This window comes from Ornithorhynchus anatinus, chromosome 7, assembly GCF_004115215.2.
Source record: "Ornithorhynchus anatinus isolate Pmale09 chromosome 7, mOrnAna1.pri.v4, whole genome shotgun sequence".
Lineage (NCBI taxonomy): Eukaryota > Metazoa > Chordata > Mammalia > Monotremata > Ornithorhynchidae > Ornithorhynchus > Ornithorhynchus anatinus.
In genome coordinates, this window is record NC_041734.1 from 49141193 (window position 1) to 49213053 (window position 71861).

The 71861-nt window shown below is 45.0% G+C and overlaps 2 protein-coding genes and 1 long non-coding RNA gene across 7 annotated transcripts; all 3 read right to left on the reverse strand.

Annotated features, from left to right (window-relative positions):
* Nucleotides 1–3531: 3531 nt before the first annotated feature.
* Nucleotides 3532–32668, reverse strand: LOC120638527. The gene is made up of 4 exons (XR_005660220.1): nt 31423–32668; nt 12496–12609; nt 6131–6302; nt 3532–4185 (listed from the first exon to the last, which is right to left on the reverse strand). It is a non-coding gene; the product is annotated as an uncharacterized LOC120638527 (long non-coding RNA).
* A 1681-nt stretch (nt 32669–34349) lies between these two features.
* On the reverse strand, nt 34350–54014 carry CPN2 (carboxypeptidase N subunit 2). Of its 5 annotated transcripts, XM_007668926.4 has the most exons (4): nt 53876–54014; nt 45407–46760; nt 43885–43950; nt 34350–35075 (listed from the first exon to the last, which is right to left on the reverse strand). In XM_007668926.4, the coding sequence occupies exons 2-3, from the start codon at nt 46749–46751 to the stop codon at nt 43922–43924; spliced, it is 1374 nt and encodes a 457-aa protein (XP_007667116.2). In that variant the 5' UTR covers nt 46752–46760; nt 53876–54014; the 3' UTR covers nt 34350–35075; nt 43885–43921. The 5 variants fall into 5 exon arrangements, with proteins under 5 accessions (XP_007667116.2, XP_039768587.1, XP_028925376.1 ...); XM_039912653.1 differs by lacking the exon at nt 34350–35075 and having other exon boundaries at nt 43723–43950; XM_029069543.2 differs by lacking the exons at nt 34350–35075; nt 43885–43950 and adding an exon at nt 49293–49420 and having other exon boundaries at nt 44796–46760; nt 53876–54000.
* Nucleotides 54015–63731: 9717 nt separating this feature from the next.
* Nucleotides 63732–66389, reverse strand: LRRC15 (leucine rich repeat containing 15). Its single transcript, XM_029069480.2, has one exon. It carries the CDS (start codon nt 66387–66389, stop codon nt 64671–64673), a length of 1719 nt encoding a protein of 572 aa, XP_028925313.1. The 3' UTR covers nt 63732–64670.
* Between the last annotated feature and the right edge of the window lie 5472 nt (nt 66390–71861).

Here is a 71861-nt window from a genome sequence, read left to right on the forward strand (position 1 = left end):
TGCTGGGGTAGATTCAAATTATTCCGGCTAGAGAGTCCCTGACCTACGTGGGGCTACTAGAGTAAGGCAGAGGGAGAACAGGTATTTAATCCCCATTTTACAGATAAGGAAAGTGAAGCACAGAGAAGTTATGACAAAATAATAATGAAAGTAATAATAATAATAATAATGGTATTTTTTAAGTCCTCTCTCAGAATCACACCTGGAGAGTTTCCAGTACTCCACTAGTCTCAGCTACTGGAGGGAGAGTCAAGCAGAGGCCTACCCATTCCATTCCTAGCTTGGGCAGTGGCTAGAAAGTGGAAAGCGATCTGCTACGAGACAAAACTCACCTGTGCTGGCAACAGCAGCACGGGAGAGACTCAGTGGCGGAGACTCAAGTTTACTGAGCAGAAGGAGGCAATGGCAAACCACTTCCTTATTTTTACCAAGAAAACTCTATGGATACGCTACCAGAATGAATTCAAATGGAGGTGGGCGTTCCGGCAGAGACGTGTCCATGGAGTCGCTGTCAAAGATGACTCGACAGCATAAGACAAGATCGATTAAGTACTTACTGAGAGCCAGGAACTGTACTAAGCACTGGGGTAGATAGGAGGTAATTGGGTTGGACACAGTCCCTGTTCCACATTGGGTTTACAATCCTAATCCCCATTTTTAACAGATGAGGGAACTGAGGCACAGAGAAATAAAGTGACTTGCCCAAAGTCACACAGCAGACACGTGGCAGAGCTGGGATTTGAACCCAAGTCCTTCTGATTTCCAGGCTCGTGTTCTATCTACTAGACAGTGTTGCTCAAAGCCACACAGCAAGCAAGTAATGGAGCCTGGATTAGAACCGAGGTCTCGGCTTCCAATCCTGTCCTCTTTCCACTAGGCCATGCTGTTTTCTATTTATTCACTAAATTTGTCTCTTTTCTATTTTAGCATATCAATAGAGCACAATTCATGAATTGTGCAACCGGCAGGGTCACTGAGCTGCCCTTTAGCAAGCTCCCGTGGTCTTGCCCTTTAGTAAGCTCCACCTACTTTCCCATGGTCAGCCAAAGGTCACTTTGGCAACCCCAACTGGGAGGGAAACAAATAGGAAGGCCCTTCCTAGCCCTAGGCCCCGCGCTGGCTCTTGGCTGGCTGTCCCTGCTGCAGCTCTGGCTTCCTGGAGGAGGACCAAGGGCTTGAAGTCAGAGAGCTTCCAAGCCTACACCCTTCCCCCAACCCTGCTCTGATCCCAGCAATCTCCCATCTCAAAGCGTGAAATGGGGAGTCGGGGCGAGGACCGGAGAGAGATACAGCATGCCGTAGTGGATAGAGCATAGACCTGGGAGTCAGAAGGTCAGGTGTTCTAATCCCGGCTCTGCCACTTGTCTTCTGCTTGACCTTGGGCAGGTCACTTTACTTCTCTGAGCCTAGTTACCTCATCTGTAAAATGGGAATTAAAACTCTGAGCTCTGTGTGGGACAAGGACTGTGTCCAACCTGATTATCTTCTATCTTCCCCAGCTCTTAGTACAGTACCTGTCACGAAGTAAGCACTTAACAAATACTATAATCGTTATTATTATTATTAATTTTATCTTTCACTGGTTCAGGGCTGGTTACCAGTCACCAAGCCAGGGATTCTTGATTCTACTTATCTTGATGATGTTGTCTTGTTTTGTTCTGTTTTGCTTTGCTGTCTGTCTCCCCTGTTTAGACTGTGAGCCTGTCATTGGGCAGGGATTGCCTCTATCTGTTGCCGAACTGTACATTCCAAGTGCTTAGTACAGTGCTCTGCACCTAGTAAGCGCTCAATAATACTATCGAATGAATGAATGAATCAGTACCGGGGATTGAGGATAGGAAGCTTGACTCTATTCTCTCTTCTCTTTATTCTCTCTTTATTGCTGAATTGTACTTTCCCAGCACGTAGTACAGTGCTTTGCACACAGTAAGCGCTCAATCAATACGATTCAATGATTGAATGACTCCAGCCCTCTTGGCTCAGTCCCAGGAGTAGCAGGACTGGCAGGAAGAAGGGGATCAGAAATCACTGGGCATTAAATGAGGGTGTAAATCATCCATCACTGTTAATCACGATTCCAGGAGATCCCTGATCTGCTCCTCAATGTCCTTTCGGTTCCTGGACATCCCTGGCCCTTCCTGTTCCTAGGGAGCTGGGACCTTGTGGTCCAGGGCATTTGAAATAGAGATGATTCTTAACTTTTCACTTCTTCTTTATGCATTATCAGCCAGAGGCAATAGCAGATACAGTGGCAGTACGTGGTATTAAACTATACAGTCTTCAGAGGAATGTAAATAATAGAAGAGAGTTCTAAAAGTTCCTCAATTATCGATCAGTCAGAGGTATTTGAGCTCTTACTGTGGGCAGAGCACTGTACTAAGCACTTGAAAGACTACAACACAACTGACACCACCCCTGCCTGGCCATCTTTATGGTTGTCTTCTTCCTTACAGGCTTCAATTCCAAATCTGTGGCAGCCTAAATCCATTAATCGAAGGTATTTGTTGAGCGCTATGTGCAAAGCCCTGTACTAAGTGCTTGGGAGAAAACAGTGCAGCCTACTTCTGAAATGATATAAATTATTCATCTATATTATCGTCTCCCCCTCTAGACTGTAAACTCATTTTTTTAGTGGTATTTTTTAAGTGCTTACTAACTGCCAAGCACTGTTCTAAGATAGATCCAAGCTAATCAGGTTGGACACAGTCCCTGCCCCACATGAGCCTCACAGACTTAATCCCCAGATGAGGTGACTGAGGCACAGAGAAGTGAAGTGACTTGCCTAAGGTCACACAGCAGTTGGCAGAGCAGGGATTAGAACCCAGGTTCTTCTGACTCCCAGGCCTATGCTCTATCCATTAGGTGATGACGCTTTTCCAAAATAGACTCCTAGCACCTTGAGCTATGCTAAGGACAGAGACATTGCAGGGCAGGGCACGGGTCTGCCAACTCTGTTGTATTACACTCTCCCAAATGCTTAATACAGTGCCCTGCACATAGTACGCATTCAATAAATACCCACTGATGATCATGACGACTTTACTTCTTAATAACTCCACTGGTAAACATCTCATTGCCAAAGATCATTCAGTGGTACCCAGCTGCTCTTGAGACTTCTGTTTTGCAAATTTTTTAAAATCTATTTTGACTCCATTATCTTTTAGCCCATTTGACTCAGGGGACCCCAGGCTAGAAGTGCCATTTGGGAAATTGCATTGCATTGCTAATTTCTTAAATTAATTACTACTAAATAGTAGCTCATTATCTGTCATTCGTTTGGAGAAGCAGCATGGCGTAGTGGATAGAGCACGGACCTGGGAGCCAGAAGGTTATGGGTTCTAATTCCGGCTCCTTCACTTGTCTGCTGTGTGGCCTTGGGCAAGTCACTTCACTTCTCTGTGCCCTTGGGGATGAAGACTGTGAGCCCTTTGCAGGACAGGGACTGTGTCCAATGCAATTGTCTTGTATCCACCCGAGCGCTTAGTACAATGCCTGGCATATAGTAAGTGCTCAACAAATGCCATATTTATTACCATTATTATTATTATAATTGGAGCAAAGTTTACAAAAATAGAATTAATATGAGTTATCTCAATTGTGTACATATTTAGTCTTGCAAATTTTCTGGAAAGTTTAAATAGTAATCAGTATCTAAACATGTGTCCCCTTCATATAAAACAAGCAGCATGGGGTAGTGGAAAGATCACAGGAATCGGGAGACCTGGGTTTTCATTTTAATCCCTGCTTTACCACTTGCTGCTTGTGTGAAGAGAGAGGAGACATGAGGTGGAACACTGTGTCCCTTAACAAAAATAAAATCCCTTCCCTGTAAATTGTGTGGCTACATTCCAAATATCCATTGTTGTACTCTTATTCCCATTGTACGATCTGAACATTGCCTCTAACAGTCACGAAGTTCTTGTTTCATATTTAACCTCTTCTAAATCTGTCATGACAACATTTTTTGAGCACTCATGTCTGTTCAAAAATCCTACTTCAATCCTCTTTTGTGTAAACTTTTTACTGCGATCTGGTCTTTTCCATTGGATGAATACCGTATTTTTTATTATGTCTGTCTTTACAGATCTGTAGTTGTCTCTCTTGCCCATCATGTGTTGCTCGAGCGTGCTGCTGACGTTTTCCATACTGTAGGTGCAGCTTCATTTGAGTTCTCATCTTCTTCCTCTAATGAATGTATGTTAAACAATTATATTCCTTACAACAGTAACAGATTTTTTTCCAAATGTAAGGCATCCCTGGGTTTGATGATTCTCATTACATACATCACAGTTCAATGTCTTTTCCATTCTCACTCTATGGTCCCATTTTCTTATTTGATCCACCTCACCTAGACCCTAGTTTTCCTCTGCCATATCACCTTGTCTATTGTTTGCTTCCTATTAGTCCCATTGGTAATGAATTCACTTCAGCTACTTGACCTAGTTTAATGGATTTGTTTTTAATCGATCGGTTTTTCCCCCTCCGCATATGACCCGATTTCATATTCTCATCTCCATTTGACTGCTAATGGAGGATTGCTAGAATACTGAAAGGGAGTTTGGGCTTCAATTCTGCAACACTCCCAAATAGGCTGCAAAAGTTGAATTAGCTGCCTTCTACCTTACATTCTATGTAAATTGATCAAGTGTCCTTCATATCCTTCTATTATCGGGTTGTAATTCCTCTTTTTGAGTGCTGATAGACTAAAGCCACTAAACAGTGAGGCGGCTTGGACCATTGTTTAGGAACAATAGTAAAAATATTCAATCTGTACTGAGCTGTCCCTGCCTTTGCTGTCTGTCACCATCCCTGTCTTTTCCTTCCTGTTACTGATTCAGGCGATTCTCCCACGGCAGTGCGGGTTGCTCGTCCTGTTCCATCCACAGCTGGACTTTTGCCCGGCGACAGCCAGGTTGCTCTCTCCTCCCAGTATCCTGAAGGCCCCCCAGTCTGGACTTCCAGGTTCCTACCCTCCTGACTCCTCCTTTGTTCCCTCTGGTCCCTGCTGCTTAGTACAGTGTTTTGCCCACAATAAGTGGTTAATAAATACAATTGAATGAATGTGGCTCTTTCCTTCCTTTCCTTTTCTCCTGTTCCTACTTTCATTCCCGTTTTATTCTTCCTGAAGCTCAACCCTCCTTGTTGCACTTTTGTACATTTTGTGTGTGTGTGTGTGTGTGTGTTGGGGGGTGGGGGAGGTATTTATCGAGTGCTTACCATGTGCAGAGCACTCTACTAAGTTCTTGGAAGAGTATAATTCAACAGAGTTGGTAGCCCCCTTCCCTGTTACCAACAGGGAGCGATACTGTGGACATACTATAATAATAATAATAATAATGTTGGTATTTGTTAAGCGCTTACTATGTGCCGAGCACTGTTCTAAGCGCTGGGGTAGACACAGGGGAATCGGGATGTCCCACGTGGGGCTCACACTCTTAATCCCCATTTTACAGATGAGGTAACTGAGGCACAGAGAAGTTAAGTCACTTGCCCACAGTCACACAGCTGACAAGTGGCAGAGCTGGGATTCGAACTCATGACCTCGGACTCCAAAGCCCTGGCTCTTTCCACTGAGCCACGCTGCTCCTCAGCTGCTCCTCAAATACTATACTATTTGAGCACTTCTCCCTCCCCTTTGTAAGTGATTTTTGGCCTATCTCCCCAGCTATAATGTAAGTTCTTTTTGGGAAGAGGTCATATCTTCTTCTTTATTTGCCCAGACCTTTAGTACAGTGCTCTGCACACAGATCGGAAAACACAAACTGGAGGGAGGAGGAACGCTTCATTCCACCTTTCAGCTGGTGTGATGGGAGGCCACCTGAAGCACGAGAAGCAGCTGGCTCAGTGGATAGGGCACGAGCCTGGGAGTCAAAAGGACCTGGATTCCAATCCTGACTCCACCACATGTCTACTGTGTCACCTTGGGTGAATCACTGCACTTCTCTGGGCCTCAGTCACCTCATCTGTAAAAGGGGGATAAGAATGGGAGCCTCAAGTGGGGCAGGAACTGTGTCCAACCTGATTACCTTGCAACTACTCCAGCACTTAGAACAGTGCTTGGCACAATGTAAGGGCTTAACAAGGACCATTATTATTATTATTATCGTTATTATTACTGTGTAATACTTACAGGGGTGGTTGGATAGCAGTTGCAGGGCCGGGGAAGAGTAGAGGTTACAGCCTCTTCCTCCAAGCTTGTGTAGCAGCAGCCGCCTCCACTGTTGCCATAATTGCAGCTTCAGTGGCTGCTTCCTGGACATTTCCTGGAGTTTTCTGCCACAGTCTCGATGAAGCAGCGTGACCTACGAGAAAGAGCAAGTGTCTGGGAGTCAGAGGATCTGAGTTCTAATCCCAACTCCACCTAATGTTTGCCTTGTGACCTTGGGCAAGTCCCTTAACTTCTCTGGGCCTCAGTTCTACGAGAAGCAGCGTGGCTCAGTGGAAAGAGCACGGGCTTTGGAGTCAGGGCTCATGAGTTCGAATCCCAGCTCTGCCACTTGTCAGCTGTGTGACTGTGGGCAAGTCGCTTAACTTCTCTGTGCCTCAGTTCCCTCATCTGTAAAATGGGGATGAAGACTGTGAGCCCCACGTGGGACAACCTGATTCCCCTGTGCCTACCCCAGCGCTTAGAACAGTGCTCTGCACATAGTAAGCGCTTAACAAAATACCAACATTAGTTCTACTGTTCGGCCTCTACTTAGACTGTGAGCCCCATGTGGGACAGAGACTGCATCGGATCAAATTACTTGTATCTACCCCACAACGTAGAACAGTGTTTGGCAAATTGTAAGTGCTTAAAAAATGCTCATGTGCATGTATGTACGTAGATGTGTGTGTGTAGGCGTGACTTCTGGTCTTCCCTATCCTTGTTTCTCCATTCCTAAGAGAAGCAACATGGCCTAATGGAAAGAGCATGGGTTTGGGAGTCACAGGACCTGAGTTTTAATCCTGTCTCCGCCACTTGCCTGTTACCTGTTACATTGTACTCTTCGAAAAGCTTAGTACAGGGCTCTGCACACAGTAAGCGCTCAATAAATACGATTGACTGACTGGCCGGCTGTGTGCCCTTAGGCAAGTCACTTAGCTTCTTGGTGGCTAAGTTTTCTCCTCAGGAAAAAGGGGAGTCAGTAACTGTTTTCCTTTCTACTTAAACGGCGAGCCCCAAGTGGAACAGGGAGTGTGCCCAACTTGAATATCTCGTAACTTCCCCAGGGTTTAGAACAGTGCTTGACACATAGTAAGTGCTTACCAAAACCCATTTTTAAAAAGCAAGCCACATTCCTATCATTTAGCAGCCCAGAGAACTGTCGGCTTTTTATTTTTTGTATATAGATTATTGCCTCTTCAAGCTCCTCTTTCAGATTATAGACCACTTACTCTCTGGAACGAGACAAACTCTTGTTAAAATTGTTTCCAGTCTTGAACAGAACTCAGTTTCTAGCTGTTCCCTAGAAAATTGGAACTCTTTCTTTACTTCCCAATCCAGTCCGTGTTCAAACTAACTCCTGTTACCACACTGTGGGACTTCAATGGAAGTGAGCCAGTCGCTGTGAGTTTTATGAAACAAATAAAATATTTAATTAAAAGATTAAACTATTTACAAGTGAACAGTTGTCCAGCTTTAAGTCTGCTCCTTCTCAGCTCTCCACCCTGTGCGGAACTGCCTGTATCCGACACCATTCCTCTCTTAAGGGGAAACTCTTCCCAACCCCGTTAATCTTTCATGAAGGAAATATTTGTACTTAAAGTTCAATTCGATTCATCCCAACTGAGGACATTCAAAGGGTTTATTGACTAATTCTAGGTGCTGCATAAAGCCGCTTGACTTGCCCGCCTGAACTACAGGAAGGGAAGCATAGCAGTTAACTGCTGCATCACAAAGGAAGAATCAAAGAAATTGTCCGGTGACTATCTAATCAGGCCATAGGGTTTGGCTGAGTGGATGGAGGACTCAAATAGTGTCAGGTTTCTCAACACCCCCCCCCCCATGCCATCCAAGGCACCCCCAATACTGCCAGAGCAGAATAGACAGAGAAGGAAGTGGAAACACATAAGCCCAGGGGATTCTCCTCAAACTGTGAGAGAGAAAGACACACACTCTCTCTTTATCTCTCCCTCTCCCGATAATATAGTGTTCTGCTCTGCACACAGTAGGCATTCAGTAAAGACCATTTAATGAATTATATTTGAATTCTAACCTTTCCAAGTGCCTGCAGAAAATAAATCAGTTTAGTATTTTTTGGCTTTAGCCTTACTTAGTCTTTGGCGATAACATGGCCTGGTGGAAAGTGCATGGGACGGAGTCTGGACAACTGAGTTCAGACCCCAGTTCTGCCAAAATCTTGCTGCGTGACTTCTGACAAGTCACTTAACCTTTCAGGGCCTCCATTTACTCTACTGTAAAATGGAGATTCAATACTCTCAATCCTACTAAGACTGTGAGCCTCATGTGGGCAAGGACTGCGTTAACCCTGATTAACTTAGATCTACCCTGGGCCTTAGAACAGTACTTGGCATGTGGTAAGCACTTGGGACTCACAGTTTTAATCCCCATTTCACAGAGAAGCAGCATAGGATGGTGGATAGCGCAAGAGCCTGGGAGCCAGAAGCACATGGGTCCTAATGCTGGCTCTACCACTTGGTCTGTTGTGTGACCTTGGGCAAGATACTTCACTTCTCTGGACCTCAGTTGCCTTATCTGTAAAATGGGGATTGAGACCATGAGTCCCACGTGGGACAGGGACCGTATCCGACCTGATTTGCTCCTATCCAACCCAGAGCTTAGTCCGGTGCCTGGCACATAGTAAGCTCTTAGCAAATACCATTATTATTAAGAAATATCATAATAATATCATTATTATCGCTTTCATTAATAATGATAACCACTCAGTTTCGGTTTCCTTATCTGTAAAAAGGGATAGGTTAGATTGTGAGCCCTGTGGGACGGAGGACTTCGGCTGATCACATACCCTTGTTTCTACCCCAGGGCAAACGCTCAATAAATGCTAAAATACTTAGACTCAGTTTTTCCCATGTGCAATGGGAAGATTACTCACATATCGAACAGTTTAGCTAGGAGGAGGAACCAATTAAAGCGGTGGTTCAGCCCTTAATGAGGGCAAGATGATTTTGGAATTTATCTACAGACCTAACTTGAAGAGCAGAGGGAAAGATGGACAGAAAAATCCACATCAGTCATCTGAAGGGAAAGAACAGAAAAGTGGTTTTCTGGCAAGAAGAAAGACAAATCTGTACAGGAGCCAAGCTAATTATGAGCTATTGTGCTTTCCATAAACACTTGGTTGCAGTCTGGGATCCACAGACCGAGTGTGGAGCTGAGGGCAGCTGGATCAGACAAAGGGACAGCAAAGAGGTGGACCCTAGACTTTCCTCTAGACTGTAAGCTCACTGTGGGCAGGGAATGTGTCTACTTATTATTATATTGTAGTCTCCCAAGTGCTCATTACAGTGCTCTGCACACAATAAGCATTTCGATAAATGAGACTGATTGATAGACTCAATCCCCAAAAGCATCATCAGCTGCTGAAGAGAAGCAGTAGCCATTTACCGGTCGGGATTGTACTTGTTGAAATTGATGCTGTTGGCCCAACTGAGCCTTCTACCCCGCCTGCCCTCCCAGGATGACCATGTTGCTTTGAAAGACCAGGCCCATCTCCTCCAAGAGGCCTTCCTTGTCCAAACCCTCCTTTTCTCTTCTCCCACTCCTTTCTGAGTCACCCTGTATCACTCCCTTTATTCATTCCCCCATCCAGCTCCACAGCACTTACATACATATCTGTAATTCTATTTATTCATATTAATGTCTGTCTCCCCCTCTAGACTGAAAGCTCATTGTACACACTGTGTACAGCTCTGCACACAGTAGGTGTTCAATAAATACAGTTGAGTGAATGAATAGTCTGCTAAGGGACAGTGCAAGCCCTCTGAATTCAGCTCTATGAAACTCTAGTATAAATCCAAGTAGTTCCATTGAAGCCCCGGCAAGGAGCATCTGGGAAGAACAGAGGACTCTCCGTGGATGCTTTCTAATGTTGTACTCTTTTCTGCAGCATGGAGTGGTTAGGGGCCAGTTTCCACCCGCTAAGCATAATTCAATTCTGTGCCACACTGTCAGTTTTCCCTGGAATCGAATGCTGACATCGCTCCTGAAACTTGCCTCCGGACACTTTTCTGAGCCCTTCATCTCAAAACCCTCAAACCTGAACTGCGAGGAGTTGAAATCTTTATAAGCGATCCATCAGTGGTATTTATTGAGCACCTACTATGTGCAGAACACTGTACTAGCACTTGGGGGAGTAGAATATGACAAAATTATGTCAGGCAGATCAATGGTCTAGGTATTCTTGATGCCCAGGGGGAAAAGGTGTGATGAGAATCCCAAAAGAAAAGCAAACACTGAAACCAGATGTCTGCCCCTCCCCCTTTCTTCATGCTCTAAGCCCTCAGACTCCAGAAGAGTCCCGAGCAAACACAGAAAGCCAGGAGAGGAGAAGCCGGGCAGGAAGGAGAGGGAAGGCATAATCTTAACCTCTGTCAGGCAACCAGACACATCTGTGTCAGATCTTTCTTTACAGCTCGTTAAAGGAAACAGGCAGAAGAAGCCTCTCAGCAGCTCCTGGGACCCAGCATCCAAGAATGAAAGGTTGTTGTTTCAAACTGTTATATGTGTGGGTATTTGACAGATTTTTTTTCTAATACATTTGTGCTTGGGAAGCCACCCTGGGTTTGGGGAGGCGGGCGGGGTGGGTGGAAGGGACCTCAGGGGTGTATTTTGTATCTCCCTTTGCAGGTGTTCAAACTTCTTTTACCTGCCACAAAAAAGAAGCTTTGCTGTTTGAAGCATGTGCTTTCCTGTTGGAAGGAGCGGCGGCACTGTGTTTCGGGACAGGATCCTGCTTATCTGAGGTAGCAAGATGCACATTTTTAAAAGACACTGTTTTCCCCTGTGTCACAGAGAGGCAGGAAGCAGGTGGTAGAGAGTTGCCCCCATGCACCATCCAAAGCAGGCTTTGGGGTTTGCCACCTCCAACTGTGTCCTTCCGGGTGTCCGTATATCTGATCGCCTTGGGGGTTTGATCATTTCTCACCGAGAGGAGAATGCAAAGGATGAGTTGGGTCTGTGCAATGCCAGAAGATCTTGGACTGGAATGAACCAGCAGGGAATGTCTGGGATTTAACCTTCAGGTTAAGTGACCAAGAGGAAATGGAAACACAAACTCTGTGGCTAAATCAAAACTTGGGCTGGAGAAAGACATCGTCCCATTGCTGCTTTTCTTCTTTTTTAAAAAAATGTTATTTGTTAAGCATTTACTATGTGCCAGGCACTGAGCTAAGTGCTGAGGTAGATACAAGCTTATCAGGTTGGATACAGACCCTGTCCCTTTTGAGGGTCACAGTCTTAATTCCCATTTCTGAAATCTGAGGTATAGAGAAGTTAAGTGACTTGCCCAAGGTCACACAGCAGACAAGCGGTGGAGCCAGGATTAGAACCCAGGTCCTTCTGACTCATGGGCTCCATGTTTACCAAAATTCTTATCAAAATTCTCTCAGTCATCAAAACGATTAACCCAGACAGGATCGACTCTTGGATCTATTGGTGACTTTCCCTCCATCTCTCCATCAATCGATGGTATTCACTGAACACTTATTGTGTGCAGAGCATTGTACTAGAGAAGCAGCGTGGCTCAGTGGAAAGAGCATGGGCTTTGGAGTCAGGGCTCATGAGTTCGAATCCCAGCTCTGCCACTTGTCGGCTGTGTGACTGTGGGCAAGTCACTTAACTTCTCTGTGCCTCAGTTCCCTCATCTGTAAAATGGGGATGAAGACTGTGAGCCCCACGTGGGACAACCTAATTCCCCTGTGTCTACCCCAGCGCTTAGAACAGTGCTCGGCACATAGTAAGCGCTTAACAAATACCAACATTATTATTATTATTATTACTAAGCACTTGAGAGAATATGAAACAATAGAGTTGGTATATGCAACCCCTGCTCACAGCAAACTTACTGTCTAGAAGGGGAGACAGACATTAATATAAAGAAATAAATTACATATATGTACATAAGTGCTGGGGGACTGAGGGTGGGGTGAATACCTTACGTCCAAAGGGTTCAGATCCAAGTACATGGATGGAGGAAGAAGAAATCGGGGAAAAGAAGGTCTAATTGGGAGAAGCCTCTTTTAGGACCTTAGTGGGGCTGAATAAAGCATCATCATCCCAATATTTTGCTGCCACCAGTGAGACAACTGCACCTATGAGTGTGTGTTTTTGAGAGAGGCTGTCTTACATGCTTAGTCCATTAAAATACAGTAGTGGACCTTTTTGGTTTACTGCCATTTGGAGAAGAGAAACCATGGCTAGGAGGGGGAAGGTATATCTTACGTATTGCCAGAAGGACATGCACTCAAGTAGTTTTTGAAGTCATTTTGGAAGAAGCGGGGATAACTTGCACTGCATCATTCACCTTCTCTCACCTGGGCCCTCTGCGGCCAGCAGCCCACACTGTACGATAAACTGGTCGAGAAAACAGGTGCAGTTGGTGGCCACAGAACTGACAGAATCAGGGCCCCATTGGCCCCTGGGAGAAACTGTGAAGAAATATATACGATAAGAAATAAGCAATCACATAAAAAATAGATAGTCACATCAGTGTTCAATGGAAGGGGATGGAGGGGGATTAGTACGGAAATGCCTCTTGGAGGAGGTGATTTGAAGGAGGATTTTGAAGGAGGAGAGGAATGTAGTTTGGTAGATTTGAGGGTAGAGGATTTTCCAAGTAGGGAAAAGGGAGTGAGCAATGGGTTGGAAATGGAAAAGTCATTAGCAAGATTCCGTTAGAAGGTTGGCTTGGGAGAAGCAAGAGTGTGAGGTCTGTGTAGTAGGAGAAGAGAGCAGATAGGTAAAAGGCAGCTGCTAAAGAGTCTTAAATCCATCACTACATTTTCTCCAACTTTCTGAGGCAGTTTCCTGTGCCTCAGAAGCCATATAATATCTTTATGTTTCCCTCCTAGATTTAATTTAAACGAATAAATGTGTCTTCAAATTCCTCCTTCCTAAATCCTTCCCATGAAGTTTGGCCAAATTAAACCCACCTGAGTCCAGACGTTCTGGTCACTCAGGTTATTCCTCCAGAAACTTTCTGTAATTTATATCTCTTACGGTGTATGTTTCCGTCACCTGAGCAGATTTTGGAGTTTGAATTTGCCCTGTTTCCCCCATCAGATTGTAAACTCCTCAGGGAGCCAGGCCTTGTTCTTCCTTTGGAACATCTCATAAATCCTGGTCCAGAAATCTGGACACAATGGGAGCCCCCTGATAACTTTCCTACTGGAGTGATGATTGACCTAAGGAGAAGACTCTGGGGTGATTTAATAGCATTCTTCAAGAGAGATGAATTATTTTACAGGAAGTTGTTCTCTACCTCCACTGCAGACAGAACCAAGGGGAAATGTAGAATGAAACATGTAGAAAAAAGGCTTTAGAAAATATTTGTCTCTCCCCACCACAACTGGGATCCTTATGAAACTGCTAACGCTCTCCTTCTCAAATCAAATCAGGGTTGCACAAAGTTCCCTTATCAGAGATACTTCCCTGGGCCAAGGACAGCGGAGAGTCCTACCCTATCTTAATGTGGATCCCAACATCCTATGCAGCAATCTATCTCTAACGACAACACGATCCTGTCTTCTCCTCCAAACTACCTGCCCATCCACCCTTTGGTGTCCTGGAATGGACAGATGTGAGCAAAGTTGGCAATTTTCCTTTACGTAATGTGTATTTTAAATGTGATTTTCAGATAAAAGCAAGAATGCCAAAAAGGAGCCTATCCTTTCTTGTGTTCAATTACAGGCCCTTCAGCGTACTGCACATAAGGAACAACTCCAGAGCCTAAGCCAAAGAAAAAAATATCTGCTTTTCAAATAAGCACTTCAAAAGGCTGGGGATATTTTTGGCTGAGCTCAGAGGCCGGGAAGCCAACAGTTAATAGGATCAGAGACTCACCAGTCGGAGTCTTTGCAACCTGGAGAGTGTATTAGAGCATTTCCAGCGATGTCTCCCTTTAACAGGAATCAGAGAGCACAGAGACCGTTTATTCTCCTGGGCCACCAGAAGACATTCAAGACTACGTTTGGACTATACCTACCACATCTATGTGATTGACTCCCAGATCTACTTCTCTAACCCTTCCTTCATTCATTCAACCATATTTATTGAGCATTTGCCACGTGCAGAGCACTGTACTAAGCGATTGGAAAGTACAATTTGGCAACAGAGACGATCCCTACCCAACCATGGGCTCACAGTCTACGACGGGAGAGACAGACAAGAAAACAAAGCAAAACAAGTAGACAGACATCAATAGCATCAATTTAAATAAATAGAATTATAGATATATGCACATCATTGATAAAATGAGTAGAATAATAAATATGTGCATATATACGCAAGTGCTTCTTTCCTACTTGCAAAAGACAATCGCTAGTTAGGGTTTGTATCCCTGGTTCTGTATGGGTTTTAAGACCTTCCAGGAGAAGTTGCTTTCTAGACCCGTTCCTTCTCATCTACTCTTCAATCCCACATTTAATAATTGTGGTATTTATGAAATGCAAACTAAGTGCCAATCATTGTGCTAGGCACTGAGATGGATTCTAGATATTCAGACCAGACCCAGTCTCTGTCTTACACAGGGCTCACCTCGTGCCTCCAGGAAATCTCAACCTGGTTGTCTCACAGGCACCTCGAGCTCAACGTGTTCAAAACTGAACTTTACATTCTCACTTTTAAACCCTTGCCTCCTCCTACCATTTCAGTCTCTGTAGAGAACATCACATCCTCCTATCCCAGGAGCCCGCAACCTTAGTGTCACCTTCAACTCCTCACTGTCTTTCAGCTCTCATTCTAAATTCTGCTGGTTCTTCCTCTCCATTTCTTGGTCCCACAAAAATAGCGATTCCCCACTCCAAACTCCTGTCATAGCATGGTTCTTCTATGGTATCGCTCTCCTCACCAGCCTCCCAACCTCCAACCTCTCCCACATCAGGCTATACAGCCCATGCTGCTGCCTCTAGCATCTCCTTGAAAAGTCGTTCAATGTTATCCATCTCTCTTCTCACCCCTGCAATGGCTACCCTTCCCTCCACATCATCCTCTACGGAGTTGATTTCAAGGCCCTCCGCCAACTCCCCTCATCTTACCAATTATTTTTCATCCACTCTTCTATAGCTAATATTCTTTGCTCCACCGTTTTTAACTGAACCTTGCCCTCAATGACCCCGTCTCCAACTTATCATGTTCCACCAGCCTGGAACTTCCTGGCCAACCAAATCTTCCAGACCACAGGTCTCCCCATCTTCAGAGCCCTCCTACAATCTCACCTCTTCCAAGAAAAAGTCCTTGATTAATTCACAAGCCCTTAGTTGTCTCAACCTAACGTCTACCTAACAGCATTTACCTTTTTTTAATCCTAGAGACAGGTTTTACACACACGTCTTCAGCTATCTTACCCTGACATATTTGGAATATATCTGCTGCATACTTGCTCTTACTCCCACTCTTACATTCTGTGAACAATTTGTGTCTGTCTCCCCCATTAGATTGGGAACTCCTTGAGGAAAGGAAATATGTCTTACATCTTTTGCACTATTTCAAACATTTAGTAAGGTGCTTTACAGTCAGTAGGCACTCAGTAAAGACCACCGATTGATGAATCGAGAGCTTCTAGAAAATAAAAGAGCATAGTATTACTATGAGGATTGTACTATTAAGCACTAAGCACTTAGGGACATATCCCTAATACTACTGTACTTTCAATCAGTCAATCGTATTCACTGAGAGTTTATTATGTGCAGAACGCTGTACTAAGTGCCTGGAAGAGTATAATATAACAGAGTTGGTAGACACTATTCCTGCCCACAGGGAGCTTTACAATCTAGACGGGGAGAAAGACAATGTAACTAAATTACAGATTCATACAGAAATGCTGTAAGGCTGACGGAGGGGGGAATAAAGGGGACAAATCCAAATGAAAGGGTGACAGAAGGAAGTAGAAGAAGAGGAAATAAGGGCTTAGTCAGGGAAGGCCTGATGGAGGAGAAGTGCTTTTAAAAAGGTTTTGAAAGTGGGAAGAGTGATCGTCTGTCAGATATGAAGAGGCAGGGAGTTGCAAGCCAAAGGGAGGACATGGGAGAGGGGTTGGTGGCAAGATAGATGAGATCGAGGTACAGGGAGCAGGTTGGCATTAAAGGAACAAAGCATGTGGGTTGGATTGTAGTAGGAAATCAGGGAGGTAAGGTAGGAAGGGGCAAGGTGATTGAGTGCTTTAAAGCCAGTCAGTCAGTCACATTCATTGAACGCTTACTGTGTGCAGAACACTGTAGTAAGTGCTTGGGAAAGTACAATACAACAACATAACAGATACATTCCCTGCCCACAATGAGTTTACAATCCAGAGGGCAGGGAATGTGTCTTTGGTGAGAAGCAACATGGCTTTTGTAAAGAGCACGGGCTTGGGAAGTCAGAGGACGTGGGTTCTAATCCCGCCTCTGCCACTAGTCTGCTGTGTGACCTTGGGCAAGCCACTGACTTCTCTGTGCCTCAGTGATCTCATCTGTAAAATGGGGATTAAGACTGTGAGCTCCATGTGGGACAACCTGATTACCTTGGATCTACCCCATCACTTAGAACAGTGCTTAGCACATAGTAAGCGCTTAACAAATACCATTCTTGTTATTGTTATTAAGATGTGTCTGTTTGATGTGGAGGTAGATGGGCAACCACTGGAGGTTCTTGAGGAGTGAGGAAACATGGAGAGAATGGTTTATAGAAAATGGGCAGGTGAGTGAAGTATGGACTGAAGTGGGGAGAGACAGGAGGCAGCAAGGTCAGCCAGGAGGCTGATTCAGAAATCAAGGTAGGATACGACAAGTGCTTGGATTAACTTGGATGGAGAAGAAAGGGCAGATTTTAGTGTTGTTGCGAAGGTTGATATGTATATCATATATATTATACATGCATGTAATCCCCATTTTAGAGCTGAGGGAACTGAGACACGGAAAAGTGGACTCGATCAAAGTCACACAAAAGATACGTGGTGGAGCCGGGATTAGAACCCAGGTCCTTCTGACTCCCAGGCCCATGCTCTCTCCATTAGGCCAAGCTGCTTCCTTACCATTTCATTTCCAGTTTGAGAGGCTCCCGCAAACCTTGTTGCTATTGCCAAGGGAGCTGTGGGGTGGAACTCTGCCCTCCCCTGCCCCAAAAGCTTGTTGTGGGCAGGGAATGTGTCTGTTTATTGTTATATTGAACTCTCTCAAGTACTCAGTATGTGCTTTGCACACAGTAAGGGCTCAATAAATACAACTTAATGAATGAATGAAAACTTCCCTCCTCATTGCCGTTATGGGGCTTGTGCTCCCCCAAAGTGTGGGGCTGTGAATCTAAATAGAGGGGCAATGGTCAGAAGGTGTCTTGATGGAGCGGAATTCTTCCTAAACCCACTAAAAACTCTGGTGCTCGCCTCAGCTCTGCCGTTCTATGCAGTAGATTTGAATTCCAGAATGACTGGCTGCTGACATCTGTGGGACGCACACCTGGTTTGCTTCATTTCTGTTGGCTCCTGATGATAAGATGGTATGCCGATAATCAAGAGAATCTCAGCACAGCTCTAAGATTGCCAGTCGCTTCTCCCAACCAATAAAGCCACGTCTGGATTTGCAGTCATGTACAATGGGCAGACTAGTAAGAGGTCCTTTAAGCGAATATATCATCGTGTGGAATTCCTCAGCCAATAGCCTCAGAGTAGGCTGAGGAGAATGAACTTCCAAGTCCCAGAATTGTGAAAAAGAATGACTTTTTTCCCCGACTTACAGACAGATAAAAAAAAGAGGCCTGGGGAGGTAGTGTAAATGAATCACGGACCCTAGTCCTGACACTCGAAGTCTTCTCTCCAGTTATGAGGCCACGCTTCCCCCTCCCCTTCAGATACAGACAAGCTGTTTCTCTGTGTAAACGAATAATAAATCACCTCAGGAATCCTACCGCCAGTCAAGATCTCAGTGAAACCGAGAGGAAATGAATTCTATGGGAAAGCGATTTTGTTTGCCAGAATTTCTATATTAGGCACATGCATTTTTCCAAATAAGTTGCATTAAAATGTACATTCCTCTGTGTGAAATGAAGAGTCAACAGTATGCTGCTGATGGCCTATTAGTCAGTGATCAGATTTCTTACTCCAATATTTTTGAGGCTTCTGCTTCTCCCCTCTGAGTGACAAACTGCTGCTGCATGTAGGATTTAGGTTGGACAAAAGATGAATGTCCTGCCAATGACACTTGAATTAATTAGGTGCACAAACAATATCATTTCTGGGCCAAACAAAAAACCCAGCTAGCCTGGTATTCGATCTCCAACAGTGACAATAAGGAGGGAAGATGGTGTTTTCATAGTCTGTGTCGGTTCCCCTCTAGATTGTAAGCTTGTTGTGGACAGGGAATGCATCTGCTATATTGTTATACTGTTCTCTCACAAGCGCTTAGTACGGTGCTCTGCATACAGCAAGTGCTCAATACATACAACTGACTGACTTCCTAGGCATCCATCCCAAAAGCCATAGATAAATCATCAATCTTAGCTTTTCCTTCTTCGACCCTAATTCCCCTCTAGAATTACGCTAATTATGAATCTCACATCCTTGAGTTGATCCAAAGTCCTCTTGAACTTATTGATATTTTCAGTCATTCATGGAGGAAGGGGTAAAACCTCTTCCTCTGGAGGGCTTTAAAAATATAATAAGAGTCTCATCCACCTGGAATGCATGGTCCTGCTTAAGTGGGCTAAAAACTGAAAGACGGCCCTTCCAGTCGGTAACTGGAAAAGGATCCTCTCTTGTTCTAGTCTTCAGACCAGACAGCACTGGAATTAAACTCATAAACGTAGTCTCCATGTTTCCTACTTGATTTACTTAGACTGTGAGCCCCATTTGGGATAAAGACTGTGTCCGACCTGATTACTTAATAATTATCCCAAGCTCTTAGAACGTCACTTGATACAGAGTAACCTCTTAACAGATGCTACTGAAAGGAGAGGCACGGCCCTAGGACTCCTAATTTAGGTAGTCCTCCCACAGTTCTAACCAGAATTAACTTTCAGACTGTCTGCAGCTGATCACCAGGACCACAGAGGATGGTCCAGTGTTGAGGACGTTAGAATTCCACTGGTGTTCATTCCTCAAGAGTCCCAGTCCCTTCCCACAGAGGGTTTTGACTGTAAGTCAGAATTTTGAACTGGATCGTGAAGTAGATTAGCAAAAAGTGTAGAGAAGAGAACGTCGAGGTGGAATTTGCAAAGAAAGTTGTCTTCTGGGGGTGGCTCGAATGGAAGTACTGAACTAGCCCTTTGAGTCAATATGTTCCAGAGACACATCAGGTCTAAACCAACACCCTGGGATCAGGTTGGAAACTGGGATTCTGCCACAAATCAAAGCTCCTCAGGGTTCTAAACCCAAATGGACTCCCAAGTCCTGCCAAACAGCAATCTGATGGTGACTCTGAAACCAACCCCATCAATCAACCTATCAAGAGATCAATTGCATTTGCTAAGAACTAAGTGTTAGGGAGAGAGTAACATAGAGTGAAGATATAATTCACACTGTTCTCCCAGTATAGACTGTAAGCTCTTCGTGGGCAGGGAATGTGTCCGTTTATTGTTTATTTTAAAAAGCAATGTAGTACAGTGGATAGAGCACATGCTTGGGAGTCAGAAGATCATGGGTTCTAATCCTGACTCCACCACTTGTCGGACATGTGACCTTGGGCAAGTCACTTCACTTCCCCGTGTCTCAGTTAACTTATCTGTACAATAGGGATTGAGATTGTGAGTGCCACATGGGACAGGGACTGTGTCCAACCCAATTTACTTGTATCCCACCCCAGTGCTTAGTATAGTGACTGGCACATAGTAAGCGCTTAACAAATACCATAATTACTCTCCCCTCTCAAAGCCTTATCGAAGGCACATCCCCTCCAAGAGGGCTTCCCAGACGAAGCCCCACTTTTCCTCATCTTCCACTCCCTTCTGCAGTGCCCTGATTTACTCCCTTTGCTCTTCCCCACCCCTAGGTCCCCACAGCAATTTTGTTTATATCCATAATTTAATTTATTTGTATTGATGTCTTTCTCCCCCGTTCTAGACCATGAGCTCGGTGTGGGCAAGGAATGTCACTGTTCATTATTGTATTGTACTTTCTCAAGGGCTTAGTACAGTGCTCTGCACACAGTAAAAGCTTAATAAATACAATTGAATTGAATATTATTATTGTTGTTGTTATATTGTCCTTCTCCCAAGCGCTTAGTACAGTGCTCTTCACATAGTAAGCACGACTGAACGAAACCCTGCCCTCAAGTAGCTTCCACTCTAACTGGGAAACAGGCACAAGATAAATCATAGATACAAGAAAATGCTTAAATAATAGAGTATGTAAATCAATATGTACAGAAGTGCTGTGGATGGTTGTGAGGGCATAAGTGCTGGGAGGGGTGCACAAATGATGGCATAGTAGCTGGGACAATATGACCTGAGGGAAAATAAAAACTGACTGGGGAAAGAAGTCTTAGGGAAGTGGGATTTCGGAAGGGCTTGACGTCAAGGAGAGGTGTAGTCTCGCAGATCTGAAGGGGAGGGAGTTCCAGTCAGGAGAAAGGACATAAGCAAAGGCTGGAGGTAGGAGAATTGGCAAAAAGGAATATATGCTTGAGAGGAACAGAGAATAATAGTAGCAGTACTGATAATAATGTTTATTAAGCACCTACTGTATGCAAAGCACTGTATTAAGCCCTGGGAAAAATCACACAGGTGAGAATTAGACATGATTTCTGCCCTCCAAAAAGCTCACAATCTTAGAATGAAGTGGGGAAATTGTGTCTTCAGAGTGAGAGAAGAAAGTGGATGGGTAAAAGGAAGCAGCATGGCTAATGGAAATAGGTTTGGGAGTCAGAGGATCTGGGTTCTAATTCCTGCTCCATCACTTATTGGCTATATCACTTGGGGCAAATCACTTCACTTCTCAGGGCCTTAGTTACCTCATCTGTAAACTGGGGACTAAGAATGTGAGCCCCATGTGGGAAAGGGACTGTATCCAACCTGATTACCTTGTATCTACCCCAGTGCTTAGAACAGTTCTTGACACATAATAAGTGCTTAACAAATACTCTAAAATTAAAAAAAGAGGGATACTGGTACTATACTGTAACTCCATAGGATAATTGAGGGTCAAATCAGAAGCCGGTGGGTGGACCTAACCTAGATTGACCTCAGGGGATTCAATCAGGAAAGGGTTGACTTGTGGTTTCCAGAGAATGGAATGCCCGCTGGGCCTACAACTTTCAACACTGTCATAGACTTTCATAATCCATGTTAGCTCCCCTCTAGGCTGTAAGCTCGTTATGGGAAGGGATTGTGTCTGTTACACTGTTATGTCGTACTCTCCCACGAGCTTAGTTCAGTGCTCTGCACGCACTAAGTACTCAGTAAATACGATTGACTTACTGACTCCCTAATAGTCCCAGCTATAAATTATTGCAGTAGTTGAGTCTGGAGAGCACAAGTGCTGTATCACACCAGCAAGGTCTGGGTCTTAGAGATGTTTGCCCTTTGTTTCTTTCTAGGCACAGTTGAAAGAAAGTGTTTTGCTCATTCAAACTCCTTTAAAGTTTGTGAACCAAAATAATCAGCAGAACACCCAAGTAGCTATAACATAAAATGAAAATAAATGGTGGTATTGGTTAAGTGCTTATTATGTGCACAGCACTGTTCTAAGCTCTGGGGGATACAAGGTGATCAGGTTGTCCCACGTGGGGCTCACAGTTTTAATCCCCATTTTACAGATGAGGTAACTGAGGCACAGAGAGGTGAAATGACTTGCCCCGAGTCACGCATCTGGCAAGTGGCAGAGCTGGGATTAGAACTCACAACCTCTGACTCCCAAGCCTGGGGTCTTTCCACTGAGCCACGCTGCTTCTCTATCCAGATTGACATTCTGGGAACATCTTTCTTCACTGTCAGGGAGCAGAATATTTCAAGCATAGGATCTGTTTGGTTGGTCAGTGCTCTCTCCTCCAGAAACAAACTCCTTCTAAAGTTTATATATTGTTTACAAATAATACATATGAATTGCCAGAAGCATTTTCATATACCCACCCCATTCCTTTATCTGACCCTTCTGGGGTTTGAGCTCACAAGCGGCCTCATTCTCTCCTACCATCCTTCACACAAAGGTGTTTAAACTGGCTCAACTTAATGAAAACTTCTCCAAAAGTTTGTGTTGGCTCCTATTTCATTCCTACTGGTTGGTCCAATCTTGCCCAAAATGAGGGCTCAGTATTGCTCAAACTATCATTTATTAGTCTTCCTTTTTTTGTAGAAAGGAGAGAGGTGAAAAGGTGAGAGAAGAAAGAAGGAAAGGAGAAAAAAAGAGAAAAGGAAGGAGGGAGAAGTGGGAGAGGAAAAAAATGGAGAAAACAGTAGAAGAACCAGGAAGCCAGAATGCTTTCACGGGACTAAACACTTGGGTCAGAGAAGAAGTTTAATATCTTAAAAGTCTCAAATATCACCTTGACAGTCAGCTCTGGCTTAAGGACCCAACACTCAGATACAAGATAAGGAACGAAATCTCTCCTGGAGATTAAAACCTGGAATCACGGCATTCATCTTGTCACAGTTTTAATTGAAGGCAGAGATGAGGAGAAGATCTTCCTATCTGAGATGCAGGGACTGATAAAGGGAAAGAGGAAGTCAGGCTAGAGTCGTAGATCTTGTAACAGGAGAGAAAGAATTCTGAAGATAAAAATTCCAGGAACCGCCTGAAAACATGGAGCTGGTCTAAGGGGATAACTACTGCACAAGAGGCAACATGAACCCTCTAGGAAAGGGAGGCTAGCTGCCAGCAGGCAGAATACTGTACATTTTGCATTTTGAAGCATCTCTGGAGTTTAGGCATAAGATTCATATTTCATGATGTGTAGAGCCCATTAGGGATGTCAAGTGATTGGGTCTCCGCCATCGACTAACAGGCAGCAGATGCAGCTCGGAGATCAGACATCTTTCAAGAACCAGGAAGCCCCACAGGAAAGGCCGGACTCCAATCAGCTTCCAGGAAGCTTTCTCTCCACGGGGATTCCTTAGAAAGGTAGATGACTTCTCAAACGCTTCGCCCGGCACGATGAAGACAGAAACCTCTGCAGATGGGAAACAACCTTACGTTGTCCATGTGGCAAAAGAATTAGGGATTTCTGATGAAGTGGGATGATTGGCAGTGAGTAACTCCTGGGCCGCAGGTGACTCACTTGAAGATCTTTCAGCTCCCGGCAAATTGAAACGCTCCAAAAGGGAGGAAACGAGGATGGAACCAGAAGTCGGAGATGGAGGCTGAAGCTCAAGCCCAGTGTCTATTGGCTAGACAGCAGCACGATCTAGTGGCCGTTTTCGAAAACCGTTTATCAGAGAAGGTTCTCAGGGCTAAGTCCTCGAAGACTTTGACCCTCCCCAGGAAATTTAGGAGTATGGTCCAATTCATAATAGTAATAGCATTTATTAAGTGCTTACTGTGTGTAGACCACTGTACTAAACGTTGGGAAAGAGTGTAGAGGTAGGAGGGGCTCTCATCATGCCTGATGGAGAACTTTGGGGAGGGGTTTTAGGGAGGAAAAAATGGGGTCCTTTGGAACCAGATTTCAAAATCAAACACAGTCTTACGTATTTTTTAAGTCATCGTGCCCTGACACATGGAAATTCTCTTTAAATTTTGAAGCATTAGCTTTTTGAATGTTTTGAAACGGTTCCATGAAAACATTGCCAAAAAATGTTTCTAAGACAAAAGTTAAATAAGAAAAGTTGTTATGAAAATGGGAAACAAAATTTTGTTCAGACCCCACTCCACTATGGAGGGTGCTCTCTGACTTCCCTGTTGCCGTCCTCTTCAACCCAAGCCTGCTTTTGGAAGGAAATAAAATCAAATGACAGGAAAGTGACTTTCGAAAGTCATGAGGTGAGTCCTGATTTTAAGTCTTGTATGTTGACCAATTACTCAACTGTTTTACTATGAATTTATCTGGTCTGGACACTAGTTTTCATTTGTGCTTTCTGATTTCTTTTGCAAATTCTCAAGAAACACCTTTTAATTTTTTGCCACCAAAGTCAATGTTGTATATTAAGTGTGTGCTGTTTCCCAACCCCCCTATGTTTTCAATTAATTGAGAAGATATAAATAACCAAATGGCAAGACAAATTTTATTTCCAGAGCACGTTAAAAAAAATAAGCAAGGCATAGTAGTTTCCTTTGACTAAAAAAAAAACAGACTAAAGAAATAGGGTCCATGAATTCTACTCCCATCTCTGTTATTAATAATGTTGGTATTTGTTAAGCGCTTACTATGTGCAGAGCACTGTTCTAAGCGCTGGGGTAGACACAGGGGAATCAGGTTGTCCCACGTGAGGCTCACAGTCTTCATCCCCATTTTACAGATGAGGGAACTGAGGCAACTGTGACTTGCCCACAGTCACACAGCTGACAAGTGGCAGAGCCGGGATTCAAACCCATGACCTCTGACTCCAAAGCCCGTGCTCTTGTTATTGACTCGTGGCTTCAGAAAGTCATTAAAACTCTTTAGCTCCCATTTTCCTTATATGTACCCCAAAAGTTGGACTAATCTCCTATGTCTCAAGGAATAGTCCGTGGTGTGATGCTATGTTCCTAGATGTAGAAATGATTGCAGAAAAAGGAAAGGAAGATTGCGGAGGGAGGACTTTAAAAGTTTGGGAAATGCAACGCCTGGCAAAAAAGAAAAGAAAAACAGATGGAAAAAAGGGGACTGTGAATGAAAGGATAGAAAGGAAAAAAAAAACAAGAAAAATTCTCCACAGCTTATTTGCTGATTTCAGTTGATAAAAATTCAATAAGGAGAAGACTGATATAAGAAGAAAAATATATAATGAATTTTTAAGATGAAGTATGTATCATTCCACTGTTCTTACATTTAATTGTGATAGTCAGCATTGTCTTTTGTCTATTTATTTCTTTACTTTTTTTTTTCCTCATAGTTGATGGTCTCCCTCATGCCACAGCTCCACTGCCAGGATTGAACAGGAACAGATGTAAGTTTCCTCGGAAGACCACATAGTTACTAGGGTCTGACATTCAGCAAAATGTATTTACTCTTCTCTCATAAGAAGAGAAAAAGAAAATGAATGGGTTGTTTCCTGACCATGATAATAACGTTAGTATTTGTTAAGCGCTTACTATGTGCAGAACACTGTTCTAAGCATTGGGGTAATGCAGGGTAATCAGGTTGTCCTACATGAGGCTCACAGTCTTAATCCCCATTTTACAGATGAGGTAACTGAGGCACAGAGAAGTTAAGTGACTTGCCCACAGTCACAGAGCTGACAAGTGGCAGAGCCGAAATTCGAACCTATGACCTCTGACTCCCAACCCCATGCTCTTTGCCCTGAGCCACGCTGCTTCTCTAATCCCATAATACACTCAGTTCACGTACATCATTGGGGAACACAAATGGGGGGGGGTGTTCCCCCTGCCAAAAAAACCCTAAAGAAAATCCAAAAGACATTTGCTGCCATTCTCTCTGCCATTTCAGCCTCCACTCCACTCCTGAAAGCTGAAATCCAGAAGGAGCCCAGAATGAGGGATCACCTAGCAGCTTCCAGATTCTGAGACAGCTACAGACATCTTTCCTGAAAGTATTTGCAACTCCCATCTATTAGCACATAACTCCAACTTTCAGTCAATCCAGAAGACGCAGGAGTGCCTCTCCTCCCCCAGTCCAGCCCAGTGCCAGGGAGAAGCTACTTGCCAGGAAGTGCCTTGTCTCTGTTGTCTTCTCACTCCCAATTTATAAATGTGTAATAAATGTGCCACTCAACTTGCTATCCAAACCCTGCCATCCCACTGACTTTCCTATCGCTGTAGACGGCAGCACCTCCTCCCTGTCTCAAAACCTCCCAATCTTGGCAATATTCTCAACTCATTTCTCTCATTCAATGCGTACATTTAATCTGTCATGAAAACCTGTCAGGATGACCTTCTACACACCTCTAGAATCTGCTCTTTCCTCTCCATCCAAACTACGACCATACTCATTCAAGCTCTCATCCTTTAATAATAATAATGTTGGTATTTGTTAAGCGCTTACTATGTGCAGAGCACTGTTCTAAGCGCTGAGGTAGATACAGGGTGATCAGGTAATCAGGTTGTCCCACGTGAGGCTCACAGTTAATCCCCATTTTACAGATGAGGTAACTGAGGCACAGAGAAGTTAAGTGACTTGCCCGCAGTCACACAGCTGACATGACCTCATGACCTCTGACTCTGAAACCCAGGCTCTTTCCACTGAGCCAAGCTTGACTACTGCATCAGCCTCCTCGCTGATTTCCCTGCCTCCTGATTGTCCCCTCATTCAATTCATTCATTCAATAGTATTTATTGAGCGCTTACTATGTGCAGAGCACTGTACTAAGCGCTTGGAATGAACAAGTCGGCAACAGATAGAGACGGTCCCTGCCGTTTGACGGGCTCACGGTCTAATCGGGGGAGACGGACAGACGAGAACCCCTCCAGTCTATACTTCACTCTGCTGCTCAGAATCGTCTCAGGGAACATGTCTACCAACTCTCTTGTACTGTAGTCTCCCAAGCATTCAGTACAGTGTTCCTCACACAGTAAGCGCTCAATGAATACCAATGATAGATTGAGCGGAGATCGTTTCTACCAACTCTGTTGTATTGTACTTTCCCAAGCGTACAGTGCTTTGCATACAGTAAGCATTAGATTCATATCACTGATTGATTGACTTTGATGCCCAGAGGGGACAGAATCATATGCTGACCGTACACTAGATCATGCCGCTTCCCACTAAGTGTCAGTATTGTACAGTTCAATAGCTTAATCAGCACGGGCTGCACTGATTTTAGGCCACTCACCTTGCCCCACTATGGTGACCTGGACTAACCAATTCCCATTCCTGGGGGTCTCTGATCTGGAGGAAAAATCCCCCCTCATCTTACTCTTGGACCCTGCTCCCGCTATACCAACGTGGCTGGACGTGGTCAGAAGAAGGAGCAGCCATTTAGATTGGGAAATTCTGGCCCCTTCCTTCCTGTTGCCCCTGAAACCCACCCTCAATTTGCCCTCACCCCCAGACCTCACCAGTGCTATTCCCATCCAAGGTAGCTGAGAGACGCCCTTGACATCTCCGAGCCATCCTCAGTCAATACAGCCCCCAGCCTGTCACCTCCCATTTTTCCAGCTCTCCCCAAGGCCTCAGGACATTGGCTTCCACCTCTCACCAAATTATCCCTCTCCTCTGAGGACTAACCCCAGCTGCAACTACTGCTTCCATTTCAACCGCCGCTGCTGCTACTGAAGAGGGAACCCCAGATTCCTTCGATGCTCTTACCGGTCCAGGGAAAAGATGAGGAATTCCAAATCCACTCCCAGTTGCAGCTCTTGCTTGGCCTGATCTGTCTCCCCAACCCATTACTTTTCCCTCTCTCTCTGCCAGCTTAGCCCCAACATGGACTTAAACCGCTTAAAACTAACCTTGCTACCCTCACACTCAGGGAGCAGTGGATCCTTAGGAAAGGGCCTACGGAGTTGATCCCCCCTAAAATTTAACAAAGGCCTTAGTATTATTATTATTACCAGTAATAATAGTGTTTGTTAAGTATGTACCAAGCATTGTACTAAGTGCCGAGGTAGATACAAAGTAATCAGATCCCATATGGGGTTCGCATGTGTCTATTTATTGTTATATTTCACTCTCCCAAGCGCACAGTGTTCTGCACACAGTAAGCTCTAAATAAATACAATTGAATGAACAGTCTAAGTAGGAGGGAGAACAGGCATTGAATCCCCTTTCTGCCGTTGAGGGAACTGAGGCACAGAGAAATGAAGTGATTTGCCCAAGATCACATAGCAGCCAAGCGGAGGAGTCGGGATTAGAATACAGGTCCTTGGAGTCCCAGGGCTGTGCTCTTTCCGCTGGTCCTCAGTGTGCTTCTGGTTTTGCCTGGTTTTCTCTGCATTTGCCTGAATCCACAAGTAACTTTTGGAACCGTGCAGGAAGGAGCAAAAAGGACAGCAGTAACAGCAGCAGCAGCAGCCATTGCCGAATAAATGCTTTCTTCCTGGAGAGCAGAGGTTAGCGCTCTCCTTTGACATTTCTCTCAACAGTTTCCCCTGGAGGATGAAGAGATGGCAAGAAACCCCAGGGAGGGAGCAAGTCCATGAACAATCCTGGCTCTGAGCCCTTTTGATCTGCTCTGAGTGGCCTCATTTTTTAGGTGAGCACTGTCTGGGAGAGACTGTATCTTCAAGGATATGAATATATACAAATATACCATATGGACAGATAAAAATATCCCCATTAATGACAAAAAAAAACCTCATAAATGAATACGAGACCTCTTTACCTGTCTACCTACCATAAATGGGTAGTATTCTCAGCCTGAGCTGGACTGAGGAATGAGAGCGGGAACAGCTGCAGGTTGTGAAAGAGACCCCGGCAGCTTATACAAAGTTGTTATTCTCTTTATTGGGTATCCCATTAAGCAGTAAATAACAGCAGTGAAAATGCAGGTCAAACTGACTCCCTCAGCCATAGGCCATCCATCTTTTCTAATGGCTACTTGGCATTCAGGCATCCATTGTGCCTTGACTCTAGGCCTTGGCTCCCAGCATTCCTCTATCCAAAGAGGAGAGGTCAACCACACAGGCTCAAGTCCCACCAACACGCGATATATACGCACATCTGAGAGATGTTATCTCTGTCTTCTAAGTAACAGTTTGGATTTAGGTGGGTAAAAATAGCATAAAAATAAGGGGCGCATCCTAGATGTTCAGTGTCAAAATGCTGGAAATGGTTACATTTCTTTTCCGAATAGTTAATTCTCAATTATCCCTACTAATGGAATTCAAGCAGTGTGGATAATTCAAATCCATGGATAATAAAACAATCTTTTACTCAAACTGTTGATAAGTAGCAAAATGGACTGATTTTTGCCTTCTGTCTTTCTGGGCATATCTTCCTAGTAAGCAGTGAAATGGCCTAAAGGCAATTAGTAGGAAGCAAAAAAATGGAGTAATAGTAATAATATTTATTAAGCACTTACTATGTGCAGAGCACTATTATAAGCATTGGAAAAGAATACACTGGTGAAAATTAGGTACAATCCCTTTTCTACCCCAGTGCTTGGCGTATAAGTGCTCAACAAATATTGTTTTATTTTCATTATTATTATTATTTAGGAAGGAGCCTGGATAATGCTCAACAGAGAACTGGTTATAAATAGATATCTATGCCCTGTATTAGTGAAAACTATCCATTAGCCACAAATTGCCAAGGAACAGAAACTCCTGTCCAGTTTTGGTTTGTTGAGTAAACAGAGTCTCCAAGGAGCTTCACAGCAAACAACTGTACTTTCCAGAAAGAAAAATTAAACCACAGAAAAATCGAGTGAACTAACAAATGGTCAAAAAAAGAGAACAGGGGTACCAGACTGGTCCCTGGGGACCACGCTGCATCTCCAGAGATGGCGACAGTTTCCAGGACAACAAACTGCAAAGTTTCGGTACCACAGAACAACATCGGCACTGTGCCGCTGTCACTTCCATCATGAATGGGCCCTGAGCATAACAAATCCTTTGCCCCTGACAACGAGCTGCACCTTTGCCTACTTGCTCGTTGCACTCGGGGTCCCAGCAGGAAGAGAACTGGCAAGATGTTGAAATGCAAATGGCCCTGTGTAAACCACTAATACTCTGACCGATTCTTCCAGTCAGGTTCTCTCTCCTCAAGACTTGCTCTCTACAACAGGCTCTTTCAACCGTACAGGCGAGGAGCCGAAAGTGACTCCTGACCTGGGACTTAAAGCACAGACTGCTACGAGACTTGTCTTCCTTTTCCTTTATCTGAGCAATAGGTCGAATTATCCCTGCCATTGTCTTATTTGGCAGAATGCTCAACAAACTAGCTGGAAGCAAAGGGCTGAATGAGCAGCCATCTTTTCACTGCCAGGCACCAGGCTTGTTCAACCCAAAGCCAACAGCATCTAAACTCCAGCGGTCCCTTACGGTTCCAATGATTAAAAGAAAAGAGAAAGCTGGTTAGAGTCAGTGATTGGGTTATGGCTAAAGTTACACTTAAGTTTAGATGTAGGGTTAGTGTGAAGGACAAAGTCCAAATGTTGAAGGCCAAAGTCCAGATGTTGACACTACCAGAGAAGCCAATGAGCTAAGTTTAGCCACCCTGCTTCTCAGCTCTTAGAGCCATCTGCCCCTAACTTGTTTGGGGTCACCAGACTGACAACTGAGGAGATTCCAGGAAATCCTGGAGCACACAAAGCCTTAATTAAAAATGGCATGAGCCTGATCATCAAATGACGTGGGTTCAAATCCCAGCTCTGCCACATGACTGCTGTGTGACTTTGGGTGTCACTTCACTTTTCTGTGCCTCATTTACCATATCAGTAAAATGGGGATTAATACTGTGAGACCCATGTGGGACAGGGACTCTGTTGAACCTGGTTACCTTTGTATCTACCCCAGTACTTAGAACATGCTTGGCACATAGGTAACACTTAAATACGACCATTATAATTATTATCAAATTTAACCTTTCTTTTTCTCTGATCCTGGAATCCAATCTTGGAACCTGGCTTCACTCTGTCACTTACCTAGCTCTATCCATCACCCTCCAAGTTTTTTTAAGGATCTGCTCTCTCGCCCTGAACAATTCCAGGTTGGCTGTAGTAATGATAGGAGGGGAGTCAACAGACTAAATGAATTGGTTCCACAATGGCCCTGCTGCATTTTTTTTACTTCACGGGTTCAAAGTATAATTTGAATTTATTTTACTTCAAGGATTTGTTACACTCTTACTGTATGCCAGACACTGTACTAAGCACTGGGGTGGATACAAGCTAATCGTGTTGGAGACAGTCCCTGTTCCAGTTGGGGCTCACAGTCTTGATCCCCACTTTACAGATGAGGTAAATGAGGCACTGAGAAGTTAAGTGAAGTGCCCAAGGTCACAGTCTTGATCCCCACTTTACAGATGAGGTAAATGAGGCACTGAGAAGTTAAGTGAAGTGCCCAAGGTCACATAGCAGATAAGCGGCAGAGCTGAGATTAGAACTCAGGTCCTTCCGACTCCCAGGTCTGTGCTCTATCCTCTAACAGTTGCTTCGACCCCTTGAGGGGACTCCAAAATATTGGCAAGGACAAGATAAAGTTACAGAGAAAAGATGGAGTCAGAAGAAAATGGTAAGCAGGACAGAGATAATGTTTGAGAAGATAGAGAGTATGAGGATGAGATAGAGAGGAGGAAGTGGCTTACCTTTCCAGCACTTCATTTTTGCAGTTTTTCACATTCGGAGAGCAATACTATCCACAGTTCTAAGAGATGTGTCTTTCCAGAGATAGTTGATCATGAAGACATAGGCTAATGAAAATATGAAGTAACATATGTTGTTAATTAGTCAAGAAGGACCCATCAACTTGAACATTTGATGCCAGGTTTCTAGCAACCTGACTGTTGGCTATAATGACTACAGAAGGAATTGTGGGATTATAGAGAAGAAAGCACAAGTAATTATCTTCACTGCCCCCCGCCCCTCACACATAAGCAATCCACCTTGAGACCGGAACACGGTATAGAACCACCCTGGCTTAACAGTAGTCTTCAGAAGGGGCTGATTCATCAGCTTTAGGGAGTGAATAGGATTCTAACTCATATGCGTTATGGCTATTTTTCAAAGGGCTAAACTTAGTCATTCTCACAGGTGTGGTAACCGTGTCTTCACGGCCAGTGACCGCATAAACCTCGTATGTAAGTTGAGTTAAAGCAGTGATGCGAAGGATTTCTGTTAACAGCATGGTCATATGGGGGCTGAAAAGCATCCCACAGAACTGAAATTTGGAACTCAGATCAGAACCCATGGGGGTTGAAGATGATATAGGGAAGTTGAAAGGCTTAGTCTCCAAAAGATTTGTCCCAGGGCTTCTTGGAGTACTTATGGTACTGCCCCAGTGGTGGTTAAAATTAAGAGGGAATTTATTGAGGTCAGTGATCTATGGGAGGCATAGGAAACCTAAAGAAGAGTTGTCGTGAGCCCCCCAGTTCGTACCAACCAGGGCCTTCCTGGGCCAGAGGCGCCTTAGTGATACATAGTAGAAGTCAAACCATACCTCTTATCGCCAAGCTTAATGTCTTAAGTTTTTTACTTAGTTTTTACCACTCACTCCACTCCACCTCACCAATGGTCCAATACCAGTCTGTGGTCAAAGGAGAACATTCTGCCAAGGCTTCTTCTTCCTGCTTCCAAATGCTGCTCTCCTGCTGCTCTCCAACTGCAGGTGCTTCCCATCTGTGCCTCCTTGCTGCTTCTAGGTGCTCCCCTCTTTCGGCATGCCTCTGCCTGCGTGTTCTCTGTGTGCCTCTAAATGCTGTTTTTGCTACTCAAAGCGACTGCCTTCTACCTGCCCTAGGCATCACATCTGGGGCTTTAATGGCAGTCATTGATTGGTCCAGGCCCATTATCGGGTAGAACAGGGAGAGAAGGCCCCGCCTCCCTCCATTATCCACCCCCACAGGCCAGCAATCACCTGTCTCAGGTAGAGCCCATCAGTGGTTTTGCAAAGTCTCTTCCTTGTTGACGTTCTTGGGATCATAAATAATCACTAGAAAGTCAACTTGTTGTGGGCTCGCCACAAGAGGGATAGTGGATATCGATTCTTCTGTAGTGGTCAGAGTTTTGTCAGCAGCTGGACATTCAGTTCTTTGTGATAGACTTGTGGCTTCTGTCTCCTTGGTGGTAATTGTTATTAATTTACTGCTAGTGAGTTCTCGGTTGGCTGCGGGAAACTTAGTGCTTGTTATTTCAGAGGTGAGGTATGCCAAAGAGATTTCTGGGAAACATATGGTGGCTGAGAAAATCTTTGGGGGAGATGTGGTTGCCAGGGCAGTCATTGGCTGGGGGCGTTGCCATGGTGGTCTGTGGGGAAGGTGTGGTTGTCAGAGTGGTCCTTGGTGGGGAGGAGTGTTTGCTAGCGTAGTCGATGAGGGAAGTGTGGTCACCAGGGTGGTTGTTGGGGGAGGTGTCATTGTCAGGGTGGTTGTTGGGAGGAGGTGTGTTTGCCAAGATGGTCATTAAGTGAGGTGTGGTTGCTAGGGTCATTACTGAGGGTAGTGTGGTGGCTACAGTGCTCATTAGGGGAGGTTTGGTTGCCAGGGTGGTTGGTGGAGCCTGAGTGGTTGCCAGGGTGGTCACTGAGGGAGGTGTGGTTGCTATAGTAGTTGTTTCCAAGATAGGTATTTCTGAGCTAATAGTTCATAAATGTGTCTGGGGTCTAGTAGTAGGTCTTCCCAATGACCAAAAAGCAGGAGGAGTATTTGAATAAATGAGTTGTTCTTCCTTCAAAGAATCCAGTCTATTCCCCCTAAATTGAGCTGGGCTGCTTTACAGTGGGTGATTTTCCTTTGCAGCGGTTTTAACCTTTCTGGGATGATTTTTTATGCAGCTGTGAAGATAAAGCAAGTTACAATCACAGTTCCGTGTTTTGCCCTCCAGATATACTGATGAAAGTTTTGACAAGGGGTCAAATATCCCCACTGGGATGCCTTCCAACCTATTAACACAAAGACTCAGCATCCACAAATTTGCAAGAAGAGAAAAGACATCGGCTTTTAAAAAGTCAATTTCATTCTTCTCTAAATTGGGGTTTGTGGAGTTTCTGGAGTCCATTGAAAATTCTCTGTGGTAGATCTGAAATTTGCTTATGAGAAACTATTAGCTCTTTGGCTGAGGAGAGATTGACAATGATTTCTACAGGGAGACTTGTGACACATCAAACTCTAAGTTGGGGCATTTTTATTTTATGAGTTGGGGAAGCAGCGTGGCTCAGTGGAAAGAACCTGGGCTTCGGAGTCAGAGGTCATGGGTTCGACTCCCGGCTCTGCCACTTGTCAGCTGTGTGACTATGGGCATGTCACTTAACTTCTCTGTGCCTCGGTTACCTCATCTGTAAAATGGGGATTAACTGTGAGCCTCACGTGGGACAACCTGATTACCCTGTGTCTACCCCAGCGCTTAGAACAGTGCTCTGCACATAGTAAGCGCTTAACAAATACCAACATTATTATTTTATCAAATAACTGATTGGGGTGCTTCTGAAGCCAGTTTGAGCAGATTATCACCTGCTTGAGAGTGTTCAAGCTGTAGAAATCCTGAATGGGAAGTTTCTCAATCAGTTTATTGTCCACAGTCAGCTTTTAACAGAGTTTATTGAACAAGCTTGGTGTAGTTCCTTGATCTTATTCTTCTGGGTGCTAAACTCAGTCTGGTCAGCTTGATTATCCAGAATCTCTTCAGGAAGACTCACGAGCTCATCTTCGTGCAGCCAAAGTATTTTCAGCTGTGACAGTTTTCCAAAGATAGTTTTGGGGAGACAGAGGATCTTATTTTTGGCTAAGTATAAGAATGTCAATTTGGGGAGTTGGTCAAAAATGCCCTCGGGGAGAGAAGAAATTTCATTGTTCTGTAAATTCTGTAATTTACTGTAAATTCTCGAGATCATCAAAAACTCCATTCTAAAACTGTTGATTTTTATTGTTCTTAAGGTTGATTGTCTGCAGCTTCCAAAATTCCTGGAGCTCTCCACAGGTATTTCCTGTAACGTGGTGGCACTAGAAATTTCTGAGAAAGCATCTTCAGATTATCAAATGCACCCACTTCAGTGGTCTCAATTTTACTCTGCAAAAATTCTGTCTTTTTTAGGCCCGGCATGTTCCTGAATGCATCTTTTTTAATGGTGTATATGACCCTGTTGGTAAGGTATAGATCCACAGTGTTGGGTCCCAATTTCTCTTGGATCTCTGTGACGGCTGGAGAGGCAAAGATCGCCTTGTGAACTCTGAGACTAAACTGGGGAGAATCCGGTTGGCAGGCTTGGAACCAGAGGACAGGGCTGAGATGCGATAGCTACCTTCTCCTGCAAAAGAAGAAGCCCCTAAAGTCATCAATGAAAGAAATCCATCATTAATCCAAGGACACAACCAAAGAGAAATACCTCTTCATTCATTCATTCAGTCATTCAATCTTAATGCGTACAGAATACTGTACTAAGCACTTGGAAAATACAACAGAACAATAAACAGACACGTATCCTACCCACTGTGGGCTTACAATCTAATAATAATAATAATGGTTATTATGGTATTTAAGTACTAACTCTGAGCCAGGCACTGTACTATGTGCTGAAGACAGACATTAATATAAAGAAATTACAGATATATACATAAGTGCTGTGGGGCCAGGAGGAGGGAAGAACAAAGGGAGCAAGTCAAGGTGACACAGAAGGGAATGGGAGAAGAGGAGAAGGGAAGCTTATTCAGGGAAGGCTAAGAGATGTGCCTTCAATAAGGCCTTGAAGGTGGGGAGAGTAATTGTCTGTCAGATTTGAGGAGGGAGGACATTCCAGGCCAGAGGCAGGACGCGGGTGAGGGGTCAGTGGCGAGATAGGTGAGATCGAGGCACAGTGAGAAGTTCAGCATTAGAGGAGTCGAGTCTGTGGGTTGGGTTGTGATAGGAGAGTAGCAAGGTGAGGTAGGAGTGGGCCAGGTGATTGAGTGCTTTAAAGCCAATGGTGAGGAGTTTTTATTTGATGTGGAGGTAGATGGGCAACCACTGGAGTTTTTTGAGAAGTAGGGTGACATATCCTGAATATTTTTATAGAAAAATAATCCGGGCAGCAGAGAGAAGTATAGACTAGGGTGTAGAGAGGTAGGAGGCTAGGAGGTCAGCAAGGACCTGATGAAATAAACCAAGTGAGAGAGGATTAGGGATTGTATTAACATGGTAGCAGTTTGTCTGGAGAGGAAAGAGCAGATTTTAGCGATGAGGTAAAGGTAGGACCGACGGGTTTTACCTTCCCGCCACCTCTGCTGTTCTCCTCCTTGCCAGTTTCTGACCAAGGAGGTGAGCAAAAAGGAACTGGGACAGATTGGGAGGAAAAGGGAAATTGGGAAGGAGACTGGCAGGAGATAGACATGTATACAGTCGCAAAGTCACTCTGGGGAAGTAGAACCAAGGAACTGCTTCTTGTCCACCCCAGAAGTCCTCACCTCACCCCAAGGATTGTCCAGTGAACAGACAACTTCAAAACTGGGAGATTTTCTCTTTATGTGAGAGGCTGACACTGGAAAACACAGCTGCTGTGAACTCACTAGGGGTTGCATCTGTATAAAGGAGACACACCTTCTGTCACCTGGAGAGGATTTAGAAGGAATGCTTTCAGTTTCCTATCGACGCTTTGCCTCCCTTTTCCCACCTCCAGTGCCTCCACTGATCCTTTTTGTTAGAATGTTCCAACATTCCAGTCACAATAATTGCTAGGATTACACGCTCCACTCCTGGCGGTTGGCCAGTTAAACTGTAGAACTGCTGTGGTAACCAAATGTCTGACTAGACAGTCATCTTCCAACCCACTGACATCCATAGCAGACAATTTTTTTATCCTGAGTGGCACTTTTGGTCACCGAGTAAAGGCCTAGTCTTAGAGTGAGTCAAATTGCTTACTCAATTCCTGAAGTGTAAAACGCTTAGCAACTAGACAAAGAGACAATGTTTCTGCAATAAACAACTTCCCTCTCACATACAGAGAAAAGCTTCCAGTTTTTTTTGTTTTTCCAGGCTCCTCTTTGGCCTGACATATCCTTCTCCTCTCCTCCCTACCATCCTTCAAAACCACTTTAAATCTCACCTTTTTCTTTTTAGATTTTTAATGAGATTTGTTAAGCCCTTACTATGTGCTAAGTACTGTACTAAGCACTGGGATAGATATAATCTAATCAGAGTGTACCCAGTCGATGTGCCTCGTGAGGCGCACACTCTTAATCCCCATTTTACAGAGGAGGTGACTGAGGCACAGAGAAGTGAAGTGACTTGTTCCAGGTCACACAGCAGACAAGAGGTGGAGTCGGGATTAGAACCCCGGTCTTTCTGATTCCCAGGACAGTGCTCTATCCACTTGGCCCTGCTGCTTCACGAAGCACCTCCTACACAAACTTTTCTTTGTCCATTTAGCAGAGGAAATCACACTTAGAACACTACCACCCGAGAAATACCTTTCCACCTGGAAAAAGGAAAAAGAGAAGCACAGGAAAACTACCCTCCACAAAAAAACCCAAAAAAACAACAGCCCTGCACTAATTTGGCCCTACTTTATATGTAAACCATTTGAGAGCAAAGATTGCACCTTCTAGATCTTCCTTCCCAGTATTTTTTAATGCAATTTGTTAAGCACTTACTACATGCCAGGCAGCTAAGCAATGGGCTAAATACAAGTTAATCGGGTTCATTCATTCAATAGTATTTATTGAGTGCTTACCTTGTGCAGAGCACTGTACTAAGTGCTTGGAATGGACAAATCGGTAACAGATAGAGACAGTCCCTACCCTTTGACGGGCTTGCAGTCTAATCGGGGAAGACAGACAAGAACAATGGCAATAAATAGAATCAAGGGGAAGAACATCTCATTAAAACAATAGCAAATAAATAGAATCAGGGTGATGTACATCTCATTAACAAAATTAATAGGGTAATCGGGTTGGACACAGTCCATGTCCCACTTGGTGCTCACAGTCTTAATCCCCGTTTTGCAGACGAGGTAACTGAGGCACAGAAAAGTTAAGTAACCTGCCCAAGGTCATAGAGCAGACAAGTGGCAGAGCTGGGATTAGAACCCAGGTCCTTCAGATTCCCGGGCCCGTGCTCTATCCATTAGGCGACGCTGCTTCTCTATTAGGCAGCACAGAAGTTTGACGGCATGGGACAGAGACTTTATCCAACCTGATTATCTTGTATCGTATGAATCGAATCAAGGCTCCACCAAATGTTTTTTTCTCTCGTGCCCATTACTGCAAACTCTCACTTATCCGTGCCTATATTTCAGACTGGTGGCACAGATAAACTAAACCCGTGATAATGTTCATTTTCACTTACATGTATATTGATTCATCCAAACATTCAGATATATATACACCCACAGCTCAGTATTTTGGGGCATTTTTTCCTCATTTTTCCAAATGATTGTCTCCAAGACAATGATGCAAGTAGTGACTAGAGTTAAAGTAATGCAGATGCACAAGGCCATGGACTGATGATGAACCAAAGAAAACCACCGTTATAGACCAACCTGCACTGGAGAAATCCTTTACAAACTCAAATACTTCTTACCAATGACAAAGATCTTAATGCTGCCACCAAATTCTCCTGCACTAACCATTACATTCTGTTCAGGCAGACATACGGTTTTCAAAGAATTTTGCCCAATTTTGCCCACATGTTCTATTCCATACCTGTAGTGAAAGCCCCTTAAGGAAGAACTGCTAATATTGTTAACTACGCCGTGCTTAGATCATGGCTAGGCACATAATTAGAGCTTAATACCATAAGTATTGTCTGTATGTTGCTTTTTCGTGTACACACAAATACACACAGAGAGAGAGAGAGAGAGAGAGAGAGAGAGAGATAGGCAACTAGGCCCAAACTGTGCAGGTCCCTAGGCCCAAGTTGCAATGGAAGCCCTGAGATCCAGAAAGTAACTCCCCGGCCTTGGAACACATAAACAATTTACATAGCAGTAATTATTTTATTTCTATTAATGTCCGCCTCCCCCTACTCTAGTCTGTAATCTCACTCTGGGCAGGGAATGTCTCTGTTATAATGTTCTATCGTACTCTCTCAAGCTCTTAGTACAGTGCTCCGCACATGGTAAGTGCTTAATTAATGTGATTGACTGACACAAACACTGCCATCCCCATACCCGGTAGGCATTAGCAGCAGCTGCCCAGTACGGTGCTAAAGTGCCAACCCTTGAGCTGGCACTTGGCAGGGACTCTGAACCCAGTAACTCAGAGCAGAAAAAGGAGCTGAAAGGTCCTGCCACCCCCTGGCAAACTGTCCACCACGTCTGTAGGCAGCAGCACCTCAGCCCCGCCCCAAGAAGCCATTCCATTGCTGCCTAAGGGCTTCCAACTTTGAGCTAGTCAGTCGGATAATCGGATTTATTGACCGCTTACTGTGGGCAGAGTACTGCACTAAGAGCTTGGGAGAGCACTACAGAACAATATAACAGACACATTCCCTGCCCACAGTGAGGTTATGGTCTAGAGCGAGGAGTTCAAGGTGCAACTCCAGTGGTCCACTGGACAGGGAGGCTGTAATCACATGACTCAGAACTCCCGAACCTCTGGGACTCAATAGTGGGGGGACACTGTGGGGAGGGAAAGCAGCTCGAGGCCCATGGCTTCCCTTCCCACCCCTTCAGCCTCCATTGTGGGACTGAAGACTTCCCCTTTGCAGGGCTAGATGGGACACAGACCTCCTTTCCCATTGTCATACGTTGGGAAGCTCCAGAAGTTTCCATCAAGGATGATTTTGCCTTAAGTTGGGAGGTGTCCAGAAGAAGACTGCTCCCTCTAAATCCGTTGGTACTTTTGAATGATTTTCATGTAAAGCTGTTTATCTCGTGAACTGCATTCTATTACCATTTTTTCCTGTGCTCCTTTTACTCATTTAGATTGTGAGCAGCCTTTAGGTAATTGATTTCCATCTAATAATAATAATTATGGTACTTGTTAAGCACTTATGATGTGCCAAGCTCAGTTCTAAATTCTCGGGTAGATACAAGTTAATCAGGTTGGACTCAGTCCCTGTCCCCCATGGGGCTCACACTCTTATAATAATCAACCCAGTACTTACTAAAATGTTTTACACAGAGTTAACTCTTAATAAATAGTAATAGTAACAAAAAAATTACAGGTAAAAGCACAGGATTGGGAATCAGGAAACCTGGGTTCTAATTCCAGTTCCACCACTTGTCTTCCGTGTGACCGTGGGCCAATCACTTTACTTCTCTGGGCCTCAGTTTTTTTATCTGTTAAACTAGGATAAAAATACCTGTTTTTCCCTCCAGATAAGCAGTGGTATTCAATGAGCACTTACTATATGCAGATCACTGTACTAAGTGTCTGAGAGAGCACAGTAGATTTGGTAGACATGATCCTTACCCTCGAGGAGTGTACAGTCTAGTGGGGGAGACAGATCTGAAAATAAATTACAAGTAGAAAGAGAGTATAAAGATATTAACCTCATGTAGGGTCTCGCTACATCAGAAAAAATTGGAGTATTAAGTCTTGCATCAATTTTCAATAAAAGATGAATTATAAAAATAATTGAAAACGACTGCAATGGAGAGATAGGTGTTCAGAGATGTTCAGAAGCTGTTAACTTGCTGCAAGGGGTTTTATGAATATAAAAGAAAGCTGCTGTTTATGTAAATTGGGCAATTATTCACTGAAGTTGAAAAACCACTACCAGAGTCTGTAGAACAAATTTCTACTCTTTCAGCTAACTGCAGTGACTCATAATCATATGAACTCTTAATAAAGATTAAACACCGGTTTAGTGACATTTATTATTTCAGTAGAGAGCACTTAAATAAATTTCATATTACTTTTCAAGAGATTAAGGAATGAATCCCACATTACTAATCCTAATAAGCACTTAGTATAGTGCGGTGAACCCGGAAAGTACTGAATAAATACCACTGATTGATTGATTGATGGCATGTAAATCTATTGGAAAATGTGCCCCAAATACGACCACTCATGATTAAACCACCTTTTCAAGGAAGAAACCCTGGTATAAAGAGGAATATGGCTGTACTTTGAATATTAAAATCCTTTCCCTGGAAAGACCACCAGGAGGAAGTATAGGATTCTGAATTGAGGTTCTTAGGCAAGTCCCCAGGCAGTTGAAAAACTAGGTGTCCTTAGGTAGAATTTGTATTTTAGGATAAATATGTGATCTTCAGGCCCAGGGCCTGGTATCACAGGGAAAGACTGAAGGATCTGAAGGATTCTGTGAAAAGTGATTTAAGCCTCCAGTGCGGGGCTTTACACACAGGAAACGCTCAATAAATACAACTGAATGAAATTTCACAAATGAAAAACCCTTCATTTATTTAATTTAATGTTGGTATTTGTTAAGCGCTTACTATGTGCAGAGCACTGTTCTAAACGCTGGGGGAGATACAGGGTAATGAGGTTGTCTCACGTGAGGCTCACAGTCTTCATCCCCATTTTGCAGATGAGGTAACTGAGGCACAGAGAGTTAAGTCACTTGCCCACAGTCACACAGCTGACAAGTGGCAGATCTGGGATTCGAACCCATGACCCCTGACTCCCAAGCCCAGGCTCTTTCCACTGAGCCACGCTGCTTCTCATTTATGTATTTAGTCCCATCCTCTAAGCACTTAGGTATTAACCCCATCCCCACAGAACTTCTGTACATATCCTTACACTCGGAATGATCATAATGATTATCGCTACTATCAATTGTACTTATGATAATAATTATAACTGTAGTATTTTAAGTGCTTGCTAAGCACTGGAATAGATACAAGATAGATAATTTCTTCATGGAGCTCATAGTCTAAGTACAAGGGAGAACAGGTATTGAGTCCCCATTTTGCAGATGAGGGAACTGAGACATCGAGAAGATAAGTGACTTGCCTAAGGTCCCACAGCAGGTAAATGGTTTCTTCTTTTACTTGCAATTTGTTTTCCTATTTGACTCCCCCATTAGGCTGTAAGCTCCTTGAGGACAAGGATAATGTCTACCAACTATATTGTATTCTATCAAGAGCTTAGTACAGTGCTCTGCCCAAAGTAAGCACTCAATAAATGCCACTGATTGATTAGAACTTCATAAAAAGGAAACCAAACTGTTCAGATGAGATGGGTGGGACCCTACTGGAGCCAGAGAGGTTGCAAGAGTGAAGAGGAATCCCTTGTCTAATTGATAACAATAATAATAATACTTGTGTTATTTGTTAAGTGCTGACTAAGTACCAAGCACTGTTCTAAGCCCTTGGGTAGATATAAGGTAATCGGGTTGGACACAGTCCCTGTCCCACCTGGGGCTCACAATCTTAATCTCTATTTTACAGATGAGGAAACCGAGGCCCAAAGATGTGAAGTGACTTGCCCAAGGTCACACAGCAGACAAGTGGTGGAGCCTGACTACCAGGTCCTCTGACTACTAGGCTAGAAAGGGACCCCAGGAGCCTTTGGGATCTGGAATAAAAGCATTTATTGACTGTGACCTCACCCATGTTCCCATTGGTCTTTCTTAGACTTGGTAGAGAATCATTCACAATAAATCCCACAAGAGAAGTCACCAGGAAAACAAACCCCCACAATCCAGCCCTGAGGGCATCTAGTTTGTGGTGTGATCGGGACTGTGATCCCTAAAGGGATATTTGAGGAGCAAATAAGCAGCTTTGCTGACCAGAAATTCCACAAGCCAACGGTCCTTTCCGCCATGGGCTTCATTTCTCTAACCTAAGGATGATGGATTCTTATGATGGGGCTGGTTAATAAGAACACAGTCCTGGTCCCAGAAGTTAGAAAGCCCAGACTTGGAGAGCTAACATTGTTCCCTCTGTGCCTTCCCTTCCACCCACTCCTGCCTGGAGCAAAATTTTTTAGTGATTCAGCCTAGCAGAGTACTATCCTATAGGCTAGTCAGTTTCCCAGAGACAAGGAGTTCAGGATTTCAAACTCTTCCACAGTTCAGAGGTTATTTTAAAGCATGGGAGCCATCCTGTTCTGAAGAGCTCTGTGGGAGTAAAGCTCCTCGTGGGCGGGAACTCTATTGTACTCTCCCAACTGCTTAGTACAGTGCTCTGCACAGAGGAAGTGTTCAATGCATACCTCTGCACAGAGGAAGTGTTCAATGCATACCACTGATTGACTGGAGACAAATCAATCACACCTAAAGTGGCTCTGCCACTTGTCTGTTGTGCGATCTTGGGCAAGTCAATTCACTTTTCTGTGCTCAGTTACCTCAGCTTTAAAATGGGGAGCTCCATGTGGGACAGGGACTGTGTGCAGCCCGATAACTTTATATCCACCCCAGTGCTCAGAACAGTGCTTGGCATATAGTAAGTGCTTAACAAGTATCATTATCTTTCATATAATTTTTATCCTAAAATGGAAATCTGTTGCAGTTTGCACCTCAACTTTCTACTACAACCAATTTTGAGAACTCAGGCTGCGACACCCTCATCTGTGCCATGGCTCTTCCTGTGAACATTCTGTAGAGGAGACCGCTCAAGGTCAGAAAGACCAGAGTCATATCTCAAGTCTTAAAGAGTCCAGGCTCTTCTAAGGTGTCACCACCCCAGCTCTCTGCATCTGCTAGAATTCCTTCGTGACTTTTGAAACCCAACCTAGATTAATTCCGTGTTTGTGGCCCTGGGCACACCCTTCTAACGCTTGGTTCCCCGGAGACTCGAAATAAAAATTCCTTCCCTCCGGTCAATGGAGAAATGCCTTGGAAAACCGGTTGAGAAACACCTCGTTGTCGATAATAATGACTGACTGGCAATCAATCAATGGAATTTACTGAGTGCTTACTATGTGCAGAGCACTATCCTAAACACTTGGGAGAGTATAACATAACAAAACTGGTAAGCTCGTTATGGGCAAGGAACATATCTGCTAATTCTGTTGTACTGTTCCAAGCACAGAGTAGAGGGCTCTCCACATAGGAAGCGCTCAGTAAATACAACTGATAAATAGGAATGTCCTCAGTGTCTCCTAAAGGAAAAAAAATGAGAAAAGCAACACCCACCTGCCCAAAATGCCTCCAGTTGCTTCTGAAACTGTATATAGCAGTGAGAGAACTAGAGTAATGGAAAATGGAAAGCCACCATGAATAATGACCCCCACCTTTGGGCTATGTAATCTGCCTCCTGAGCGAAGTTCTTCACATCCACAGTGTCAGGGTTTCCAGGTCTGCACAGAGAGATAAAAAGTTGTGCTCTTCTCTATCTGCCACCGCAATATCACTGCAATACTCTTAAGCAACTTCTCTCTCATGGAGAGAAATGACGATAATTAAAACGGAAATGATCGTTGTCGAGGAGACGCAGGGCCTCTGGTGGTGGAATGTACCCCCAACCCCTGCATTGCTCCGGTGGAGATGTGAATTTGTGTCTTTCCCCTCTGGAGTGCTCTTCCTCTTTCCAGTTTTGTGTCTTGCCCCACACTCAGCCTGCTTCTGCCCTGCCCCCAGCCTGCTGTTTTCTCAGAAAAGGTGGAATGTCATGTGCCCTCGTCCTCTGCTCTCAATTTTCAAGCTATTGTGCCAACTGGCCACCCACAGAGAGGCTGATGACCTCAGCGGGAGGGTCTCCACCACACCCCATTCAACTCCCGTCCCACCTGCTTCCAGCAGACCATTCTTCATTTGACAGTTTCAGTCGCACCTTCTGAACTACTAAATCATCATCAATTATTGAGCGCTTACTGTGTTCAGAGCACTGTACTAAGCGCTTGGGAGAGTGCAATGCGACAGAGTTGGTAGACATGTTCTCTGCCCACGAGGAGCTTAATGCCAGTGCATCCTGCCCCAGCCCACCTAACCTTCCTTTAATTGTCCCTCTCTGTCAAAACCGTCCCATCTCTGTTGAGCTTTGCTAGTCCCTCTACAGGCAGTCCCTTCTCTCTTCTCTCTAATCTGCTGTCCTGCCTTAATCCCCTCTTCTCCATCCTCCGAGATTCTCCCCTGCCGACGCCGCCCATCCTCCCCTCCATACTCCATCTACAATATTTTAATTAAGTCAAAATAGGAAAAAAAAGGCTTTTGATATCCTTTGCGTTTACTGGGCACGGATACAGCATCGACAGCCATTCCGCAGAACCTACGGAAGACTCCAAACCAGTTCCGGGAATGGGAGGACAGCTAAAAGCGGGAAAGTGGGAAGCCACCGGTGTCAGAGAGGCAGGTCAAGAAGGGAGGGGAACATGGGTTCGAGTCGACACCTCCTACCCTAGAGGAAGGTGTGATTTTTTTTCAGCCGGGAAGCCCCCAGTGGATTTGTATCTCTTGACCTTCCAAGACACCATCTGGGTTCAGTTCCTAAACTGATAAACATGAAGGTAGCAAAAGACCTCATCTACCCTTCTCCTCCCAGGGCTTCGATGGCTACAGTGAGTCGGACCAAACCACAATTCGAATCCAAAACCCAACCCTGGCTAGAATTGTAAGCCAGCCCCGGGGAGCCAGAATCCTTCCTGGTGGGTAAGTGAAGGCTCAACCAACGGCACGTCGATCGGTCGCAGGACAGGACGACGGTCCCCTCAGGGTTTCTGTAGGTGCAGGAGCCGGGGGTTTTGTCTCCAGGAGTCGGATCCCAGGGGCCGCCCAGCGCCTGCTTCTCCGACTGGGAAAAATGGAGTCGGGCCTCACCAGCGGTTAGCGGACACACCAGCTGATCCACTCGGAGCCTCAGGAGCTCCGAGTCGTTGAGGTGGGCCGGGCTGTTGCAGGAGCCTTGGCTGTCCGGCATCCCCTCCATGAACGTCTGGAGGTAGTCCAAAAGGTAGGTCAGGTGACAGTCACAGGCCCAAGGGTTGCCTCTGAGGGCGAGGTTGGACAATTTGTAATTAGAGTCGAAGATTCCCTTCGGAAGTGTCTCCAGCCGGTTGTTGGGTAGGCTGAGCTTCCCCAGACTGGTCAGGTTCTGAAATAGGTCCCGGTGCAAGGATGTCAGGTTGTTGCTGCCCAGGTAGAGCTCGGTGACAGCGGCCAGGTCCTGAAAGATGCCAGCTGGGAGGCCGGAGAGGAGGTTATGGGACAGCTCGACGGTGCTGAGCTTGGAGAGGTTTCGGAATGTCCCCTCGTCTAGGGTCTCCAACCGGTTGTGTGACAAGGACAGCCTTTCCAGGTTGGGGGTCTGGCCCAGGAGGCCGGGGGGGACCTGCTGGAGCTGGTTCCTTTCCAGGCTGAGGAAGGTGAGGTTCCCCAGAGAGAAGATGGAGCGAGGGAGGTGGGTGATGGAATTGTTCTGCAGCCACAAGTGTTGCAGCTGGGATAACTTTGAGAAGATATCGGGAGAAAGCTCCAGGATCCCATTGCTGTCCAGGAAGAGCTCCTGGAGGCGTGCCAGAGTCCAAAACACACGTCGGGGAAGGGCGGAGATATTGTTGTCGCTCAGCTTCAGGATCCGGAGGTGAACGAGGGGAGCGAAAAGTCTCTCGGGGATCTGGGCTAGCCGGTTCTGAGCTAGGTTGAGGGTCTTCAGGGAGGTCAGGGGGTGGAAAAACCCTTCCATCAGATTTTGAAATCCATTTCCTTTCAAGTGAAGTTCCTCCAAGGTTTCCATCCCTTCAAAGGTCCCCGCTTCCAGACTTGTGAGGGAATTGAAGTTGAGAGTGAGTTTTCTGAGGCTGGTCAGGTTGGAGAAGGTCTGAGCTCTCAGGTGACCAAGAGGGCTGCCTGTGATTTCTAGGTCTCTAAGTCTGGGCAGACCACCAAAGGCATCCTGTTCTAGAGTTCTGAGTTTGGTGTTGAGAAAGACCACTTTGCATAGAGAGGTGGTGTGGCTAAAGGCCCTGGACTCCACCTTGCACATGGTGGTTTCCACAAAGATGATTTTCAAGGTCCCTGGTGGAATGTTTTGGGGGATGTAGGTTATTTCCTTATCGGAGCAGAAAACCGTCTGGTCAAAGCAGATACAAGCCTCGGGGCATGGCTGAATGACCTTTACCTGGCTCATCAGGCGAAGAAAAAGCAGCAGAATGCCAGGAAACATTCTCCTAAACTGAGAAAATAAGTAACAACATGAATCGTGGTATTTGTTTAGTTCTTAACTACGTGCTAAGAGCTGTATTAAGCACTGCGGGCAATACAGGATATTCAGGTTGGCCATGGTCCCTGTCCCACAGGGGGCTCGCAGTCTATGGGAGAAGGAGGACAAGGTATTGAATTCCCATTTCACAGATGAGGAAACCAAGGCACAGAGAAGCTCAGTGACTTCCTCAAGTTCACACAGCAGGCACGTGGCAGAGCCGGGATTAAAACCCAAGTCCTTTGATTAGCAGAGACACACTATTTCCGCTCGGCCGCAGAAAACAGTGTTTCTTTTTCATCCCTAGAGCTCCTGTCATTCTGAACGACTGTGAGCCACCAACCACCCCTCTAATTCTCCATCCCACCTGGTTGGAGAGACCATTCTCGGTGATTAACTTGGTAATAATTATACTTGTTACGAGCTCTCTGTGTGTCAAGCACTTTTCTAAGCACTGAGGTAGACACAAGTCAATCAAGTTGGACACAGCCACTTGGGGCTCACACTTTTAAGTGAGTCCTCAATCTGAGGTGCTTTTGGACCCCAGAGCCCAGCTTTCTCTCTGAATTTCTAAGCCCTGTAGAAGTAGGCCAGAGACAGGTGCTGAATTGCATTCCAACCTTGGCTAGCCTCATCCAAGTCAGTTATTGTTTTTTAGTTTGGAGAACCTGATCATTTCCCTCTTAGCTGGAGAACAAACCAGCCCCCATATTGTTGGCTCCTGGCTAATCACAAATGTTATGTCCTCTGTGCATCTTAGCTCTTAGGAGTTTAGCAACATACTTTATTAGGTAACTCCTACCCTGCTTCTGATCTGATTCTGTTTAGTCATGAGTGGGTGATGGCTTGATTCCTAATTACTAGCAAACCCTACACTTGCACAATTTTAGCTACCAATGCTAGGACCTTGTACATGGGTTCAAATTACCAGTGGACTTTCAAATATTTTCACTTGCCTGCTAGATCTCCAGCAGCCCCTTCTCCCTGCCAAGCCTCCCTCTTCTTCTGATCTTCAAGGCCACCTCTCTTCAAGAATATGTCCATTTGAAATCTTATCCAAATGGAAACTAGAAAGAAGAGGAGGAGGTTGATGCCATGCTACTGGGTCCTGAATTCATTCATTCATTCATCAATCATATTTGTTGAGCGCTTACTGTGTGTGAAGCACTGTACTAAGCACTTGGGAGACTAGGGAAGCAGCGTGCCTCAGTGGAAAGAGCCCGGGCTTCGGAGTCAGAGGTCTTGGGTTTGACTCCCGGCTCTGCCACTTGTCGGCTGTGTGACTGTGGGCGAGTCACTTAACTTCTCTGTGCCTCAGTTACCTCATCTGTAAAATGGGGATTAACTGTGAGCCTCACGTGGGACAACCTGATTACGCGGTATCTACCCCAGCGCTTAGAACAGTGCTCTGCACATAGTAAGCGCTTAACAAATACCAACATTTTTATTATTATTATTACAGTACAATAATAAACAGACACATTCCCTGCCCATAATGAACTTACAGTCTAGAGGGAGAGACAGACTTTAAATTAATTTCAGATATGCAGCAGGTGGTCAATTTAAATTCAGAGGTAGGACTGGGTCCAGTGGGTGACCTCCCCGTTGTCAAGGATTGCTCACTGACCAATGTCCATTGTACTGAGAGTTCCTCAAGGAGAGGTCTGGGATCTAGCAGGCAGATACCAAGAATTTCTGGTCTTGAAGATCTTCAGACAACTCCTAGGTGAACCACTACACTCTCGGCATCCTCCCCACAACTAGGGTAGGCCTTCCACATTTGGCCACTCCGAGCCATGATAGAAAATGGTGGCCGACACCCGTGATGCGGTGGATGTTGTCCCAGCATCATCTAATCGGGTCCTTTAGATGTCCTCCTCAGCCTGCCTGAACCTCCAAACTTAAGAGTGTTGTTCTACAGCCAACAGGACCATTCCCCTCCCAGGTCCCTATTAAGACAGAAACCTCTTCTGACCCAGGCAGAGGAAGATCGGGCATTTCCATGTCTTCAACTGTTACTACCCTTAGCCAAACCGCCACGCCCTCCTGCCTCCCCATCTGATCAGGCACCCTGTGACAACTGCCTCCTTTGCTCTGGGTCTTTTTTTCCATTTCTAATCACTGTCAAGAGTGTGTTCAAACAAATATCGTTCTGGAAGGTGTGTGTGTGTGTTATGGGCACCTACTTTCTGGCAGAGCATCGTACTCCATGCTTGGGAGTATAAAATAGAAATAGAAGTAGAGGAGCTATTAGCCTATTCTCTCTTCTACTAAGACTGACTCTCATGGAACAGGGACGTTGACTGACCTAACTTACCTGAATCTACATCAGTGCTTAGAACAGTGCTTGACACATGATGTGTGCTTAATGAATCGTCTTGTCTTATGCTGTCAAGTCACTTCTGACTCCACAGACAAATCTCTCCCAGAACGCCCCACCTCCATCTGCAGTCATTCTGGTAGTAGAGTTTTCTTGGTAAAAATACGGAAATGGTTTACCATTACCTTCTTCCGTGCAATAACCTTGAATCTCCGCCCTCAACTCCTCGATTCTCTCCTACGTCGCCGTTCCCCAGCGTAGGTGAGTTTTGACTTGTAGCAGATTGTCTTCCACTCTCTACCCACCGGCCAAGCTAAGAATGGAATGGAAATGCTCTTCTTGACTCTCCCTCCCATGGCCGAGACTGGTAGAGTACTGAAAACTCTCCAGGTGCGAATGATAATAATTAGAAGTAGAGCAGTAGAAGAAGCTTCTTACAGTCAATTAAAAGGAAAACAGATTCAGTTAGGAGCAACAAAGTAAACAAAAAATGGGCCAATAAATAAATAAATGGATACATGTTCATGGACCTAAAGAGGAGACTGATCAATCTGATCAATCGATCAGTCAGTGGTATTTATTGAGCCCTTAATGAGCGCAGAGCACTGCACTAAGCACTTGGAAAAGTACAACACAATAGAGTTGGTAGATGCAATCCCTTCCCACAAGGAGCTTACAGTCTAGAGTCAAAACCGATGGAAGGACATGACTGGTAAGGTGGAAGATGAGTCAGACAGTGCTTCTGGGGGGAGGTGACTTTTTCAGGAGGGCTTCAAAGATGGGAAGGGGCATGGTTTGATGGATTTGAGGAGGAGGAGGGAGTTATAGAAAGTTTGGAGTTTAACTTGGGAGAAACAAAGGGCATGAGCCGCTATAAGCCGGAAAAAAAAGCAGGAAGGAAAGATACAGAGAGGTACAACAGAGCTTGGAAATCAATTGAGGCTCTACTTCAGGCAGAAAATTGCCTTGTCATGGCTATGAAGAGGTCAGGTTATAAAGGAGTGCTTCAAGGTTGACTCTCCAGTTGCTTACAATTTTAAGCACGGTTCCCAGTCAAAAATGTCAGTTAAAAAGGTCGGGGATCACCTGGCTATCTGAAAGTAAGCAGAAATGGTCCTTTGCGGGAGAGAACTCAGGGAATATCTGGAACGGGAAGTCCCTGTCGATCAGCAGACCTGTTTGTGCATTTCACATCACTTCCAGTTACACATTCTATGGCCACTTTAGCCCCTCATTGGGACACTTTTCCTCCCAGCATCTGGTGAGCAAAGAATTCTAGAGAAGCAACGTGGCTTAGTGGAAAGAGCACGGGCTTGGAATCAGAGGTTGTGGGTTCTAATTCCACCTCTGCCACTTGTCAGCTGGGAGACTTTGGGCAAGTCACTTAACTTCTCTGTGTCTCAGTTACTTCATCTGTAAAATGGGGATTAAGAATATGAGCCCAACGGGTACAAGGTAAATCTAACAGCATTTAAAACAGTGCTTGGCACTGAGTAAGTGCTTAACAAGTACCATTATTAATATTATTACCATTGACCTATACAAATTCCCAGGGCCCCTCAGACCCAACCCAGTCTCTGCATGGAGTAGGGGTGACATTTTTCACTCTTAAAGGACCACATGGCAACCCAGCCCTGAAAATCAATCAATCAATCAATCTATCAGTGGTATTTATTCAACACTTACTAGGTGCAGAGCATTGTACTAAGCACCTGGGAGAGTACAACACAACAGAATCAGCAGACACGCTCTCTGCTCGTAACGAACTTACAGTCTAGAGGGGAGACAGACATTAATATGAATAAATAATTCACAATATGTAATATAAAGGTACGTTCATAAGTTCTGCAGGGCTGGGAGTGGGGCAATTATCAAATGTCCAGAGGTCGCAGATCCAAGTGCATAGATGAAGCAGAAGGGAGAGTGATCCAGGGAAAAGAAGGCTTCACTGGGGAAGGCCTCTTGGAGGAGACGTGACCTTAATAATGCTTTGCGGGCCGGAGTATGTGGAAGGAGAGGGGGTTCCTCTGATGCCCAGGCCCAAGCTCTTGACCGTGCCTCTGGTGGGAAGGAAAGGGTGGCCGAAAGTAGTATAGTTTTCCCCAAAGCTATTGGATTTGACCTGGAATGAATTCTCTAAAAGCCTTCTTGAATTTGGAAAGTAGACACCCTCCTAGTTGGGAGGAGTTAGGTGTAAGTTCCATGGGCTGCCCAAGACCTCAGGAACAACCACTAGAAGAAGACCCCCAGGCCCCAGGGCTGGTGAGAGCAGGTGCTCTCGGGAAGGCCCAAGCCAGACGGATCCCTACTCAAACCTAAAGGAGGAACTCAAACATCAGGGAAGGATATAACAAGGTGACGGTTAATCATCTCTTCCCTCCCTGACATATCCCAGTTTCATGGACCAAAGCATATGAGGAGCATGACTCGGTGCATAGGGCACAGATCTGGGAGTCAGAGAATCTGGGTTTTAATCCTGTCTCTGCCTCTTGCCTGCTGTGTGACCTTGGGCAAGTCTCGTAACTTGTCTGGGCCTCAGTTGCAACCCTTGTAAAATGTTATTTAGACTGTGAGCCCCATGTGGGACGGGTACTTTGACTGACTTTTTAACTATCTTTAACTACCCCAGCACTTGGTCCAATGCTTGGCACATAATAAGAGTTTAAGAAACACCATAGTTATTATTATTATTATTATTGCAGGAGGTACCAAACTACTGCTCTACCCAATCCTTCTTGAGCCTCACCCACAAGCTTTGGCATTACAGCACCGATGTGCTCCCCATTTCCAGACTCTACGGATGTATTTTTTTAATGTTTTTTGCTAAATGCTTACTATGTATCGGGCACTGTTCTAAGCGCCGGGGTAGATACAAGGTAATCAAGTTGGGCACAGTCCACGCCCCACATGGGGCTCACAATCATAATCCCCATTTTGCAGATGAGGTAACTAGGTACCGAGAAGTTAAGTGACTTGCCCAAGGTCACGCAGCAGATAAACGGCAGAGTTGGGATTAGAAGCCAGGTCCTTCTCATTTCCAAGCCTGTACTCTATCCACTAGGCTATGCTGCTTCCCTCAGTTACTGACACAGGGATGAACTTCGAAGAAATCATTGCAGGACCTTCAAGACCAGGTTAAATGTGACTGACTTTAAAGTACCACCCAGGAATCTTTTGGGTGATTCTGAATCTCATCTTCCAAGCAGACCACTGCTTCTCTTGCCCGCTTTTAGTTAGCCTGTAGTTTCTACAAAATCCACATTGTATCTGTTCACCCTCAGTATACAGGCTTTGGAAAAAGGGAACAATCCTAAAGATGTCCATACATATACATACAGCACCAAGGATTTGGTAGCTTTGGAAATCAACGAGTCAAAATGCCTAGGTCTTCAAGCATTTAACCTGCCTGATTTGGCATAGAGGAAGGGAAGGGATAATTCTAGGGTGAGCCACACCAGCCCGAGGGTTATGCCAGCCTCTGATGGAGAATGTGATGAGTTTTATGACTTGTAACTGCATGAAAACATAGAATCATAGAGTTTAGAAATGGAAAAACCTATGAGCTCACCCAGACCACCCCTTAGGGAAGGGCAGATTTGTCCTCCAGCCTGTTTATCTTGTGCTTCTCCTCCTGTTGCTTTTCCAATTTAGCAGTGAAGCGCAGTGGTTTTCTCTGAGAGAGTCTCTCAGAATATGTTCTAAAAGCCTTTCCTTCTAGGTTAATCTAGAGACTCAGGTATGGTCGAAAAGACAAGTGTGTCCAGGTAAATAGAGGGTCCCTTCTGGTAAAAAGCAAATCTTGCAGTGTAACGATGGAAATGTGGCTGGCTTTCATTTGGATGGCTGTTTGTGCATTTTTGCAGAACCCAGCAAAACCTTTTGAGGCAAACCCACAAAATGTTCTATGTTTTCATCAAGCCAAGAAAATAGAATTATTTTTTTTTTTGCTAACTACAAATGAATGTTTTTTTTTTTCTTAAAATGCCATTGCGCTGGAGCCAACACCCACATTTCCAAACATTCGGCTCATATTGGGAGCAGCTGGATGGTACTTACTCAATTTCTCTATTAAACAACTCATTGTCTCTGGTTTGTAGTAGTGCTAATAGTAATAGCATTTATTAAGTGTGTACCGTATGAAAAGCACTGTAATAAGCCCTGAGAAAAAAATACACAGGGAGAATTAGACTGGCAACTCTTCTCAGTTCCTGAACTGGATTAGACTGTCTTTGGGCTTTAGCTTCCTGATCTTGCACCAAACTAAGCGTGGAATCACTGAGCAAATGAATGTGTGTAAAATGTTCTGAATTTCTCAAAGAAAGAAGCAGCTTAACAATAAGATTGAGAGCAAGCAAAGAATCAAGACTGACTCGTTTCCTTATTCATGCCCCCTCCCAGCCCCACAGCACTTATGTCCATATCTGTAATTTATTTCTATTAATATCTGTCTCCTCTCTAGACTGTAAGCTCATTGTGAGCAGGGAATGTGTCTGTTTATTGTTACGTTTTACTCTCCCAAGCACTCAGTACAGCACCCTACACACAGTAAACGCTCCATAAATACGATTGAATGAACTGAGATGATTTAAAATTGGGTCTGTGAAGGGCTTTACCCAATTCACAAGCAGAGAGAACCGGTAAACACAAGCAAGAGGTCGCCAGCAGCAGGCCCAAATGATGGCATATGGATGGCAGTTACCTACCTCCTTAAAGTGACCGAGCTTTCTTCTGAAGTCAGAGGGGAAAGAATGAAATGGCAAAGACCTACCAGGTGGGAATGACCCAGATGGAGCTTTCCAGAATGTGCAAGACCCCTCAGACGCCAATGTTTGTCAGCAGAAGCAGTCCGAGGCCCCTGACCTAGCAGCTTTCCCTGAGCATAGTAAATGATTTCCTCTTCTGACAACACTCAGGTGCTCTCCCCGAGATCACTGGCTGCCCGAGCTGAGAGGACAGACATTTGGGGCGGAGTGCCAGTGGAGAGAAAACGTTTCGGCCTTCACCCTCCACCTACGGACACCACACGCGTGCCAGCCAGTGCTGGCCGAAGCTTAGTAATAGGGAGACAGAAGTCATACTCAGTCCATCGTATTTATGGAGTGCTTACTCTGTACAGAGCACGGTACTAAGTACTTGAGAAACTACAATAGAACATTATAACAGACACAGTCCCTGCCCACCACAATGAGCTTACGGTCTAGAGGCCTAATGGGAAGGGTTTGCTGCTGGGAGCCAAGAAATCTGAGTTCTAATCTCCACTTTACCACTGACCTGCTGATGGGCTTGGGCAAGTTGCTGAGCAATCTCTGTACTTCACTTTCCAGCGTGGCTCAGTGGAAAGAGCACGGGCTTTGGAGTCAGGGCTCATGAGTTCGAATCCCAGCTCTGCCACTTGTCGGCTGTGTGACTGTGGGCAAGTCACTTAACTTCTCTGTGCCTCAGTTCCCTCATCTGTAAAATGGGGATTAAGACTGTGAGCCCCACGTGGGACAACCTAATTCCCTTATGTCTACCCCAGCGCTTAGAACAGTGCTCTGCACATAGTAAGCGCTTAACAAATACCAACATTATTATTATCTGTAAAATGGGAATAGGATACCTGGCTCTTCTATTTCTTAGACTGTGATAAGCGCGGTGTGAGGGCGCTCAATAAATACCATCGATGATGATGACAATGATCCGGAGCAGGGACTGTGGTCTTCACTGACCATCTTGTATCGACTCCAGTGACTAGCAAGTGGTTTGGCCCTTAGTAAGCAATTACTAACTAATGCTCTGAGATGATCTCCTGCTTTAAGGGCAGGCAAACACGTATGTAAGGTGGGACAGGGACATGGCCTTTATGGACTACAGCCTCCAGGATAAAAGTAGGAAAAACAGAAAAATATGGCACAGAAGAGGGAGACGAAGACAGAGAGGAAGACAGAAAAAGAGAGTCTCTCCCTGTAGACTACAAGCCACTTGTGGGCAGGGAAGTTCTTAGTACAGTGCTTTGCACACAGAAAGTGCTCAATAAATACCACTGGTATATTGACAAAGGAAAGAAGATAGAGAGAGGGAGACAACAGGAAGAGCAGAGATATAGACACACACACACACACAAACACTTCTCTTTCTCTCTCTTTCTCTTGCACAGAAACATTTCCCCAGCCTCTCCTCGAAAGGGAAGCAGCGTGGCCTAATGGAAAGAGCACAGGCTTTGGACCGGAGATATTAATTACTAGATATTAATCCCGACTCCACCACTTGTCTACTGTGTGATCTTGGGCCAGTCACTTAAAACCTCTGGGCTGCAGTTTTCTCATCTGTAAAATGGGAATTAAAACCTATTCCCTCCTACTTAATAATAATAATGTTGGTATTTGTTAAGCGCTTACTATGTGCAGAGCACTGTTCTAAGCGCTGGGGGAGATACAGGGTCATCAGGTCGTCCCACATGAGGCTCACAGTTAATCCCCATTTTACAGATGAGGTAACTGAGGCACAGAGAAGTGAAGTCACTTGCCCACAGTCACACAGCTGACAAGTGGCAGAGCCGGGAGTTGAACCCATGACCTCTGACTCCGAAGCCCAGGCTCCTTCCACTGAGCTATGCTGCTTCTCCTGCTTAGACTGTGAGCCCCCTGTGGGGACAGAGACAGTGTCCAACCTGAGTAGCTTGCGTCAACCTCATTGCTTAGTACAGTGTTTGGCACATAGTAAACGCTTAACAAATTGATTTTGTTTTTAAAAAGGCCCCAAACTGCAATCTAGAGGCAAAACCAGGCAACTGGCCACCAGCGTTGGCTGCTAGCACATCTAGCATGGCCGAGTGTGTGCATATTAGTCAAACTATGCTGGGACCAGGTTGGGGGCTGGATGGTGGGGGAGAAGAAGGTATTTGTGACTTCAGAAGAGTCCTCTCTCTCTATCCGGGACACTCCCACAATCATTGGTTTGGCACTGAGCATGAGGTTTTACCCTGAACTAATAAAGACCATATAAGGAATTTGCACTAAAAGAATTCACTTCCAAACACACACTTGTCTAAGGCAGACCCAGTCATTTTGTAATCTGGATCATCTTACTTTCTTCCTCTTTAAAATGGGAATAATTATATTTGCATGTTCACCTTATGGTAGTGATAGAAGAAACAACCAATTAAATAATAATCCTAAAGCACCACAGAAACACAGCTAGATATTATGTTTTTAATAGCGTTTTGCCTTTTCAAACTAGGCTGGTCTTGGGGACGTCACTGAAAAGACGCTTCCTTGACATCATCAGACATTGTTGTACCATGACCCTGGCCCTCTCTGTGGCCAAGACTGAGGAAAATAATAACAACAACAACAGTAATAATAATAACAACAAAGGTGTTTGTTAAGTTTTTACTATGCATACGAAGTGCTGGAGTAGAAACAAGATAATCAATAATAATAACTGTGGCATTTGTCAAGTGCTTACTATGTGCCAGGCACTGTATTAAGCCCTGTGGGGGAATACAAGCAAATCATATTGGACACAGTCTCTGTCCGACATGAGGCTCTCAGTTTTAATGCTCATATTACAGATGAGGTAACTGATACCCAGAGAAGTGAAGTGACTCGACCAAGGTCACACAGCAGACAAATGGCAGGGCCGAATTCAAACCCTTGAACTTGTAACACTCAGGCCTGTGCTTTCTCCACTAGGCCATTCTGCTTCAGGCTGGAACACAGTCCCTGGCCACATGGGAAGGTCATGGGTTCTAATCTCGGCTCCGCCACTTATCTGCTGTGTGATCTGGGGCAAGTCATCTAACTTCTCTGTGCCTCAGTTACTTCATTTGTAAAATGGGGATTAAGACCGTGAGCCCCACGTGGGACAGGGACCATGTCCAACCTAATTACCCTGCATCTACCCCAGCGCTTAGAACTGTGTTTGGCACATATTATGCACTTAACAAATACCATTATTATTATTATTGCCTCAAGAAAAGGCATCTAGTCTGGCCATGATGCCAAGCAGGTGAATAATAAAATGGGTAACCGAAGCCCTGCTTTAGAGTGGGTGGAAGGACAGATGTAGAAATCTTTGTGTTAATTTATAGTGAATAGAAATGGGGTTTTCATTTCATATGTGCTAACTCTTTGTTCCTGAGAAGGATTCACAGATTTCCTGTTTCAAATCCAGGGTTGCATCTTGCCATGCATGCCGTTGGCCATAAGGGCATTAGACAAGAGAGTGTGAATAGCTCAACAAAACTCATCACAAGTTCCGGTCAAACAAATCCAGCTCATGCCCTGTTCGGTGGTAGAATAAATCTGGTCACATCCCCACTCTAACCCTAAACTAAAATTCTACAGAAGTAGACAGTCTAGGTTTTTTTTCCCCCTTATCTCTAGATGGATAAAGAGACAAAAACACCTTCTGGTAGTGACTACTTACATTAACATCTGTCTCCCCCTCTAGACTGTAATCTCACTGTGGACAGGGAACATGTCTACCAGCCCTGTTGTATTGTACTCTCCCAAGTGCTTAGTACAGTGTTCTGTGCAAACTAAGTGCTCAATAAATACTAACGATTGATTGATTGACTAAACCAGATAATGAGCTCTTTAGGAAGGCATTGCTCATCCAGACTGGGAAAGCAAAGGGTCAAAAAAATAGCCCTTTTATGATATGGAAACACTAGGGAAAAGGCTGTTTTAGGGCCACCCTAAAAACAGATGAAATTCATTGTTTGAACACAAAGAGCAGTGTATATGTGTATATGCTTACAGGTGCATACACTTAGTATTTGTATAAGATACAGGAAACAGCATGGCCTAATGGATAGAGCACTGGCCTGGAAGACAGAGGACCTGGGTTCTAATCCCAGCTCCATCACTTGTCTGCTGGGGGACCTTGGGCAAGTCATTTAACTTCTCTGGGACTTAGCTCCTTTATCTGCAAAATGGGGATTTAATACCTGTTCTTCCTCCTACTTAGCCTGTGAGCCCCATGTGGGCCCTGATTATCCTGTTATCTAGCCTAGAGCTTAGTACAGTGCTTGTCATATAGTTAGCATTTAACAAATACTATCATTAGTGATAATATTAGTATTTATAATGTATCACTGGTCTGCAGTCTATGCAAGTCATGCAGTATATGACCATCCAAACATCTTAAAACATGAGAAAGACATTACAAAATTGAAATGCCTACATATATTTATTTTCTAGAAATGAATGTTCATCATGCTTACTTTCTTTGGATGAGGCAGTCCAGAGTGCCATCTAATCTGGTGAGCTCTGCAAATTTAACAAAGGGCTGATGTTTGGGAGCAGAGAGACTTCCTGCAGCTTCGTGGCTACTGTGGAACTCCTGTAAGAAGAGGAAGGTTGAAATGGGGATGGGATAGGGCAGATAAGTTGCGAACAAAAATAAGATTTTAGTACCAACAACCACCATTTTGGATGAACATAGAAGACAGTAGCTGCTGTTGCCGCCTGTCTCCCGTTTTTATTCCCCAATCATGTGGGATACAAGGAAGTTTGAGAAATCCCTAACATGGGCTGCATTTGGGGTTTGGGGTTTTTTTTAGTTACCTAGTGTGGCACAAGGTGATGTCTGACATAATAGGACTTTTACTACAAGACATTAAAACCCACTGTATTCCCCTAACATCCCATAACACATACACCATCAACCATGGAGCATCCTTTTGTGGGCAGGGAACATGTCTATCAAATTATCTGTATTATATTCTCCCAAGTTCATAGCACAATGCTCTGTGCACAGTAAATGCTCAATAAATACCATTTATTGATCTATTCATTATAAGCATGATATAGTTTAGGCATTTTTCTTAAACTTTGCTTTTAGGTACTTTGCCTAAACAGTGTGGCATAGAGAAGACATGAACTGTAAAAAAAGAGAGGCAATTTCAAACAGTCCTAACCTTTTATGGCAGAGGCATTCTTGCTACATTGAAATTCTAGCCACAGCTTTTTTCAAAATCTCATCACGATATTCATCTGCATATCCACAAACCTAAAGGAATCGGAGTATGGGATGCAATGAAACATAAAAAGCAAGAGTCCCAAATACAATCAGGTTCCCCTGGAAATTTTTCCTCTTTTTCTTTGTGAGGATTGAAGATAGAGTGGGACTTCTCTCTTTGAGGCAGATCCAGAAATAGGAAAGGAATCTCAGAACATTTCACATCGTGAATGCACTGAGAGAATTCCTCCTTCATGATGATTTATAATAAAAAATGACAGGCCAAATATATTCTAAATGTTCAAATTTATGAATTATATATTTGCCCTTCATTTTACATCAGAAGATTGGCTGAGCAAATGTTCGTTTCCTTTCTCTGCCTTCAAGGGTTCACATTCTCCATGGAACTGCAGGGGCTTACAAAACTCTAATGGCGACGCAAAGCAGTGGGACTCTTAAGAGTCTGACACTCAGTGGAAGACATAAGTTTGAAGTAGGAAGTCAGTTCAGCGTCATTGAATTCCCAGAGAAAGAAGACCCCAGGGACAGTCAATGTCTCGGAGATTCCGGAGAATGATGGGGAATAGGGAGGAAGCATCCTTCTAAAGAGATGTCCATTTGATTGTAAGCCCAAAGCTCGTCCTCTAGACTGCAAGCTTGTTGGGGACAGGGACCGTGTCTTCCGACACCGTACTCTCCCAAGCACTTAATACAGTGCTCTGCATACAGTACGTACTCTATAAATATGGCCGACCGATGCAATCCCTTCCAATCGACTATTCCAAAGCTAGAACGTGTGGAGACCTCTAGAATGTAAGCTCATAATGGGCAGGGAACATGTCTATCAACCCTAACGTACCGTGCTCGCCCAAACAGTACAGTGTTCCGCACAGAGTAAGCACTCAATAAATGCCATTGATTGATTAACTGATTGACTGAGGCAGAGAGAGTTCATGGAAGGTGCAGAGGAGATCTGGGAGTCAGGAGATCTTGATTTCTAACCAGTTCTGCATATGATCTGCAGCTCTGTGACCTTGGACTAGTTATCTAATGTTTCAGGGCTGCAGATTTTTCATCTGAACAATGGAGATTCTATCTGCTTCCCCCTACCTCATAGGAGTGTGGTAAAATATCGGTGGTATTTATTGAGCGCTTACTATGTGTAGAGCAGAGCACTGTTCTAAGCACTTGGGAGAGTACAATACCACAGAATTAGCCGACAAGTTCCCTACCCATAATGAGCTTATAGTCTAGAGGGGGAGGAGGTGAGATAATTGATGTTAAAAAGTTTGGATAAATAAAATATGCTAGACAAATTTAGAGAAGGAGTTTGGATCAGGAATGGTATGGATCAGATGCAACTGAGATACTTAAAAACAAAAAGGCCTCTCTATGTTTAGCATCATGCTAATACTTTTAGTGCGTTGTATGCACCTCAAAAGTTATTTATAAAAATTATTTGTATTTTTTTTAAGTAACCAGCAATTTTGACAATGAATACACAGCCTCTTTGTAGTCTTTATTCCAATAAAGGTTAATATTTACACTTCACCCAACGCTTGCCAGGAAAAGGATTATTCAGCTTTATCATATAGAACAGGTGCTCTTTTTAATCATATATGTACAAACCATTGTGCATGTGTAATTAAAAGTAAAATTAGGTGTAAAGACATCGAATAAAGCAACCAAAATATGACTCTGCTTTTTGAATGTTTAATGAAGCATATGATGAGATGAAACACTAAGAAAATCTCCAAGACCAGAATGCATTTCAACATATACCTAAAATACTAATGATTATTGCCTTATCATTAAGAATAACTAGCGAGAGATCACTTGACTCCAACACCCACAAGGCGATTACTTGCTTAGTCACAATTCAATTTCAGGAAAAATGGAGAGATAAGGTGGAAATACTTCATAAGAAGAAGGGTGATTGGCCACAGGCTTCCTTCCACTCCCCTTCAATCCACCTTTTTATAATTTAGGATTTTGATGAAGCCTGACTGCATTTGTTTGCATAAACATTGCTTTCTTCCTGCTTTTCAATTTCAGTAGTGGTTTTTCCTAGATTATAGATTCAAATAAATGTAGTCAAGCAAAGCTGAACCCAATAAAATAAAGCTCCCTCTGCTATCTTGGCATTTGTTGCCAATTCAGAGAGAGACTTTCTTTCCCCAACCAGGCACGAATGAGAGCCGGGTGATTTTCAGAGATAATTTAACAAGTCCCTGCTGTCTGTTTTCTTTGGAAGCCCCATCCGTTGAGTGAGGTTGCAGAGAGCTCTGAAGAGAACCACCTCGTTAGTAGGGAAAGGGGTTAGGTCAGAAGACCTACCAGCTCTTTCCATTTCACTTGAGGTAGTGCAGGGAGAAGGGGACAAGGGCAAATCTGCTGGGAAATAGGTTCTTGAAAACCTTTCCACCTGCCCATTTGGGATTATAAAGTTATGTGGAGGGTAAATTCACCGTCGCAATGCCTGTGCCACCTAAAGTGCTGATGTTACCGGCTTCTCTCAGTGGCATTTTCGGACAGAAGTATCTGGCCAGTGGGGTTTCCCTCCAATAGCTAGAGTCATAGCTACTCTGTGGTCCCTTTGGGATTTTCTCCTTGCACCTCTTTGTATCTCACCCTAGGATAGTGAGAAGCGGCATGGCTTAGTTGCAAGACCACGGGCTTGGGAGTCAAAGGACGTGGGTTCAGATCCCGGTTCCAACTCTTGCCTGCTGTGTGACCTTGGGCAAGTCACTTCACTTCTCTGGGCCTCAGTTACCTCATCTGTAAAACAGGGATTAAGACTGTGAGCCCCAATGTGGGACAGGGATCGAGGTTCAACCTGATTAACTTGTAACTATGCCAGCGCTTAGAAGAGTGCGTCGCACATAGTAAGTGCTTAATAAATACCATAATTAATATTACAGCGCTTTGTTTTCACAGATTGCTTAATAATAATAATAACGATAATTATGGTATTTGTTAAGCACTTACTATGTGCCAGGCACTGTACTAAGCACTGAGTTAGATACAAGCAAATCGGGCTAGACACCATCCTTGTCCCATGTGGGGCTCCCAGTCTCAATCCCCATTTTACAGATGGGGTAACTGTGGCCCGGAGAAGTGACGTGACTTGCCCAAGGTCACACAGCAGGTCAGTGGCAGAGCCAGAAATAGAACCCATGACCTTTTGTCACCCAGGCCCGTGCTCTATCTAGCCAGTACAGCATGCTGCTTCTTTCCTTATCCTATGCAAAACATGACACAATTTTAGACATTCAAATCCTTTTAATCTATGTACCTGACTCTTCAGGCAGTACTTTATTTACTTATCGTCTTTTCATTGTCTATTTTCTGAAAGCTGTAAATATCTCTGTCTGCCTCCTCCATTTAAAATGTAAGCTCCCTGAGGGCAGGGATTATATCTTTAACCTCCCCTGTACAAAGTGCTTACACAGCACTGTCGGTGCTCAATAGATAATACCGATAAATAAACTGATGAGGCTGAGGTATTTTCTCTTCTTCGCTCCCAATACACAAATAAATTTATTTGCTGTTGGTTGTGATCATTGACAAGTAAACCAATTGTACCATTCAGACCCTCTGGAAATACCTGCGAGTCTTTGGTCCTGGTTTTCCAGCCACTGATGGTTTTTACTTGAGAAAGTGTCTATCAGATTTTCCCCCACTCCTCAAAAAAGAAAGTGAACCAAGCCAACACATCACTTTCAGCATCCATTTCAAAGCTACCGTCTTGGGTTTGCTTCCAAGGCCCAGGTTCGTCTGAAGCTGGAATCTGGCTTTGAAACACAATCTAATGCCAATTTGGATCCCATAATAATATTAATACCTCATGAGGAGAGGGAATCATTCATAACTGATAACGAATGACTGGAAAGTCTTTTTGCAAATATGATGTTGTTGGGGTTTGGCAAAATGAAATAAAGGCTAGACCACCTGTTACCTAGATAGAAATAGAACTGAACTCAGTAGCTCAGTGATCCTCCAAATGTTAGGTCATTTGGTCGTCTTCACACGAAGATTCAACTAACCTTCCACTATAACGCTTGTGAGTGTGTGTGTCTGTGTGTGTGTGTCTCAATCAGCAAACAGTCTTGGCCTGATTGAGGGTCAGAACCCAGAAAATTACAGAGGAAATGGAGGAAAGTCCAGAGTTGCATTCTGACACCCCAAAATCCACATCTTTTACCCCTGGTGATGGTGACCCCAACCGGAGAACGAGTGGTTCGGAAGAGCAGGGTTCGCCTCCACATTAGCAGGATTGCTCAGAGGTCTTCAGCTTGACTATTCAAGATTCCCAACGCTGTACCATTTGACTCTCCAAAATAAGATATAAGAAATACGTACATGCCATATCCAGAAAAGGAAAACCATTTCAAAGGAGTAACAGACGAGAGGGAAAGGGTGTGGACTGCATGATAAAAGGCAAGTAAATAGTGTTTCTCTCCATTCCTGCCCATGCTGCCGCTGGGTTTCTAAAGAAGAAAGCTGGTTAATCAGGCCAGATGTTTCACTGTGTCACTACCTGAACACCTGGCTGCTGCAGATGAGCCTGTCTAGCAGATGAAAGGCATGTACAGCAAAAGTTCTTACTGAAATGAAACCAGTTCTTTCCAAGATGAATCATCTGTTCACACTGCACACCCCACCATCTGCGAGCACCCTGGCATCCAGAAACAATAGTCCTGGGTTAGGATGAAAGACCCTTGAGCACCAACTTACATTCTCAATTGAACAGAATAAATGGATTTAAATGGGAAAAAAATAAAGAGGGGGAGAAAGTTTCACTGTTTTATTTTTTCTTTTCCGGATGCAAATTAGAAAAGGAAAATTGGCAATTGTTTTGTCTCCAGGAACCACATTTCTTTTTTTTAAATCTTTTCCAGCATTCTGACCAAGTCAAAGGAGGGAGGTAAAAATACTTCAAACATTGATGGCACCGATAGCAGTTTCTCCAAAACCAGAAAACTCACCGGCCTTCTGTCATGGAAAATGAGGGGTCAATCGGGCTGTTGCTTTATGTGGAGCAAAGAGTGAAAACTGCATCAAAATTGCAGCCCCTCAGGACATCAGAAACCTTAAGTGATACTTGGAATTGTGTGGGATACCTGATGGAGAAGGATTTTCATCAAATGTATTGGGTTGTTAATCCAGCCTTTTGAACAGAGAGATTGAGTGGGGAAAGTCATTCTGAATTAAAAACCCAGGACCCAACTGGGCCCTGGGGCAGATCAGGGAAATGAATCTTCTCCACTGTACCCCATTCAAAGTGTCATTTTGATTGACCCATTTGACAACTCCAGCTACGTGATCCGAGAGTGGCCAGATGAGCTACTGTGTGGAGGAGAGGATCAGAGGAACTCTCGGAGGCCCATCCCTTTCATTTTTGTGCCCCTCAGACTGAATGGGTTTAGGACACAACAATCCACTGGATTTCCGTGCCCTGAAAGGTGGCCCAAGAGTGAGAGAGAGAGAGAGAGAGAGAAAGGGAGGGAGGGAGGGAGAAGGAGGAGGAGGAGGAAGATCTGGAGGTGGGTAGAAGATTGCTGAGTTCCCCTCAGGTGCCTGTTGGCAGAACAGCTCTAGGGCCGCTGCTCCTCATCCTAACATTCGTTTGGTCCCTTCATTTGCATCAGGACGGCGTGGCTCCTCTTCTTGCAGCAACAGCAGAAGATACAGGCTGCCAAGGAGCAGGCCAGGGCAATGCACCCGATGACGATGGCAGCAATCGCCATCCCGCTCTGAGCCTGGGTCATGCCCCCAGACCTGTGATCCTCAGTCGGGTAGATGGTGGTCAGGTCCGTCTCGCCATCCAAAACAGTGGTGAACTCCGTCGTGTAGGAGACGGCCGTCGTGTCGGGGTAGGTGGGCGCGTTGGTGAAGTCCGGGCCGCCGGGGACGCTGGGCACGACCATCTCCACGTTGATGACGATGATGGACTGGCCCCTGGAGGTAGCTGGGCTGTAGCAGACCGGGAGGTCTTCGGTCCCCAGCCTGAGCCTGTTGACCACGAGCCAGTTCCTCAGAGGAATGATGCCCGAGTCGCACCTCCAGGGGTTGTCGTACAACCGGATTTCAGTCAGGTGGCCCAGGTGGTTGAACATGCCTACGGGGAGGTTCTCCAACTGGTTGTTCTGCAGCTGGAGGGTCAGGAGGCCGTTGATATTTGCGAACAGGTTCCCGGGCAGGGCCCGCAGCCTGTTGTTCTGCAGGGAGATGTTCTGAAGGTTGGTCAACACGCGGAAGACGTTGCCGTCCAGATTCTGGAGCGCATTGGTGTGGAGGGAGAGCTCCCGGAGCTCCAACAGGCCGTTGAAGGCCCCCGGCGAGATGAAGCTGATCTGGTTCCGGCTGAGGATCAGCACCTGCAGCTGGGACAGGCTGCTGAAGGCGTTGTCCGGGATGGACGAGATGTGGTTGTCGTACAGCCACAGCTCCCGGAGGTTGTGCATGGGCCCGAACACCCCCGGCCCGATCTCCTTCAGGGAGTTCCCAAAGAGGGTCAGCCTGTTGAGTTCCGGGAGGTGCAGGAAGATGCCCTGGGGTAGGGAGGAGATTTGGTTGTTGGACAGATAGAGCTTTTGTAAGTTCCGGTTGTTGTGGAAGAGGCCGGGGGAGAGCTGCCCGATCTGATTCTGCTGGAGCGCCAGCTCCTGGAGGTCTCCCAGCCCATCGAACGTCCCCATGGGGATCTCGGCGATCCTGTTCTCGTACAAGCGGAGGACCTGGAGCTTCCCCAGTCGCTGGAAGACCCTGGGGGACAGTTGAGAGAGGCTGTTCTTCCCCAGGTTCAGCTTGGTGAGCCCCCCGCAGTGGTCGAAGACCCCGTCGGGAATGTACTCCAGGTTGTTGCCGTGGAGCTGGAGCTCCTTGAGGTTGCTAAAATGAGAAAACTGGGAGGGGTGGATCTGCAGGAGCTGGTTGCTCGAGAGCAGGAGGGACTCCAGGTTCCCCAGGTTTTGGAAGAGGCCGTTGGGGAGCATCTGGAGCTTGTTGTTGGAGAGGCTGAGATACCTCAGAGAGCCCAGGTTGCGGAAGGCCCCCGGCGTGATCTGCGACAGCTCGTTCTTCTCGATCCGCAGGGCGATGAGGGCCGAGATGTTCAGGAAAGGAGACTCTGTCAGCTCGGTGATGTGCGTGTTGAGAATCTGCAGGCTCATGGCATTCCATGGCAGAGGGGAGGGCACTTGTATAATTCTGGCTCCAGTGCATTCCACTTGGGAAGTTTTGGAGCACGTGCATTCCGTCGGGCAGTAATAGGCGGCCCCCAAGCCGACGGCTTGCAAGCCGACGAGTAAGGAAACATAGTGCTTCAGCTCCATGGCATCTGCCGGGGAGAGAGGGAAAACAAACAAACACAGAGAGCGTTACTTAACCACCGGGGTGCAATCCACTTTTAGAACATCAATTTGGGACCGGGGTTCAAGCCCAGAGGATTGATTTGGGGTTTGGGGTTTTTTTTCCCCTAAACTTACCTTAGAATGAGCTCAAAGGACTTCGGAATGAAACTAGCCCTAATGGGTTCTGAAACTTGAGGAAGGGGAGGAAGATCAGACTAGAACAGCAGAGGAGAGTTTGGGTCAGTGGAAGGTTCCGCCCAACAAAATCCACAGTCCTACTGCAGAGGAATGATTTAGGTTGAATCGCTTTCTATATGCTCTTTTATTTAACCCCTTTATATGCTATTTATTCTGAACGGCTTATCCAAGCATCCTCCCCAGTAAAAAGAAATTGTCTACACCACTTCCTGTTTTGCTGGAAGGATACTGTTGCGGTTAGATCGGGCGACTAAGAGCCATAACTCCTAGATTCTATTCCCGGAATTTTCCTGGCTGCCAACATACAAATTAGGTAAGCATCCTTCTTCCAAATAGGGGCAATAATAGCCTCACCACAGAGGTTCCTGTTTTAAAAGCCCTGTAAAAGAGGATGTTTTACCCCTTCTCTCTGCAACCCACTGTAATGTGTAACGACCTGGAAATTCTTATCTATGTCTAATCTAAATCTTTCATGCTGCGGCTTAAACCCATCTCCTATTATTCTGACAGTAGGATAAATAATTATGCTCTAGGTGTGAGGAACAGGAGAAGGGAAAATGGAAAGAGAGGGATCAGGAGCCCAGCTTATTCAAAAATGGCAAGTCAAACTCCACTACTAATGGCAGAGTTTCCTGTGCTCTACTCTTAGGGGTTGATTGGCATGCCTTTAATTCAATTTGCTCACAAATACTAACCAGCCAGATACATATTTGGACCGGCTCATCTTGAGGGTCGTGGTGGAAGCAGCATGGCTCAGTGGAAAGAGCCCGGGCTTGGGAGTCAGAGGTCATGGGTTCGAATCCCCGCTCTGCCACTTGGCAGCTGTGTCACTGTGGGCAAGTCACTTCACTTCTCTGGGCCTCAGTTACCTCATCTGTAAAATGGGGATTAACTGTGAGCCCGACGTGGAACTACCTGATTACCCTTTATCTACCCCAGCGCTTAGAAGGTAGTAAGCGCTTAACAAATACCAACATTATTATATTATTATTATTATTACAGTCCTCTGCACACAGGAAGCGCTCAATTGATACGATTGATTGCTCGCTGAGAAATCTGCCTATCTACCCGTGTGTCAGGATGTGTGCCTGTCTGTGTACACGCACGTGTGTCTCCTGAGTGTCCAATAGTGCCTGACCATTCTTCCTTAAAAAGATACAAATATATCTTGTGTGTCATTACCTCCTCTAGCCCGGATTACCAAAATCACACAATCGCTACTGCTGAGGCAACCATCATTACATCCAATAAATACGGAGGACCATAACGTCCGTAACACACTGACACTTTTTATTTGTTTACAGTGCCTAAATGGATGCTTGGGTTCATCTCAGAAAGTGGGAGGGTTGAAGTTTGTTAGGGTGCCCTCCCCATTACAGCAGGCCGATGCCAATAGCTAAGAGGAGAAATTGCAAGTCTCATATGCGTTTAATCAATTGCCATCTAAATGGAGCCCGGAGACCACACTCGGTTTCCACAAATATTGCAAGCATTTGCAGATTTTCTTTTAAAAATTTCTGGGCTCCAGAGCCCACAAGTCAGTGAACGCGGCGGTTTCCTGTTTTCCATCAGCACAGCTCATTAGCCGCTCCAGTTTGCAACAGCTGCTCAAAATGCTTTTAAAACCTGCCAATATCAAACTCAAACCATCAATGACTGGTTCCAATTCCAAAAGCCATCCCAGTTCCTGGAGACAGGAAATGAGCATTCTCGCGAACAAGTCCATTTACCAGAGTTTTTCAGCTCTGCGGGGAGATCTTTAATGGTTTTGGCCTCCACCATTTGGCCCCTTTCTCTTTTCAGTAGGAGCTCAAGGAGTTCAATGGCACGGCTGATACCCTCCCAGAACTAGACACCGGAGAACAAAATACTACACGCTGTTTAAGTGATGCTTGGCTGCTCCGTCGGATGCCACTTAAAAGATTGCAAAGCCGAAGTAATTATACCCTCCCTGGTCCGTGCGGCAGCCCTGCGTCCCCAATAACTTCAGTGACTCGCTGCAGTTTCCCACCTGGAAAGCTGTATCTTCGTTTTCCAGCCATTAGATCACCTACTGTTCTCTGGAAAGTCACTGGATCAGGGTGGGTGCTACCAGATGCAGTGAAAATCCCTGCCTCCTCTGATTCGGGATACAAGCCTTACCATCACGCTCTGGCTGTGGTTCACTTCAGTCAGAGCCTCACAGATGACTCATAGAGAAACACATAATTAGCTGTGAAGTTATAGGTTTTGTTGGTTGGTGGTTGGGATATATTTTTTTTTTTCCTAATTCCATTGCTAGCCCTGTTAAAATGCCAGGCCTTTGGTTCCTGGAGATACCTCTTTCATTTGGAGTACCTAGGGGGACAGGAGCTGCGAGACCTAGTGGAAAGAGCAAAAGCCTGGCAGTCAGAAGACCTGGGTTCTAATCCCAGATCTATTACTTGCCTCTGGTATGACCTTGGGAGAGTCACTTCACTTCTCTGTGCCTCAGTTTCCTTGACTGTAAAATGGGGACTATGTGCCTGTTCTCCCTCCTATTTAGACCGTGATCCCTACGTGAGGCAGGGACTGTTTCTGACCTGATTAACTTGTATCTACCCCTACACAGAGAACAGCTGTAGACTTTCAGTAAGTGTTTAGCAAATACCACACACACACACACACACACACACACACACACACACACACAAAGGACAAACTAATCTGGGGGAAGTCTCTAGTCTCCTGGAAGAACAACAATGTGTCCAGATTCAAGGGTTTAAGGGTAAAGGTCATACACCCAAGTAGAAAGCTGTAGGAGCCCAACCATTCAGCTTTCCGACCCTTCTCCAGATAATGACCTACAGCCCACCCCAGAGACTCTCTAGACTCCGGACCGTTGAGGAGTGGTATCGGGAGCCTGGCAGAAAGAACAATGAGAAAGAGAGAGAGACCTCTGAGGGTCAGTGAGGGTGAGACAAAGCGTTCGAGAAGAGCTTACTGAATCACCTTGGATCTGCTGAGCCCTCATTAAAATGTCCTAAGGTAATGGTGTGCAAGAAATTGGGGAGAGAAGGTGTGTCAGGACTCTCTCCCACCCCGGCGTTTAAGCCGGAAGCTCCCACTAATCATTCTTACCGCTTCTTTTCTGTGTCAGTCTGAATGAGACAGTGAACCCAATTTCCCTCGACTTGAAGAGCATGTAAATTCATCTCTGTAGGATCACAGAGACTCACGTTCACATAAAGCCCTCACTCACATCATCACTGCGTCCTAGTTTACCACACCTTCGCCTCACTCAACCCGTGAACCTGAAATTATATACCCATCAAAATATAGGAGCGTCAACCTCAAAATCGTTTTTATGGTGCTTTGAACACTTTGGGAATACGGGGCGATTCTCTAATGTCCACCCGGGATCTAGCAGCAGGTGGCCTGATGACATTGGGTCACCATGTCCTTCTCTGGAGGGACAGTGAATCTAATATTGACTGAATCCAATGAGTCTTTGTGGGCAGCAGACTAGCCTGGGCTCTGCAGGGCTCCACCCAAAGGTCACTTTGGGCTTTGGATCCTACTGGGTGCATCTGGATGGAACATGGACCCGGGAGTCAGAAGGACCTGGGTTCTAATCTCAGCTCCACCACAAATCTGCTGTGTGACCTTGAGTAAGTCATTTCACTTCTTTGTGCCTCAGTTACCTCACCTGAAAAACGGGGATGAGTGTGAGCCCCATATGGGACAGGGACTGTGACCCACCTAATTAACTTGTACCTACCCCACCGCTTGGAACAGTGCCTTGACACATAGTAAGCGCTTAACAAATTCCACCATTATTATCCTGAGCCCAAGGAATCCTGAGGGGGCTCTGGTTGTTAGCCATTGCTGATGGCTGAGGTGGCTTGGTTGGTCCTAGGTCAGAGCAGACAACTAGATCTGCAGAACTGTACCCCCCCAAACTCTCATAAGGTGACCAAATCACTGAATCATATTTATTGAGTGCTTATTGTGTGCAGAGCACTTTATCAAGCATTTGGAAGACAACAATATAACACACACATTCCCTGCCCACAGCAAGCTTATAGTCTAGATGGGGAGACTGCTAATGGCTGAGGTGGCTTGGTTAGTTCTAGGTGAGGAGGAATGCATCTGTTTGTTGTTATATTGTGCTCTCCCAAGCGCTTGGTACAGTGCTTTGCACAGAGCAAGCGCTTGATAGATATGATTGAATGGATGAATGAATAACAGCAGACATCCAGGTTTGCAGAACTGAACCCCTAAACCATCATAGGGTGACCAAATCAATCAAAGGCAATTTCTCAATCAGTGGTATTTATGGAGTGCACTGTACTGATCACTTGAGAAAATTCAATACAACAGAGTTGGTAGGCACAATCCCTGCCCTAAAGGAGCTTACAGTCTGGAGATATCTAGATATAAATATAAATCACGAATACGTGCATAAGGGCTGAGAGGCTGAGTGTGGGAGTGAATATAAAATGCTCAAAGGATAGAGATCCAAGTGCAAAATCAGCAAATGCTACCAGATATCCAGGGCTGCCAGCTATCACATGAAATTTCCATGCCCAGAGGATCTTGGGTCCAGCCTGGCTCCATACCAAGCCAGCAGATGAAGTATCACACAAGGAAGCCGGCAAACTGCTTATTTGCTCCCTGTTCTTTCTTCCAGTGAGACGAGTTTCCTTGATGTCTATCCTTAGGCTCAGAGAGGAGAAACTCTAGATCCTTCTCACTTAATTCACTGTCCTCATACTCCCCCTCAATCCATGAACCAAAATCACCCTCAGAAAGAGATGGAAAAGGGAGGCAACCCTAGCTGTGATTTGAATGGAACATTACCCCATTGACCAGGCTGGAGGCTGAGGCGGAGTTGAAGGACATTTTCACGCCCTGATCTCATTTTCTGATTCCTAGCACTGACCACATCTTATGTAACCAAACAAAGCCAAAAGGTTTTCATTTAAAGTTTTAAAAATAATAATAATAAAAAACAGTTCATCTGCTTCTTTCTCTTTTTTGGAACTCCCTGAGGAGTTGCCAGATTGTCTAAATGTGGCTCTGGGCAAAAACCAGGCAGATGTGTAATTAGCTTGGCCAGGGAGCTGAGGGGATAAAGGCTTCCAGGCAAGGCAGTGAGAACCATTTAAGTAAGAATTAGGAAGAAAGATGCTATGGGTCCCTCCCAGCCAACTTCCCCCCGCTGCTCCCCCAAATCCTAGTCTGAGGGCAGAAGAAAGCACTTCTGAGCCTCCGAGAAAGGGCAAGCTCTGAATC

Coding starts and splice junctions, on each gene's coding strand:
- CPN2 (XM_029069542.2), bottom strand. CDS start 46,751: ATGTTTCCTGGCATTCTGCTGCTTTTTCTTCGCCTGATGAGCCAGGTA.
- LRRC15 (XM_029069480.2), bottom strand. CDS start 66,389: ATGGAGCTGAAGCACTATGTTTCCTTACTCGTCGGCTTGCAAGCCGTC.